The sequence below is a fragment of the Chelon labrosus genome (assembly GCF_963514085.1).
Source record: "Chelon labrosus genome assembly, chromosome: 3".
NCBI lineage: Eukaryota > Metazoa > Chordata > Actinopteri > Mugiliformes > Mugilidae > Chelon > Chelon labrosus.
This window is the reverse complement of record NC_140339.1, coordinates 27,643,272-27,715,360: the sequence shown is the minus strand read 5'-3', so window position 1 is coordinate 27,715,360 and position 72,089 is coordinate 27,643,272. Positions and strand designations below refer to the sequence as shown.

Sequence of the window (72,089 nt, the reverse complement as noted above, 5' to 3'; positions counted from 1 at the left end):
ACTCATTTCTTCTCCAGATCACCTCCCATGAATATACACTATATTACCAAAAGTATTCGCTCACCTGCCTTTACTCATTCTATGAACTGAAGTGCCATCCCATTCCTAACTCATAGAATTCAATATGATGTCGGTCCACCTTTTGCAGCTATTACAGCTTCAACTCTTCTGGGAAGACTGTCCACAAGGTTGAGGAGAGTGTTTATAGGAATTTTTGACCATTCTTCCAAAAGCGCATTGGTGAGGTCACACACTGATGTTGGTCGAGAAGGCCTGGCTCTCAGTCTCCGCTCTAATTCATCCCAAAGGTGTTCTATCGGGTTCAGGTCAGGACTCTGTGCAGGCCAGTCAAGTTCATCCACACCAGACTCTGTCATCCACGTCTTTATGGACCTTGCTTTGTGCACTGGTGCACAGTCATGTTGGAAGAGGAAGGGGCCCGCTCCAAACTGTTCCCACAAGGTTGGGAGCATGGAATTGTCCAAAATGTTTTGGTATCCTGAAGCATTCAATGTTCCTTTCACTGGAACTAAGGGGCCAAGCCCAGCTCCTGAAAAACAACCCCATACCATAATTCCTCCTCCACCAAATTTCACAGTTGGCACAATGCAATCTGAAATGTACCGTTCTCCTGGCAACCTCCAAACCCAGACTCGTCCATCAGATTGCCAGATGGAAAAGCGTGATTCATCACTCCAGAGAACGCGTCTCCACTGCTCTAGAGGCCAGTGGCGGCGTGCTTTACACCATTGCATCCGACGCCTTGCATTGCACTTGGTGATGTGTGGCTTGGCTGCAGCTGCTCGGCCATGGAAACCCATTCCATGAAGCTCTCTGCGTACTGTACTTGGGCTAATCTGAAGGTCACATGAAGTTTGTAGCTCTGTAGCAATTGACTGTGCAGAAAGTCGGCGACCTCTTTGCACTATGCGCTTCAGCATCCGCTGACCCCTCTCCGTCACTTTACGTGGCCTACCACTTCGTGGCTGAGTTGCTGTTTTTCCCAAACACTTCCATTTTGTTATAATAGAGCTGACAGTTGACTGTGGAATATTTAGGAGCGAGGAAATTTCACGACTGGATTTGTTGCACAAGTGGCATCCTATGACAGTTCCACGCTGGAATTCACTGAGCTCCTGAGAGCGGCCCATTCTTTCACAAATGTCTTGTTTCACAGTCTGCATGCCTGAGTGCTTGAATTTATACACCTGGGGCCAGGCCAAGTGATTAGAACACCTGATTCTGATCATTTGAATGGGTGAGCGAATACTTTTGGTAATATAGTGTAGCTTCAGGACCATTTTTTGTAGTTGTGCTTGACCATCTAATATTGTGTAGGTATCCCTTGTGTCCCCTCATCACAGAATGGACATGGGCCTTCTGAGGGTGCCCTGTGGTGTCTGGCAACAGAATGTTGTTAGTGGGGGCCTTAGGATCCTATGGGTTGAGGGGAGGGGCCTCTGTGGATCATCCCACAGATACTTGATCAGTTTGGGATCTAGTGAATTTGGAGGCCAGGTCAACACCTTATGCTGTTCTTCATGTTTTCTGAGTTGTTCCTAAACCATTTTTGTGTGTGTGTCTGTGTCAGGCTGCATCCTGCTGGTAATGGCTGCTGCCATCCAGGAGTGTCATTGCTATGGTGTGGGGGTGCCTGGTCCGAGGATCTGTGAACAGGATGTGCTGACCAGCTGGCTCCCATCTTAACCCAGATCGTCAACAGCTCCCTGGAGCTGTGCAAGGTCCGCTCTTGTCTCAAACGCTCCACCATCATGCTGGTCCCCAAGACGTTCCCTGCCACAGGATTAAATGACTACAGACCAGTCGCCCTGACATCTGTGGTCATGAAATCCTCAAATCCTTTGAGCGACTGGTGCTGGCTCACCTGAAGAACATCACTGATCCCTTGCTAGACCCCCTGCAGCTTGTCTATTGGGCAAACAGGTCAGTGAATGATGTAGTCAGCGTGGCTCTTCACCACATCCTGCACTACCTCGACTTAGCAGGGATCTATGCACGGGTCTTATTTGTGATAAGACTTACCTGTCAGTGGATCACCAGTTTCCTGACTGACAGGAGGCAGCAGGTGAAACTGGGAAGCATCACAACCAGCACCCAGACTCTCAGCACTGGCGCCCCCCAGGGGTGTGTTCTCTCCCCACTGCTTATCTCCCTTTACACTAATGACTGCACCTCAGGGGACCCTTCTGTGAAACTCCTGAAGTTTGCAGACGACATCACCGTCACTGGACTCAGCCAGGATGGTGATGAGTCCGCAAACAGAGGGGAAGTCAAACAGCTGGTCCTCTGGTGCAGTTAGAACCGCCTGGAGCTAAACTGTGGAGATGACAGTGGACTTCAGAAAGAGCCCCTCATCAACCCCTCCTCTCACAATCCTCAACAGAACAGTCCCTACAATAGACTCATTCAGGTTCCCAGGGTCCACAATCTCATGGGACCTGAAGTGGACCTCTCACATAGACACTGTGTGAAAGAAGGCCCAGCAGGGGTTGTACTTCCTGCGTCAGCTCAGGAAGTTCAACCTGCCTCAGGAGCCGCTGATCATTTCCTACACTGCAACAATCCAGTCTGTCCTGACCACGTCCGTCACAGTCTGGTTTGGATCCGCCACCAGGCATGACAGGGACAGACTGCAGAGAACAGTCAGGTCTGCAGAGAGGATTATTGTTACTGACCTTCTGATTCTGATTCTAGGTGGGTAGTACATGTCTAAGTAACATCCACCTGAATGCCAGCTCCAAAGGTTTCCCAGCAGAACATTATATTGTCACAATGTTCTGCTGTGGTCAGTGGTCATAATATTATGTCTTATTAGTGTAGGTCACATAGGAGCAGTGCAACAAGCTGTAGAGACAGCATTAACATATGAACACCTTATTCTTGTAAATGTATTTACACAGCAGCAGTTTATATTCCTCATTCTCTCCATTCTCTCCTAACTCAGCAAATCTTAAATAATTCGTTGGGTTTTATGGGGCAGCTGTAGCTCTGGTGGTGGAGCGAGTTGTCCACTGATCAGTGCCCCCTCCATATGCCAAAGTGATCTTGGGCAAGACACTTAACCCTTTGTTTTTAATGGAAGGCCTGGGTCTTGCATGTTGCATTGCGTGTGTGAAAAGGAGGATGAGAAACATTTCTAAAGCACGTTGTACCCATACAAAGAATAAGTGATCTGCACCAAATAAGAAAACGGAAAACGATTAAATGGACAAATGGACAAAGTTGAAATATTAACAAACTAACAATCACAGTTTTTCAATGGGATTTACAAAGCACATTGTGACCTTATGGGTACAGGGTACAGAGTCATGGTCGGGTCATAGCATTGGCACATCCCCACCAAGTGGAGGGGGGTATTAATCCCCTTCAGTCCCAGGAATGCCACCACTGGCCCAACCACGATTAGGTCCTGCAGGAGAGCATCAGATGCTAATTGGAGGCTCTGAAGCGTTGGGAGGCATGCAAATATCTCCGGCTTTACTCTGATACCCTTCTGTTCCACTTCCAGTCCTCTGCAATCCCCTCATTCCACCTGACTGGAGGAGAAGAGGGAGAAGAGGTGAACACAGCTGCTGGTTTGTTGCCTCCTTCCCCGTGGGCCCTGGCTGTGTCGAGGGAGGGAGCGAGTGCAGCCGCTGTTCTCCTGATTAGGGGCTGGGCTTCCAGGCCTATGTCATGTACTGTACATCAGAGGAGATCAGCAAGCCAGCCTGAAAGTCAGATGACACCGAGCACATGCACAGTGCTGCTGATCCCCCACCCCAACCCCACCAGCCCCACCCCCAACTCTTACTGCCATTTCTCTCTCTACTCTCACTCCCATCTGTTTTCTCTTCCCCTCTCCCCCTAGTTTCATCTCACCTGTCTAGCCTACAACCCCCACCCCGCGGTTACCAAGGGAGGATAAGAGAAAATCATAAAAAAAAAAAAAAAAAAAAAACAATGAGTGGCATTTTGGTGGGGGCTGCCTGGGTAAAGGACGAGTCCAGACCAGGCACGAGGAAGATGTTTAGACTTGGACGGAGAGCTTGTCAAAACCATAAGGCTTTAGCCTTTGATGAGGACCTTTTAGTTCAAGACTTGAGAGTCACTTGACATTCAGTTGGTGTTAGTGGAATAATTGTCAAGAATCCATCTTCATTATTTATCTGCAGCAATATATTTGGTTTTATGCAGGGCTGTTCAGTCTGGAGAACCGTCTGGAGACAACGGCCGGAGTTATGGAATGTGCTCAGTGCCTCATAATGAAACAATCTGTAATACGATACCTTTCTGTGCCATAAGGAGATGCATGTATTACAGTTGCTGCAGGTTGTTTTTGAAACCCTGTGTGAATGAGTTTCTTAGAACCGGCTAGTACAATGCAATAACTTAAGCCAAACAGCTGGGGCAACCACTCAGCTGCATCACGAGCATTGACAGTGACCACAGTGAAAAACGCAACTATAGAGTCATCTAACCGCTGTAAATTACATGCAGTCCAGTGAAAGTTACAGTTGATCCACATTTATCATCCTCAACCCCAACATGAGCCGTTCCTTTCCACTCGCCATTGTGTGAAGTATGGTGAAACTCAACACACCTGGCCAGTCGCCGCCTAGTGTCTCAGTGGTGTTGTTACAGAATAACACAGACACATCAGCGCACAGGTAGAAATGCTTTTGACGGCATAAACACCTACGGCGTGAGCTCCGTGTAGACCGGTTGCAAGAGTATAAATCACACTGAAGCACACAGACTCAACATAAAAAAACTGCAGGGTATTTTCATGATGTGAATAAAATGCAACAAAAACGATCAGTTATAGACACATTTGAGTAATTCCTCTTTGAATATTTTTCCTTTGAGAATATAATGTTGAGGGTCATGAGGGATTGAAGGCCATTCCAACTGGTACTGGCTGAGAAGCGGGGTACACCCTGGGTAAAGGTCGCCCGTCTATCACGGGGCTAACACAGAAAGTCAAACAACCACTTGCACTCACATGTACACCTAAGACCAATTAACCTCACATATTGTACATGTCTCTGGACTGTGGGAGGAAGCTGGAGCACCAAGGGACAGGATGAATGTGCAAACTCCACACAGAAAGACCCTTGGCAGGTTCAAGCCCAGACAACCCAGGGCTGTTGTGAGATACATTTACTTACAATGATTCTTTCATAATAGGATAATATATTCTTTTTATCATTTATGGTCATTTGCAATCATTATTCAGAGTTACGATTTCAACTTCAGTGCCAGGGCTGAGTACTGGATTGCAGACTGAATGCCGAAGTCCCTCAAAGTCCAGCCTCACCCACCTCTTGTTTTCTCCTCCAGCCTCTCACCAGCCGTGTCCTCTTCCTAATTCTCAGCGAAACACATGACAACCATAGGAAGAGTGTGATGAGGCCTTTGCAGAACCTTTTTGGCATATTATGGCATAAATAATCCTTCCCTCCTGTGTGTCTCCGTCCTCCCCTGGGTTTGTCTCTCTTCTCCCCCAAGTCCTCTTGGTGAGACAGTCCATCCCTACAGCACTGCCACACACTATGCTTCCTGTCTCACTATGACCTCACCACTACCCCTCTGCTCTTCTTTACTCTCACAGGATGTCCCCCTTTCCTGAACCCATCACTCCTAGCACCCTCAGGTCAGGACTAAAATGTGACTTATGGGCCCAGACAGGGACAAGTTCTGCAGCTTGTGTTTGTGCAGCAGCTAAGTACAACACATATGGCTGAGCAGCGTGAGGTACTGGTCTGTGGAGCTGTAGGGGGAAAGCCACCGTGTTTTCTCTGCCTCCCTTTTGAATGAAAGCAGTTTACATTTGATTGATTTTATGTGTTTTTTTCACCCCCAACGGCCATGTGCATCTTGGAATTACAGTTATGGTCTACTGGAACTGCTGCTCACCGTCAGCTGCATAAAATATTATGATATTCAGATTCCGTGGATCAGGCTTTTTCCAGTGCATCCCACAGATACTTGGTCAGTTCTGGATCTAGTGAATTTGGAGGCCATGTCAACACCTTGTGCTGTTTTTTTTTTAGTTGTTGCTAAACCGTTTTTTGGTACACGTCTAAGTAACAGCCACATGAATGCCAGGCCCAAAAGTTTCCCAGCAGAACATTGGATTGTCAGTGTTATTTACTTCTCCTGATAGTGGGCTGTGGATTATGAACAAGCAGTAGGAAACACAAATTGTTTTCTCTTTACTGGCTGCATGGTCAGATTATTTTCACTGGATGATCCAGCAAAATAAGGAACCCCTCTGATTGCCCCACCCCACCCACAGCTGCACACCAAACCAGAAGCCCCAGGGGAAAAAAACCAAAAAGCATCAGTGTTACTATTCATTGATCATGAACTCATTATAATTTCAATCTTCATTTTACACAGCTTATTTCATATTCTAATTGGCTTTGAGTTGTTTTTAATATGTTAATATGTTCATGACTGCGTAAGATAAGCACAAACCTTTAAAAAAGACTTATTTTATTTTAGAAATAAAGTATGACCTCTTGCTAGATTCACTGAAGGCCCATGTCAGTGGCTTATCATTGGACAAGGAATAGGGACTATTGCTGCTGTTAGAAAAGTCAAAATAGATTTTTTTATTATTATCATATTAATCACCAGTGAATTCCAGAAATTTACACCTGAGCACTTTTCCACTTGGTATCTTGTAAGTGATGGCTATATAATTTTGCTGAATACTATCAGTTATTTATTATCAGTCTTAGTTGCTTGTACCAGTGGCTGTCTTTAACGTCAGCAGTAAATCACATATCGACAATGTGCTTCCTCTGCACTGCTCATTTCTGAATACTCTTATGTTCAGTCTTACCTCTTGTATCATTACTACAGTTTTGAAGAGTACATTCTTCCTCTCAGTTAAGGTGTCAGAAAATAATATTAATTAAATATTAAAAATAATAATAATGATTTTAAATAATAATCTTAAAACTATCCTGTCTTGCAAATGTCCCTTGTTAATGATCAGTTGAAATTGCTTTTTTTCCCCCCGTATTCACTATAATTTAATAAAAAATAAATGAAATACAACAGAGTCTCACTGTGCTGCTCCAGCTTTTTGCACTGTTGGCCACTCTCTGCTTCTACAGCTTTCTTTTTAAATGTATTACCTCTGCATTGCAAATGTGTTCCTTCCCTCACACGTCATACTTTATTTCTGCACCAATTTAATATCCTTCAAAAACACTGATTTGAAACTGGTTCAAATTGTAAACAAATAAAAGAAAAGAATATTAGCAAATGCAGTTGTAAATAATTTTTTGCCACTATTGTCAAAAAAGGTATTTTTAAATTACTTTTTCTTCATATATTGAACAGCTACCAAATGTAGCTTAAATTATTTTACTTTTTTGCAATCTAGATTTCTTTGTGTTGTTGTTTTTCTTAATTGGTATGGATGCACTGTTTGTCTATTGCAGTACGACTTTAACTGTGTGGGCATTTATTATTGTTCTCTTTTTAAATCTGTCCATCAACTATAAAGAAACTTTTAAAAGCACACTGCAGATTATTAGTTAATAGTTCTTTTATTTAAATATTGTGAGTATCAAGAATTTCTGATTTTTTTATTTTTTTTAATCAGACTGTATATAAATAGTTTTATTTTATTTTCCATATTTTCCATGATGCCAGTGTTATGTGTGGCTTGTGTTGATTTATTGACACATGCACAGTCCTGCCATGCTCATCCAACCACAAATATCAATAGATGCAAATCCCGACACAATCATGTACAAAACAATTTAATAACTTTGGACAGATAGTCTTGTTGCTCACCTCCCCATGTAAAGTCAGTCAAGGATTCATGTCAATCCACCACCTGTAGACAGCCCAGTCAATAAATAAACTTCACACAACAAACTACCTATCCCTCCATCTGCCAGCTGGCACTCACTAAGGCATGGTGTTAAAGGGCCTGTAGAGATCTTTGAAGGTCACAGAGGCAGAGCACAGCAAAAACATATTACAAGACCAGTAAACAGTGCTAAGCCAAACAACATTTTGTGAAAAGAAGGATCATATTTAACTGAATTCAGGGTGAATTGTTCAAATTAATTATGCACTGTATACAGAGTGAATTAGTTATTACTACAAAAAATCTGAAAAATCTATCAGCAGTGAACCATGACAAATATTTTACTGCAAAATGCAATGCTACAGTATATGTATTAGATATTTAGAGATAGTCTTAGATGAAACGACACATAAGCACCAGTCTCCCACTGACTTGTAGGTCTATATAACCTAATGTCCAGCAATACAGACTTCATTACAGCTATCACATGGCTTTACCCAAACATAACCAATTGTTGTTTTTAGGGCATTTTGCAGAATAAACATTAAGGGAAATGTGCTCCGAATCTAGAGATGCAATGTTTATGAAAACACATACAAATTCATTGCATCGTTGGTTTATGTAAAGTTATTAGTGCTGATTAATTGATCTATTGGCTAGGAAGTACTGGAGAAATGTTCTAGAAGACACTCACCTGCAGATATGCTTTCTTCCATGGATGTTACATGGTTGATAGCTCTGATCAGCCACCTGAGGTTTCATATTGTAATACAGCAAATTGTAAAAAGCAAAAAAAAAAAAAAGATTAGGGACATGGACATATATCAGTTTGCATACATGTCTGTATGTCTTCTTGTGAAACATCATCACTCACTTCCCAAGCACTGTTACAAATTAAAGTACGAATCTCACCAAACACAGTCCAAGTACCCCACCTGTTCAATCGAGGATGCATTGGACTTGGGACCACCTGGTGTCAAAGAATCCATTTCAGGCATCAGCAAGTACAAAATCAGATTTCTTTTGGACTTTGTTTTAGACCTCTGTGTGCTTTCTTAAAGTGAGAAATGGGGGGTGTCCATAGCTTAGTTTGCAGTTGGTGCTGATTTATACATACCTAAATTTTTATCCTAAGTTCAGCTGATGTGGCCACATGAAGTAGGTTTTGCATTTTTAGAGCTTATCTGGTTTTAAAAGCCTCTGGATACTCATGTGACCGTCTCTTAGGGAGAAAGGAGACCAGGTAAATTGTTGAGTAGGTAAATTAGAAATTCACTGGCATTCATGTGGGGTGACCTTACATGAAGTACTATGTGTGAACATGCTCACTGTGTGATCATCAGCAGTTACAGGTGCTTAAATTCAACTCAGGAGTTGAGTTTACTCTGTGTGTGAACTTTTAGTGTTGTGGAGAGGTCAGACCACTCTTTGTGGATCACTTTTTGATGTTGCTAGGTGAATGAACGCAGCATCTCTGTGTGGTGTGGAGCTCCTCTAGCTGTGTTTGATTGTGGAAGGTCACCTGGAAATTTTGTAACTTGTTTACGTGACCATTTGGCTTCATGTTGATTGAGATTTCATGTTGGTTGGGATAACTGTCGTTACCTTTTGGTTAAGACTGTAACTTTGTGCAAGTAATCCACTTTGTTTGTGGTTGTTGTGGTCCACTTTGTGGCAGTTACATTTTTGCTTAAAGTGTAGCAACATTTTGTGTAATCGTGTAGGGCTTTTTTACATTAGAGTTACTGGAGGAACCAGTTTGAAGGAGACGTTCTTGCGTCGCTCTGCACTTCCACTGTCCTTCCAGTAGCAGTATGTGCGCCTTTGGTTGGTGCATGGGCTTCATTAGTCCAACCAGCCACATCTGAAGAGGGGTGAACAAAGGTCATGGTTGGACAGGCCTGAGAAGACACCACTCTCTTCTGCACAAGATAACCACAGCTCTCCCATTGCTTTTTAAACTGAAGATGATTTTTGTAATTGTCTTGTCTCCACTTAATGTTACGTCCCTCAAGCCGGGTTATAACACTTAGGAGAAGTATCTTTCAAATTGCTGAAACGCATGAACATCCACAAAGAATTTGTCAGTGGCCTGGTGCAAGACCTAAATCTTAATCTGGAATTTGGGATGAGAAGTGAGTAGTAAGCCTTCGCTAATATCCATTACATGAAATAAACTAAAGCCACAACATTAAAACCACTGACAGCTGAAGTGAATAACATTGACCATCTTGTGACAATACAATGTTCTGCTGGGAAACGTCTTTGGACATGGATGTTACTTACCACCCACCTAGACCAGACCAGGCTCCCCCACCCCATAGCAATGACACTCCTTGATGGCAGCAGCCATCCCCAGCAGGATGCAGCCTGACACAGATACACACACAAAAATGATTTAGGAACAAGTCAAAAAACATGAAGAACAGCACAAGGTGTTGACCAGATCCCAAACTGATCAAGTATCTGTGGGATGATCCACAGAGGCCCCTCCCCTCAACCCATAGCACCCACCCTCAGAAGGCCCATGTCCATTCTCTGATGAGACAAAAATGTTTTGGAGGCATAAGGGAGACCTACTGTCAGGATATCCTGTATGTTCCTTGTTGGGTTTGTCTGTTTGTCTGTTTTTTCTCACTGGAGGTTGGTCTGGAGCTGGGCGGAGCTGGAACCACTTACCTGCACACCTGAAAGCAATAGAGCCTCATCAGCCACATGTCTGTATGTCTTCTTGAGAAACATCATCAATCACTTCCCAAGCACTGTTACAAATACGAATCTCACCAAACACAGTCCAAGTACCCCACCTGTTCAATCAAGGATGCATTGGACTTCTCTCCTTGTCCATAAAATCCTGGTTCAGTCCTCCACTCACACAAAGATGTAATATTGTATCATCACATGCCAACTTCCATGATGTGACTGTGATGTTGACCAATAGGAACCCAAAGAAAAACACATTTAAGTCAAAGACGGGCTAAAGGACAGGCAATCCATTCCTACATTGCAAGAAGATATGCAAGAGATACAGTGTAACCTGTAATAGTCAGTAATGTATGAGCTCTAGCAAAAAGGAGACTCTGTGGGGCTTCTGTGTCTCAAAACTGTTAGTACCAGTTTGGTCCAGATAGTTCAACCCATACAGAGCTCGACAGCAAGCACTGAACATGAGTAGGTTTGCAAGTATGAGAAGTGTAAATCTGAAAAGGTGTAGTGAATCAAAAATACTTTTTATAACTTTACAATAATTTCCAATCTGAATTACACAATGTGTTTTCTACCTTAACGGACAACTTGACAGGCATAACATTTCCAATATAACTTTGATGAATTCAGAGGGAGTGAGTGAAAGCCTTGAGCTGTTCTAAGTGTTGTGATTAGATAGAGGGACCCAGGAAGCAGAGGTCCATTGTGCTATATTTCTTCTGCCAAAGAAGACTAGCTGTCCAAGGCCAGTTTCTCCAGGCACAGGAAGGAAGGAAAGACAGAATCAAAGAAGTGAATTGGGCAGAGAAGGGATGGGATGATAAGAACAAGAGCTGGAGGAAGGAAGATGAGACGGAGGAGTAAAATATAAACAGTATGGTGGTGCTTGTCTGCTGTGGCAACAGGCAGTAATGTTGCATCTTTCATGTTGCATTGTCCGGAGAGGAGGGTTGGAGATTTATTTGGATGTCAGTATCAGGGGAGCAGAACCTGCAGGACATGGCCTAACAGGATAACCCCTGACCTCTCCTCTTGCCAGAGCTGCTCGGGGTCCCATGAAGTACCCCAGGGGCCCCAAGACTAGCCAGTGTGTGTCAGGGCCCCCAGTGGTGTCACATAGCTCAGGGCCTTTTTCCAATGTATTTTTCAAAAGGGGGGAAATCAATAAGTTAAGTCAGAGAACGGCAGCTGCAGAAACATGAGCCTGTGATATTTACTTTGCTGTAAGGCACAACGTGTTCAGAGCACTTGTCAAAGATATGCCTAAAAGAACATGTTTTGGTAGTGAGACAAAAAAATAAGTCGATACATGGACCTGATTCACTATTTTTGCAGTCATGAACAAAACTCTGTTTTTACACCCAGTTGCCTATATTTAACACTTTGCCTGTTGTATTCTCAGTATTTGTTTTTAAATGTAACATATATATACTGTATCTACCTGGTGATTGGGTGTTGCTAAACTATATGCATACGGTGTAGAAAATGCTTCTAGCACTCTGTCTTTTGCAATGCCTCTGCAACACTAGGCAAATGTGTTGAATAATGAAAGATAATGCTGACTTGTTGTTATTGTCAACTAATCAAACTGAATGACCAAAACAATACATTTGTTAGTTTTTCCCTCAGTACTCTCTGACTACCCCGTCCTCTCTGTGGCCGTTAGCCCATCGCTTCCTGTCCTGTTCCCAATGACTCTTGGGTGCTGTAAACTAGAAAACATTGCTGAAACAACAGGAAACAGTGTGATTGTTCTAGGAATATTTCAGGTGTGTCACATGCATTTGGTTCTCTGTTGAGCTCTGAAGATGCTGCACATAGTCAAACTGAACTAGTGTGTGGATGTTCGTGGTAATGAAGGAACTTGACACCCTGAGTGTGGCTCATTGTTGTGCATATTCCTGGCAAGGATATTACTAAATATGTGGGTTCTTGTAGAGTGACCCGAACATTGTACAGTAAAGAAACTGCTCTGCTGAGTTTCTGAAATACTTCTGACTTTTCTCTAATATTTCAATACTGAAACTTCTTGTTTGATATACCACTCAATATAACCTCTCTGGGTATCATTATGTGTATCGATTTTTATGTTGTGCAAATCTACACGCACTCAAGTGGTGATGGAAATTAACAAAATCATTTAATCATATCTCATCTCCGTGCTCTGTATATGCACTTAAACCAGAATTCCGTTTAGGACCGGTTGTGCATTTGCAATGACAGCTATGTTATTCCTCCTCATCCAAAGACAAAGCGGGTAATTAGATTCACATTGTGTCTGCGAGGGGAAGCAGAGAAAAAAACCACACCTCTACCCGGGCTGGCCCATGGCGGCCAGTGTGATGGTGATATTGTCCTGACCCTGCCTATCAGGGGTTACAATGGGGAATTATCGTGTCGGCCGTCAAGCTGAGACCCATATTCTGCCTGGAGGTAAGGTACATTCACAGCTCTGGAGGACTAAACCAAGCACTCATATACAGACACACAGCACAGACAGAAACACATACACACTTTATCTCTCTCTTATTTGAGCGCTCATTCTCTCTCACTACACAGCACCACTCTCATTGAGTTTATGGGCCTGTTGTTGCCCTCCAGGGGTGGGAGAGGGGAGGGAAATAACCAGCTATAGCAGAGCTTAGCCACTGAGTCAGAGTGACAGACGCTGAGGGCCTATGGCCGCTTCAGTTCATAGCCTATGAAACAAAAACAACACCAATAAAATAGGCAGAATGGCCCTCAAAATGACAGTGGTAAATACTTGCCTTTTTTTATTTTTTTTATTTTTTTTTTTTTTATCCAAGCCACAACAACTCTGGTGATAATTGAGAATTTCACATTATGAAAAAAAAAAACTGTGTCACGTGCTAGATATCAGATTTTATTTAAATGAACTTCCTTAACTGAGTGCAGTTTGTATTTTGTGTCAAGAGATGCATTCCACAACAAAATTTTGCAATATTATATATCAATATTCTGATTTAGCTGCTATTTCACAAAACGTACATTTCAAATGAACCCTGTTGTTAATCTCTTACAGTGCAGTTTTCCTTTGTAAAAAGTTCTCTTAACTTTTTTAACAACTCAGTTAAGGTCACTCACTCACTTTGAGAAGGTCCTGCTCACTCATAGTGTGTCTAAGGAAAACTGTAAACTGGAGGACAAAGGATGAACTTTGTTAATCTGATTGTTAAATATTTCACACTGAAATAGATCTTCCGACCTGTTAGACCTTAAACCTTACCCAGTCCCCACCCAGTACATACACAAACATGCGTGCTCACATATACACACTGCTGTGGGGTAGTTGACCTCTCCTAGCAGCCAGGCATGTGCTTAAGAAGAACCTGTCTCCTGTCCAGTTTCTTCTCTCCCATCACATGCTGACACCACAGCAGCACATCAAAGAGGCCTGCTTTTGATGCTAACCATCAATATGCATTTCATCCTGCACCACTTTCTCCGCCGCCTTCCTCCTCTGCGTCTTCTCTAGTCCCCACAGTAATTGCCTTCAAAGCCAATTAGCGCAAATTATTAGCGACCGCGCTGGTGGTAAAAATGCAGCACTTGTCAGTGGAGGTGTTGTGGAGGTCAGATGTATCAGTTCAGTGGCTCTCATTTTCTGTAAGCTCTTTCCGGTCTCTACTTGTACAAATAGCCTATCAGCGTTACCCTTGTCAACCTCCTACATTAATCTCCAAATGTGGTGCATGGAGTTCCTATAAATGCATTATTAGAAGAGCTCACCAGCTCGCACTTTTTAATGGCTCACGGGGCATGTTGCCCTAAACATGTGAGACCAGTAAGTATGCTTAGTTAATTTGTCGGGGTTGTGTTGGCGCTTTGCATCGGCAGCCTAAGTTGCTGTTTGGCTAATGCTGCCAGGGCCATTTCACTGTGGTGCCTGCCTGTATTCCCTCTCGGAAAATACATGTTTTACTCTGTGAGTCAGATCAAAGCGGAGATGCCGGGATCAAAGACCGCTTTGGTCACATCTGTGTTGTTTACATGAATGCTAAAGGCACTTATATCAAATATTACCAACTTTGAAAGCTATATGTGTTGAATCAAAGTATTTTGATGTCACTTTTGAAGTACACCAGTGCATTTGGGGATAATTTTCAAAATCTCCCTACAATTTCACAACAATTTTGTAAGGCTTAAACAAGATGGGAGGACTAAGCCCTGGTACAGTATGCATCGTTTGCATCTCCCTCCAATTTCAAAATTCCACCACATCCTCAATCTCAACAGCGCAGTCCCCTGTAGGTATGTCTCTGAAGTATGCAGGGGTCCAAAAACTGAGCTTACTAGTGGGTATAAATAATACCTTTATATACGGTATAAGCACGTTAAGACATTTGGAGGGGAAAACTGGATAATAATAGATTTCAAAACATGTCACTGGGAAGCACCTGTACTTTCTTCTCTTATCACCACATTCTCTCTTTTTTTCTCTGTCTCCTCATCTTTTTTTGTATGTTTTCCCTTCCTAAAGCAAAGCTTTGTCTGATTGCAGTCTGCAGAAAGTAACATAGGTCAAGTGAAAATTTTATCTAAATGTTACAAGCCTCTTCTTTGATAATCTGATAATGAAAATAAAAATGGGTAGGGGTTTTAACATGCAGTTCACACTTCTCACAAACTGAGAACTAGTCATGAACTAGTCGGCATCATCACCGCCACTATTTAACGTAGCTTGACTGCACAAGAGCTATTTGTCAGCTGATGTCTGGGGATGAAAGACATAAAAATAATGGGGGTAGGGGGTAAGGGGAGGCGGGATACCGTACCTCTCTTGAGCTGTTGTTTATCTGTTATCTCAGATATTCTCCAGTGGGTAATCTTCCCCGAAGGGGGGCTGAGGAGGAGGAGGCATCTGAGGGGGGAGTGGTGGGTGAAGGGAGCGGGGGAGGTGGAGAATAAAGGAGTTCAATGACCTGTGAGCTGGCCTGCTGTTGGGCTGGGGGCTAAACACCCCGAGGAACTTTGACCCCCCCCTTACCTCTAACTGGATTATAGACCTTACCATTCCCCTTGCAGAGCAGCCAGATCTCACCCATACGCACACACTTGTAATTAGGGGTTCATCTCTATAAACAGCACTCACTCCTCCTTCTGTGGTCTCTTCACTCTTTTGCTGTCCCCCATCCTCTCCAGGTGGAGCGACAGGACACAGGGTGGATTTCCCTCCCTTCCCAACCTCACCCCAACCCTCCTTCTCTGTTTTTCTCTCTGTCTCTCAGCCAGCAGCTGACCCCTGACAGAGTGGTATGTGTTGGAGATAAGTATGTCAGGACTCAGGAGGAATGTAAGGTTCAGTGGTCTGTGGTGATCTGCGTCTGGTGAGCCAACTTCCAAGACAGCTTCTTATCTAGATATATACATGATGGCACACACACTATTCCTGTGTGTGTGTGTGTGTGTGTGTGTCTGTGTGTGTTTGTGTATGTGTACATGCACAGGGGTTTGCATGTGTGGCATGTGGCGTGCATAGGATGAGCGCACAAGATCTACACAAGCAAGCCTGCCAAACCCTCCACCCACACACACACCTCATCAACTGCGCACACACTAAGACACCAAAGCTGTTGCCTTGTTTAGTCTGTCAAAGTTGTTCCCTCTGAATGACTAAAGAGTGCATGTCATCAGAGTTATGTTAGAGAAAGTAATGGACATCCATGTCACAGACAGTGTGGAAAAAACATTAATAGAAATTTCGATTGGAAAGTTATGCACATATATAGTGTTATGTACACTGATCAGGCATAACAATATGACCACCTATTGTGCTCGCCAGTTGTGACTTATCAGAGAATGGACATGGGCCTTCTGAGGGTGTCCTGTGGTGTCTGGTAACAGAATGTTGTTAGTGGGGGCCTTTGGGTCCTATGGGTTGAGGGGAGGGGCCTCTGTGGATCATCCCACAGATCCTTGATCAGTTTGGGATTTAGTGAATTTGGAGGCCAGGTCAACACCTTGTGCTGTTCTTCATGTTTTTTGAGTTGTTCCTAAACCATTTGTGTGTGTGTGTGTGTCTGTGTAGGCTGCATCCTGCTGGGGATGGCTGCTGCCATCAAGGAGTATCATTGCTATGGGGTGGGGGTGCCTGGTCTGGTCTAGGTGGGTGGTACATGTCTAAGTAACATCCATGTTAATGCCAGGTCCAAAAGTTCCCCAGCAGAACACTGAATTGTCACAAGATAGTCAATGTTATTCACTTCTCCTGTCAGTGGTTTTGATGTTGTAGCTGTGTCAGCTTAAAAACATCCCATTACATTAAACTTTGTTTAAAATTATATTATGGCATACATTATCAAGTTGTTATGTTTTTTAAATAAGTGTGTTCATGGACTGAAGTAAAAGCTTGAAGTAAAAATATCTTTCTTAAAGCAAAATCAGTCACAGGGCGGGATGATGGTGCCTTTTCCAAAATGTGAAATAACTTCTTTCACCAAAGGTGGTGAAGTGGTAAATGGTTGATTGTGAAAAATGAAGCAAAAAGCACCAATGAAAAGGACTGAAGTGGATACTTTCCCTGAAATATTAATTATATAAATTAATATTAAAAATTAAATGTCAATTTTATTATAAATAATAAAACAGCCAGCGAGTAACTGAGCCACTTCCAGAAACCTGTGAAGGACCAAAATTGCCTTAATCAAATTTAATAAAGAAACTAATTTAACTCAGTAAATACATTTATTTGACTTGATATACAAATAAACGTAGGCATTAATTATTTTATAAAATGTAATTATTTTTTTCTTTATCTCTTTATATGCATACATATTTGTCAGGGTGTTTATTTTATGTTTTATTCTCCATTTGTATTTGATTTATTTCTAATTATGAACGTTTTTGTCCTCAATAGAACCCTTCAAGAATCTTTCTTAGCAAAAAGAGACGAAAGAAAACTTAAATCAGTTCCCCTAAATTATACTTAAAATCCACATTTCCCCCATTACCTATCATTGGATTTTGGTTTCAGGTAGAAATGTTACACAGATATCTCAAAATCTGGACAAATAAAAACCAAATGACCAAGAAATGACCAGCTTTGTAACTCAGAGCTCAAAATGAAGTCAAACAACCGCAGTATGAACTTTTGCTGTGTTGCCTCCTTCTTTATCATTTCCCTGAGATTGTTTGAGGAGACATAATATTGCACTCCCAAATGCAGAGAAAGAAATGCTAAAAGACACATAGATGGTATATCATACTCTCACTGTGCAGCTCTGCTCAGTTCACTAAACAAGCGCTTCAAGGTCTTGTGCTGGTTGACTGACAGTTTGCTCTCACAGGGCTCTGTGGCCTCAGTATATTCTCTGTAAACCAGTGCTGGTCTAGCTAGTTTCAGATGCCACGAAAAGGAGCTGGCAGGAGGAGAGTAACCACAGCAGATGCAGTCTGACACTCCCAGGCCCCGGAGCAAATGCACCAACACAAATGCCTGCTCAGGCAACCGGAAGAGGTGACAAAACACATCAGGTAACGTTGCCTTTTTGGATGGTTCTCAGCCTCTCCTGTCACAGATGCAAGACACTGTCACGTCAGACAGGGATGGTTATTGAAAGTGACGGGCTGCATTGTGAGGTAGGATGTTTACAGCGGAGGCATTTGACTGGTTGTTAACTGGTGTCTCTGACGCCATCTGGTAGCTATAAACTAAAAGGAAACTGAAACGATGTCAGAGGGAAAGCAGAGCATAACTGAGAAAACAAAGCTAATGACAGAGCAAAAGTACCACAGTGCTGAAAGTGAGGACCAAATCTCTGTATCGCCATCAGCTTTCCCAGTTAATGTTTAGTTAAATAATCATTTTAATACACCCGTGCTCAAAAATCTTGACCATCACAGTGCAGCAAGACTATGAACTATGATAACACTGTCCTCATTCTATTCAATGTTGAGACTCAGAACATGGTTACAAAAAATATTTCGATATTAAAAATAATATTCACATTACAATACAAGAAACAGACTCACTGAAACTGAATACTGATGTAAGTCCCGTAAATACTTTGTATTTTTTGTATCAGTATGATGAATCCTTCTGTGTCATTAGAAATATCCACAATTAATAAACAACCATTATGAATCAGTGATTAAGTAAAAACTTTCAAAATTCAACTGCTACTGCACTACCTCTGCAAGGTACACCACATAGGAAATTAAAGGGGTGATGTACTGTACATGAAAAACTTTTTTCCATAATAACTCTAATAGAAAATCCCTGAGTAATCAATTCTGCGTCTGATGTAAGATGCATAAAGTTGCATAAAGCCATGTCCTCAAGGCAGAATCAGTTAGGACCAAAGATTACAAGATTGAAAGTGAAAAAAAATCAAAAAGATCTAGTCAAATCAAAATGACGAAGGACACACACTGAAGGCTCTCCTGGTCTTACATCTTCATCTAATCTGAACATTCGAATACACGATTTGAAGCTTCCTAGCCTCTCCGCTACTAGTATCTCTTCTATTTTTCCTTCTTGAATGACAAATACAGTTTTTTTTTGTTTGTTTTTTCATGCCAGCTGGCTATTGGACGTAGTCTTGCAGTGAGTCCAAGTGCACATTTTCGTTCATGACAACGTCAGCCTTCGTTGCCGGTAGTTCTTTGATGTTTTTTAAATAGAAATTAGCTTATTAGACCTCTACAGCTGCAGGCTAGTAGCTCCAGGCTACATTATCCGCTACTAACCAGACAGTTGAGTTGTAATGTGAGTAATGTCCCTAGCTCGTCATAGCCAGATTCTTGTAACACACCATCCAGATTTCCTTACGGGTGTGTTTCAACAGATACAGAGTAAAAAAAAAAAAAAAAAAAAAAAAACACAACCTACAACCAATCTCTGTTAATAAATTTAAGTCAAAAATTGCTGTTACTCTTCTTTCTAAGCCTGCTCAAATGGCTTGCTTGACCTGGTAAATATTTGCCAGAGCATAATCAGTTCCCAACAGATAGACCCCAGACCAACTTTCCACAGGAAATAAAGTCTGAAGAGGGATATTCATGTGGCTTCCAGGCTCTAATGTACTTCATGAGTCTTTAAATAAGTCTCAAATCCAGATAGCAAAAATGTCTTCATTAAGTGTATTAATAAAGAACTAATTAAGAATTAACCAGGCAATCAGACATATCCTGCCTGAACCTGAAGATAGATAGATAGATAGATAGATAGATAGATAGATAGATAGATAGATAGATAGACAGATAGATAGATAGATAGATAGATAGATAGATAGAATCATTTCATTTGTAATTTACCAACATGTCTATCTGTAAGATATTCATTAGACAACACTTGACTCCACAATTTGACCAATGACATAATCACAAGGTTTATAAATTGTACATGAGATTACTCAAGAGATTTACAATTTGGTGATTTTTTGACTTTCCAAGCATCTCAATTTAATAACTGAACTGACCAGAATAAAGTCAACACAGAACTGCAGCAGAATCCAAGAGAAGGCTTCACTTTCTAAATATATTCAGTCACTTCAGATCACAAAATCCAACCTCCAAAGAGCAGCCAGCATCTACAACAGAAAATAAAGAAATTGAGGATAGTTGATGATAATTAGCTACAGTTTTGTTCTTGCAGCAGATGTCCTTGAGTTTCCTACAGGGGGATTACATGCTGGAGTAGGGTTGAGGGTGGGGGGTGGGGCGGCCGGGTGGCAAACCACGTCCAGTCATTAATCCTGTAGGGTTCTCAAAATTCCACATCACAGCCAGGACCTCGGCTGTCAGTGAATTCCCTCTGCTGCTGCAATTGGTGACATTACACTGAAATATTAAACACTTGTGCGCATCATTCTTTTTATGTATTGAAGCATATTTTGTGTAGTGCTTAGGAATATTAAAGCATAATTTATATTTCAGGAGTTTGACACCTTGACATTTTGGCACCTCTGTTTTGAATTTCAGCATGCGGTTTGACATGTTTGTATTAATAACATTGTGATCTCGGAGGGCCATGGCCTCGGGCTACTTGAACAAGACTACTAAAGAAAGGGATTTCAAAAGGAATTGTAGAGCAGCCTAGGGACTCGTCAAAATCAGCCCTGATACTGGTGCCCTGATAAAAATCCATTACCCACAAACGTGAGAGGGGGATGTGGTTGGGTGCGTGTGTGTGCGTGTGTATGTGTGTGTGAATGAATGAATGACATTTCTTGATTTGTTTTTATAAATATATATGTATATATTGGCACTGTCATATTTAATATACATGTATACTGTATATCTCTATATATAGAGAAAGAGAGAGGGAGAGAGAAAGGATATAGATATATAAAGTATGCAGTATATCGTGATTGTGTGAGCGTGTCTAAATCAGGATCCTGCCTGATCTCTTAAAAATATCCAGATTTTTCAGACCATTCTGGCATGGTCTCGATCGATTTATCTCTTGTGTGTCAGCTTAGCGTCTGCAAACTAGGCAGCATAACTAGTTAACCAATTACCCTTCAGCAAACGTAAACCTGTAAGTTAATTTAATCAATAATCAATTTATTAATGAATTTGCATCTCTTTCATGGCACTTTCATATAATACAGGGTACTGTAACTAATACCACTATCTATGCTGTGTATTATTGGCAGTACATGTTAGCACCACTACACAGTTTAGAATTTTGAAAGTTCACAAGCTAATAACAAAAGTTGATTGTATGACTCCAAAATGCCTTACACAGCGTAAAGAAAAGGGGACCCCATCTGGGATGTCATTCGTGAAACTTAAACCATCACATCAGCCAACAATTTAACATAGTAGGTGGATGCCAAAGAGGAAACACAATAAGCTAACTGTGTAGTCTGGATGTCAGTTTTTGCCATCTTTGAAGTGACCACTACACCTGCTGTATAACTCCAGTGGCTGAGAGATGTTTCTCATAAGACACAACGAGAAGTACGTAACTTGTCATGTCATCTTGTGATATCACGAACCTCATGAGAGGGTTACAGCTTTATTCTATACCTCAAAATGTCAATAAAGCTGTAGAGCCATGGCTTGCCTCTGAAAAATAGCGATATAGCATATCGAATATTACATATCCTGTATATGAGCTTTGTGTTTAAATATGAGAATCCTGAGATACCTTTGTGTTTGTCACATGTACTCCAGACCTTACTGTAAAAGATTTACATATTTTACTTTTTACCAGTACATAAAATATTTAGAGTTTAAAGAGTCGAAACATTGTGCACAGTGGCCACAGTGGGACAAAAAAAACTGATTTGGTACCTAGGATGTAGGTTGTTTTGCTGTGCAGAAATGAAAATGCCTGTCTTTCAAATTGCAAGTGCAACCTTGTAGGTACAGAGTTGGTATTCTAAGATGGATCACTGGCAGTATGCCAGTGAGGACAATTTGCTTACATTTTCTTGCCAGTGGAGAATATTTAGTAGGTATTAGAAGTGGCTCTAATTTCATTTAAGAGATATATGCTACTGGAAACCCCACAGCATACATCTGTTTAAAAATGCATTTGGCAACGCTAGCCTTACTCAGGTTGTTTTTTGGCACAGTTACGTGAGCTAAATGGTAACATGTTCACAGTGACATTTCAGATTCAGACAACTTTATTGATCCCAGGGAGGACAGTTCATTTGCAGCATACCCCATCCACAATCACACTAAACCCAGTGACATTGTTAACGTGGTGATGTTTTTGTTAATATGTTTACCAAGTGGACTAGGTTAGGATGACACTTACCTACCATGAAGACAACCCCACGTGATGTTTGAGCAAGCAGCTGATGACCAACCACTGTTTTATGACAAAGAGTGTCCATAATCATTATGACAGGTGAAACGGAGGAAGTAAAGTGATGTTAGGGAGGAGATTGGCCAAATGTTAAGAACCAAAGCTTGAAATGCTTTGATTGTTCATTATTGTAGCCAAAACAATAAAGGTCCCCTGACCTCAGTGACCCTGATTTTTTACCTAAGCCAAACAGAAGACATAATATAAGGGTCAGTTACTTTCTATTTTTGAACTGTTTGAGTTGTATAAGAGTCAAATGATCCTCTTTTGGAATATAACCAGCCACAACATTAAAACCAATGACAGGTACCACTCACCTAGACCAGACCAGACACCCCCACCCCATAGCAATGACACTCCCTGATGGCAGCAGCCATCCCCAGCAGGATGCAGCCTGACACAGACACACACACAAAAATGGTTTAGGAACAACTCAAAAACATGAAGAACAGCACAAGGCGTTGACCTGGCCTCCAAATTCACTAGATCCCAAACTGATCAAGTATCTGTGGGATGATCCACAGAGGCCCCTCCCTTCAACCCATAGGACCCAAAGGCCCCCACTAACAACATTCTGTTGCCAGACACCACAGGACACCCTCAGAAGGCCCATGTCCATTCTCACAGTTGTTTTGAAGGCACAAGGGAAACCTACACAATATTAGGAAGCTGGTCATAATGTTATGCCTGATTGGATAGATAGATAGATAGATAGATAGATAGATAGATAGATAATCTCTCCTTTAAACAGCTGTAAAAATTCAGTTTTTATTCATTTATTAATCCAGATATTCTTCATTTATTGTTGTTTAGTATATATTTACTGGTGGTGGGCGTGTAGGCAGAACAGTTTCTGTAAAACTATTTATCTGAAAGATGAAACATAAGAATTAATATGCAGTTAGTACTAGACAGGGTGTAACATAACTCAGGGGAGCAGAAGGGAGTGCCAGTCAAATGTTATTGGGTTATCACCCTGCATTTGTGGAGTCATGCACTCTATACTTCAGTTAAATAATATCAAATATACCTCTGCCAGACAGGTGACATCTATCTCCAGATATATGATACTCCTTCCAGGATTGTACATGCAGTGTGTTTGTATGTGTGTGTGTGTGTGTATGTATATGTTAAAACCTGTTAAGGTGGTTTATTGTTATTAACCTTCTAGTTATGTATTGACATAGTGGGAGGGAAACAGGATTGAAATTCATTACAATTGTCTTATTTACAATTTAGTGTTTCTATCTCCAATGCATTATAGCATTCCTTCAAGCATTTTGATCGGAATTGGTACTGTGTACAGCTGCTGTGTTATAAAGGATATCACATGTTTTACAATAAGGTGCGTGTGCTGTTATGAGGAACTTCTTTACAATTCATCAGAATAAATTTTGGGAGCGTATAACCAGAATTTTACAACTACGTAAATCTAGTTAACTATGGGGGAGATGAAGGGGAGGCATGGAGGGTGAAAGGGACAGGTACATGCTGGTGTTCTTCAGAGAGGCCGGAAAACAAGCTTCAATGATCTGGACTCTCATCAACACAGACAGCAGTAGCAGTCGTGGCTGTGACACACAGCTTTAAGTACTTTAAAATCCATTTTACATTGACTGTAACTTACACTTCTCAACATTACACATCATTATCTCTATGGTTTCAGTGGAAGGAAACGTCCATGAGTCAACTCAGCTTTGTTTTAACATAACACTTCTGCCAATCACAGTTGACTAAAGTGCTTTTTAGCACAGAGCATGTAAGAGAAGTAAAGATAACAACAGCAAAGACATGACAAAATACTCACTGTATAATAGATCATTTGTCAGGTTAATTTTACTCCTCGTCAAACAGTCCCTTAAAGAGCCATAAATGAGGGCTTCTATGTCATCACCAACATTTGAGAGGATTTAATTTTTTATTTTTTTTTTTCACGTATTTACAGGATTCCTTTCATTTTAAAAACCAAAGAGGGCTCAGACTGGGTCAAGATCAAACTTGATTCTAAACACACTAATAATGCATGCAACTTTCAAAACACTCATGGAAAGGTTTCAAGGCAACGCTCAAAAGCAGCTGCAATGTTTCAAGATGTCATAAGACCAAACAAAGACGTGACACAGAATATTTAGTTAATACAATAAATATGTTAAAATCATCATCAGCGTGAAACATAAAGGGTGCGAAAGCAGCTCGAGAGGGTCAATATTGCAGAGGTCTTGTGGGAGAGAGTTCCAGAGGCAGAGGGCAGAGCAGCTGAACGCTCTAGACCCCACCGTAGTCGGTGTGTGTGAGTTGAATGTCAGATTTAAAAGAGCTGCGGGGTGTGTAAATATGGAGGCTTCTTCAGAGATACAAAGGTACTACATTAAGGAGCTATACTTTGTTTGACAAGGAGCCACAGAGTTGATGGAGGACAGGGTTGATATATTGTGTGGAAGGAGTTCAGGTGAAGATAGGCAGCTGAATGTAACTAGGGTGTACAGGATAGATAGATAGATAGATAGATAGATAGATAGATAGATAGATAGATAGATAGATAGATAGATAGATAGACAGATAGATAGATAGAAGTTCAAACATGCATTGTCCCCATTGGCTTCTACATAAAGGGTGTGATGGCTCGAAGTATACCAACATTTCTTGTCTGTTACAACTACTCCAAGATCAGCATGTGGATGGATGTTGTTATGGTCTGAATTTAATTCAAGGATATGGTCAGCATGTGATTTTGGGGCCTTTTCTGGAACTTAATCAACTGCATTTTGTATAATGCTTGATGCTGAACTAGTTGCAGATAAGGAAATTAGAGTCTTAGCAAAGTATGCAGAGTGTAAAGAGTTTATTTATTTATTTGTTTGTTTGAGGGCTTGAAGGGTTTGATTGGAAGAAAAATGAAGCCCTGCAAGTATCTTTTTAAGACGTAGTTCTGGCCCTATTTTATTTTTTTTTTACAGTGTACTAATATGAATTTTAACATTATGACTATTATTTGTTTAGGTTAGATGTTCCAACAAGAGGCTTATTTATGTTATAATGTACCATATATATCTTTATGAGAGGCAATATATGATGCATACAGTATATGTTACTTTAAGATGAACACATGATCCTCATTTTCCTGTTCCTCACTATTTTAAGTAGTATCACTAGTACAGTAGCACCCTAAAAGAAACCCAGCTTAATCTCCAGTGCAGCATTCTAAGAAGTTCCAAATGAATTAATGACACCAGTGTGATTTGTGGTCCTGTCTCCTTTCCCCTCCTGACTACTCTCTGAATGTGAAGTCGGGATTTTCAGACAGTCATCTGCACTGCTTTCCATCGCTGCACAAAGCAACCACCTACACCTGTCTCGTGGTTAACTCGACCTCTGTGCTGCACCGCTGTTCAGTCATTATAAATCTCCCACATGAGACAATAAAGGGTTTGACATTGGAAAAGACATATCAACTAACCAGTAATATCTTCTACTCCGTGAGTGAGTCACAGTGTTGACCCTTGGGTCTCTAATGTTTGAACAGGATGACAATATGTTCTAATGATAAAACAACTCATCAACCCCCCCCCCCCCCCCCCCCCCCAAAAAAAAAAGATGCTTCTTCTAGAAAACATTCAATTAGTACCTTGACCACCTCAATGAGACAGACAAGTCTACATCCAGACATACCATCAACTCACAGGCTCTGGATATTGAGAACACAGATTGGTTTAATTGAATTTCCAGTGTCCTCCAGTCCGAGTCACCAGAGTAGAGATAATTCCCTTATCCACATCAATGCAGACCCTCTACTGGGTGCAGTGAAAGGGGCTGTGGACCTGCTGTTTGCTGGCAGGATCTGCCACAATCAATTACCCAAGCTTTGTTAAATACCCCTGCGATTTCCTGACTCCGCTCACCCCACACTGACGGTGAACTAAGCTAAAGGAACCAAACAACAGCCGCTGAAACAAATAACCCCAGATTGTTGTCTGGCTACAGTGCAATTTGGTGTCTTAAGATGGCTTAAGCTGGCTGAAATAATGCCACAAGATGCTGGAACTCTGCCCCTTGATGTGGGCTATCCTGCAGCTAGCCAGGGGACTGATGAGGTGGGCTGAGCATTCCACACTAACCACCACATAGCTGTGTTGCCCCTCAGCTGGGGGGCTCCTTTTATCCTGCTCAGTCACCCAAGTATCCATTGTGGGCCCAGACTGATGCCAACACATGCTCACTCTGACAGTACATGGGTGAGAAATTGTTCAGCTGACAATCCCAAATACAGTATGTTCAGCTTTTATATCGTGAAACACACTGTTGAATTTTCACATTCATTATTATTATTATTATTATTATTATTTATGAGCCAGCTGATGCAGTTTTAACAAAGGTAATTCAAATAATAAAGGTGTAAATACTGTCATGGTTATCATTATATATTATATTTTCACTTATTCACCAATGTGGCATTTTATGTCTTATATGGGAATGCAGTGAAAATAACTGAACCACAACACCAAAGAGGTTTGTTTACACTTGTTACAACACTGAAACCATGAAATACAAGTACAGTAACAGATGCAACTAATTAATAAATAATTCACAGTGTTGAAGCTACATGAGTGCTCATCTCACTGTATATGTATGTAGTACAGTATGCTCAAACTATGTTGTTATCTTTATGCTTCTCTTATCAGTATAGCACAGTTTAGCGCAAGAAATCAACATACTGTCAATGTAAGTAAGAATCATAAAATGTTAAAATGATGTTAAGACTGTCCATTGTGCCAATAGATGGTATGTACACACATGAGATTTTCATGGGAGGCATGGGAGGAGTGTCCCGGACAGGGGAGGATGGCAGCTCCGGGGCACATCATCAGTAGTGTACACTTTGAATCAGGGGGTGTTTTGGCCTTTCAACACTCATTAAAGGCGACCAGCTATGACGTGATCAAACTTGAGCTTGTGTCCCGTGCTGTAAGATATAATATACCATTTGCACCATCGGATGTCAAGTCAAAGACTTGCATACGCCAGTGAAGTTCCAATGCAATGACACAGTTTGTTCATTTTTTTCTTGCTCTGTTCATTTCCGTGTTAAATTGTAGACTATTTTTTTATCTCATCATCTAAAAAATATATATTTTGGAGTTATCTGATGATGAGTTATCCAATGACCTCCATAAATGTGTCCCATATCTCATGGCCGATACACAATAGCTGGCACCCACAGAAGATTGTATGAAGGACTGTTTAATGCAACACAATGTCTCAGAGTAATAAAAACAATAAATATCAGTTACAATCAATTCATTAAATCATAATCAGTTCTTCCGCCATATGCTTTCAATTGTATTAGCAAATAAGGCTTAAAACATATTCATTATTTCAGAGTCACCATGCCCATGTGCATGTGATGTTTTTTCAGGATCTCTATAACTAATCTCTGACTATTAAAAACCTTTAATTGCTAAAAGCATTTGCTGCACAATATGCACAATTAAAATTGAATGGGGTTTAGTTTTTAAGAGTTTTCAAGTCTTTATTTCAAGCTCTTTGCTCTAACCTTTAAGACTAATAACCCAAACGAAGGCAGTAATGAAATTCTTCAGCAATGGCTGTGTGAAAATATAAAGGAAAGTTTTTGAAGTTCTTTTTTGAAAGCTAACTGTTATGTGGTTATTTTACTTCTTTTCATGCTGACAAATGGAGGCTTTTTGTGCGTCCAGCGTTTTAAAGTTTCTATGAAACAGCGCCTTTCATTGGATATTCTATCGTCTCCGATGTGTAAGATGATTTTTATCTTTTGTTGGCTGCAGTATGGAGACAGGTTTAAGTGCCTTAGTGGAACTCCTATTCACCCTCATGTTCAGCACTCTCCCGTGGCCTCTTCTCCATTTCCAGTGCTAGAAAAAAAAACATGTCATTGTGAACCATGACCCCACCCTGATCCACATCCACTCTCCATCAGGAAGCCAAACACATGCCTGAACAATTAACTCCTGCACTGCCATCAATTTAGCCCAGAGGCAAGAAAAGATTGAGTCACCTAGGTTCAAGCAAAAAAAAGAAATGGGAAAAAACATAAGGATAAAAGGGTTTTCTTAAGAAAGAGAGAAAAACATGTTTTTCAGTCCCTGCAAAGTAACTGTCACTGGAGTGACAAGGAGACACTATTGAGAGCCTCCGTTCATTCAGCCAGTTTGTCTGAACTGTTCAACAAACAATTACAAGGAGTCATGAGGGTTATGTTTATCTTGAGACCAGGCCTGTAGTGAGCCGCCTTAAAAGCCATGGAGAAAGAAGTACATCTTCTTCATAAACTTGTGATGTTGGGTCTCAGTATTGATTCCTGTTCAACGCAGCAGTCGCTGGTCAGCAGGAGGCTGATGGTAGCATGACCCACTGTCTGTTCAAGTTACAACGAGAGTGCTCCTGATCTCTCCTGGGGTTGGTCTGATACATTCAACTTTTATGTTAAAAATAAGATAACAACATGTCATAATGAGACATCTGATGCAGATTAACTATATGGTATAATTCACCTCAAGGGACAGATTAATACTTGACACCCAGGAATGCATGGGAGGTTTCACTAGATGAGGTTAGTGAAAAAGTATTATGGAGCTGACACAGACTCAGAAACGTTGCCCTACATGGCCAGTAAAACCTACATGCATACAAATGTAGGTACTGCTGGATAAATTAAAGGATTGTCTGTTTAAGTAATCACCTAAATGAACTCCTGAAACACCTTCTTTATTTTCTTCGTGTTTCTGTCTCCACTGTTAAATCCTCTTCATTTCCTGTGTCTTCTCTCCCCTCATTCCTTCATACACACTTTGCAAATGAAAAAAAACTCCATTTAAAAAAGTGCATCAAGCCACATTCAAATTGGCATGGTGTTAATTACAGTGGCTGTGGATGAACATATTACACTGATGACATTGTAGCTGTGAAGGTTCTCAGTCATCCAGGTCATGGTACGTATATCCAAACATAAGCTGAAACGAGGGCAACTGGACTTGTAGGCAGTATATGTTTACAGACTACTGCATCTCTGATTCATCCTCTGCCCCATGAAATCAGCTCATGCCGTGTTTACAGTATGCCTGCTAGCTGAAGCACGAGGGGAGGATTTGTCTCTCTGGAAGGGGGCTTGCTCGTCGCTCTACATCAACAGGATAAAGAAGCGCTGACATGGGGCTTCATAAACCCCATTTCAGAATTCGATTTGGGTAAACAGTTTCCCTCCGTGCGTCGGCCCCTACTATAGCTGCATTGTACAGCCCGCAGCTTCTCCAGCTCCCCCAACACCCAAGCACCTCCACCTCCTGCCAATTAATGCCAATCAGCACAGCGGTTGGCTGATGTGGTGGGGGGGTTTGAGACTGGGACCACCTGGCTATCGCTCACAGCTGGCCTCTCCTTCCTACCTGTCAGGACCAAGCCCCTCAGCACCACAGAGGAGGTGGAAGTCTGCACTTGTGGTAGCCCTGTCTGATGAATCCAAACTTGTGTCCACTATGGTTTATTAATGCAGTGTGTGTGAGTGCATGTGTGTGGATGATTTTTCCTGTTTTTTTTTCCTGTTTTTTACAAATACACATATTTATGAAACGTGGACAGATAGATAGATAGATAGATAGATAGATAGATAGATAGATAGATAGAATTTGTTTTTAAGATAGAGACACTAATACATTAAATCACTTTTTCCACTTCAGCCACGTATTTACTTTGTACATTTATGGAATTTTTACCTTCAGAAATGTGTTTTAGGCACAACTGTATAGGTTTTTCAACTGTTACAAGTCTGCAACCAAAAAAGTAATCACTATAATAATGAAGTTTAGCCTTGGAGTGCCACTGCAGTTCCAGAAATCATCCTATAAACTGGAAATGCCATGTGATATATGGGAGGAACATAATATTGATTTATGAGACATATAATTTGTTCACCTCCCTTAAAATTAAGATAAATAAGAAATGTATTAACGGTGGAGAAACTGCTCAATTTTTATTCAGTCATTCTGGTGTGCAGTTCTTTTTTTTTCAAAGACATGTATGGAACAGTATTTCATGGCTACTAGTACAAAATACAAATGCACTCCCTTTTCCTACAGAAGACATTTGTGCAACTCTATTCTCAGTTTTTTCTTTCTGCTCACGAGCCACACACAATTTTCACTCAACCATAAAATAAAGGTTTGTCGATATAATAACAGTTTGATGTGCAATTCTTAAATTAGCTAAAACTATCAATGTTATGTCTAACAAAACACTCAAAGATTTTCTCAAGGGTGACGGTGTGTGCATGTGTGTGTGTGAAGCATCCCTGTCACAGTGCTTCACAGCCGCCTCAACGTCACCCAGGACTCTTGGCAGCAACCGTCCATTTTAGAGCTCAAGATCCTTCCAGAAATTACACCTGATCCCTGTGTTAAATAATGCATCAACTGCTTTTTTGTAATGTAAAAAAGCTGGCTTTTAGCGGTGTTAGTGGGACAGTAATGCCACCTGACAATCGTTCCCTGCAGTCTTGACTGTGGCCTGCAGGAAGAGAGTCAGACTCCTTGTGATTGACAAGGACAGAAAGTGGAGTAGTCCCACTTCTGTTTTTGAATTGTCAACCGCAGCCATGGGATTTCGGAGTGAAGGATAAAACCATGACTTTGACTACAAGAAGTAAAGGACTTAAGCATGACAAGTGTGATTACAATATCTAGGAAAGTCATTTAGGGCGCCAAGGTAAGAGTCAGTCTCAACAGGACATTCAATTATTTATAACACTGGGGAGAATGGGTACTTTCAAGGCCAAACAGCTTACAGGCGTTTCAAGAAAGGTGTATTCACAGTTCCTTCAGCAATACTAACTCCACTATTTTCAATCTTAAAGACAAGTTTAAATCGCACCCCTTTCTCCTGAGGCGCTTCTAGAATTCACTGTGAACACACCCATTCATTCAATTGTAAGGTGTCACCAGGAGATAAAACATCTTTCACAAAAACACTTAGTAGTGCACTGAACAGTATTTTCCAAAGATTTATAGTAGTTTGCGATTTCAGTACTGTTTGCCACTGACCATGTGATAAAGTATTGGCCACATATCATTGAAAAGTTTTATTTTTAATGATGAATCTGTAATTATCAAGTTGCAAAATGTCATCACCGAAGTGTACCACACTGCCCAAGTAAACATAGGAGAACATTTTACAGTAAAACTAAGCTGATTGGGCAAAGAGTAAGGTTAGCTGACACTTTATTGGCCTTCACATCGGTCTGCTGACCCACCAACCATAGCTACCATGGTTATCCTTACTAATGTACATCTGGTTAAACAAACAATTCAAACCTTAAACTCTTTTGTGCAATTGAGAGTGAAAACAGAAGGAAGTGAGAATGGGAAATTGTTAAAAGGTGTGCATGTGGTACTTGTAGACTCACCATATTGAGAATGCAATCCTGGAGTGGTTTTCATTTGCTTCTTGCCACTGGATTCAGCATTGTGGCAGTTCAGCCCTGCCCTGAGAGATTCTCTAACCACCACACAAGACAATGTTGGACCTGGCCATTGTCTATTCATCAGTGGGTCATTTTGGTCATTTTCTTCATTAAATTATTTTTTTTGTTATTGCTTGGCTTAACAAGCACAAAACTGTGTGTGCAGCAACATTCCACTGACAATATTATTTTACCTGTGCAAGGGTTTTGTTAAACATGTATTTTAGTTAGTTTGCACCCAATACGATTCCCTTTATTATTGGTTCAGGCAGACAGTTACATAGCACACCTGTGCTGAGTGACTGCCAGGACAGGGACAGACCAACTGCTAATGAGGATTTTGTGCAAAGTTTTTCTGAAAGTAGAGTTGAAATGACATCTCATAGTCAGCTTTATAGCAGATATACATCCTGCAAAGTGCACGTGCACGCACCTATCAATACCGTTGACAACGTGGGGCTGGCTGACTGAATGGATAATACTGTACAGCCATTTGCTGATGGCATCATGTTGCATCTCAGCTGTTGTGCATGCAAGTCATTAAGACATATCCAAGAAGACTGACATCTCCAGGTACACACCGGACCTCTCCCAAATCCATCTGGTTCATCAAGGACAGGCAAAAGACGCACCTGTAATCAGAAGGGAAAGTTTGGGCATCATGACTGTTGACAAAAAGGAGTGGTGGACAGTTGGATAATCAAGCAGAGTAAATTCTCATTGACCTGAGATGCAGAGCAAGGCATGTTGTGCACTTTGGTATCAGAAATAGTGAACTTCATGTCCAGTATAACCATCTGTGTACTCCGACACTGACAGGTCAGCTTTATTTACTACTCCTTCATGCCACTTGCCAAACTTTATTCTACTCTGCAAAAAGAATAAGATCCATATGAGAACAGGCTCAGACTAAGGCTCAGATGTTGCTGACAGTTGACGGAAAAAGCAAGATAAATCTTTTGACAAACCCAGTTTGGAAGCCACAGACAAGTTCATCAGATATTGTCCCTGCAGAGATCCAGCTCTTACTTTTAGATCCAAGACAATAGATAGGCGATAGCTCGGCTTGCGAGGTTCAGGAAGTGTTGGATGAATACCATCTGGTGAAAGGACTCAAGTCTTCTGCTCAGAGCAGTAGTAGAGTAATGTGAACGAAGTTGAGGTTCTCCCACATGCTAGTCTTGTTTCACAAGACCGCAAGCAGAGATAGGCTGTGAGCCAAGATATTTCTACTCTGGGAATGCCGATAGATATGCTAGAGAAAGTGTTGCTTCAGGGCTTACATTATGTTCAAGATTATAAAAAGCAAAATGCCAACATCAGGTTACCAAGAATTAACAGCTGGATGACATATAAAGGTTCTATATGAGAGAACAGCTCTCACTCTGCCCTCTATCACTGCTAAGAGTACAAGCTCTGTTTCCTGTGTCACCCACCTGGCCATGCCAGACTCAAATGTTTGTAGAAGAGACTTCCTACTCCCTGTGGTCAGCAGGGAAACTCGAGTGAGTCAGCTTTCCACCCTGGATTTGATAGACATTGATGATTGTGAGCTGTTGTATTAGACCTACAGCGGTACAGTTCCCCCCAAGGCCCAGTTAGGGTCTCTGCTGTCTAACACAAAAGAATGAGAAATATAACAGTTAAACTCAAAAGATGTGTCAGTTTTGAGGATGTGCACAGATTATTATAATGAACATTAGAATGAATCCCACTAGAGAACCACTCACTCACATTGCTAGCTAAAGAACATGGGCTGGAGTACAGCTTTGACTTGCACTTCGTCCCTGGTACCATGAATGCAGTTTCACATGCGTTAAGGTGAGAGTCCTTTGTTCACTTAGTTCAGCATGGATCACCATTTGGTAACGGAGCCCTAGATCTCAAAGCTAAATCGGGTTTGTGGTATAAGGGGAGTATAGGATGCATTTAGATTTAACTGCCAGGTAGTTGTTCATCAGTCTTAGCTACGACCAGATTTTTAATCAGTTTTATAGTGGAGACCATAGCGTATTAATCTAATCAGCATGTGGGCCCAGGGAGAAGGGGTATTGGTTATTTCAGCTGCTGTGTGATGTATCATGAAGCTACTCATTGTTTGCAGAGACTGTAATGCTAATGATTGCCAGCTGAACTTCCAGAAACATGTTGTCATATCGCTACTTTTGAACAAAACTTAATGCTCATTAATGTGCTCTTACAGGTCTGTAAACTGTGTTTTTTGCACTCTGTGATGTCTATGGATCAGTTTAGGAGCTAATATATTTATTTGCATAAAAATCAATCACTGAAACACATAACCTGCTGTAAGTCTACGTGAATTACAACACATTCTTTTTCTAAATCTCAGCATAGCCTCTGAAACATATTTTGATCAGGGGGGACATGGGGAGTTGTTGTTTAGTTTTGCCAGGATTGAATAATGCTCAACCCTGGCAAAATCTTGGTAAATAACTACAATACAAGGTTAGTTGCTCCCGCTGTACTCTCTGTTTTCTCTTTGCAATGACTGCAGAAGCCAGGTGTACGTGAGCCCTATGTTGGGCTTATCTACGTACAGCCTAATTAGACCTGATGCGTCTAAAGCTATGACTAGGCACCCAGCTGACACATTCTAACACATTGAGAGTGGTATCACATTGCTATGGTTGCTTGCCTTATTTTAATTTACTGTACACTTGCGTCAAGAAATAGATGAAAAATGACAGTCAAGCCGTTGCTCCTTAAACTACCTCAAGATGCCCGCATCATGGGCAGATTTGTACCACATCAGTTAGTTTCATGTCTGCATCGCACAAAACCTGAACCTTTGCTGAAAACAAATCTCCCAATAAGTTCTATCGCTCTGATGAAATTAGTGTTGTCAGCATACTGCATATTACTGTATGTTTTTATTAAGATATTGTGGATGTCACAATAAACGCAACTTGAATCTCAAATCTCCATATACGGTATATCCAGAGGACTGGTGTGGCCTCTCATTTCATGGATTAATGCCATCTGATTGTGAAGCCTGTATATTAAATGTGTCATTGCCACGTTTTTATTTTCACCATGAAAACCCCTGACAAGTAGATTCAGTCTCAGACATAACATTACGCCTCGATGGTGCAACAGGTAGGTTACTAATTCTATGTAGGCCTTAAAGCACACTGCAACCAGTCCCAGCTCGTTACGTCTTAGTACTGGCTACAGACATCTTACAGGGTTACTGCTGACCACATAATAACATTAAAGGATATCATTACACTTGTTCGGAGAATCAAGAAGGGTGTGCTAAGACCAAGTGTAACTACACAATACAGGATAAAAAAGAAACACGCGTAATATGTATGCCAAAACACAACTGCAGCCTACATAGCAACAGCAGCACATAGAAATCAATCCATTTTCTATTGGGCTCCATGTGCTGCAGCACCCCAAACACCTTTACTTTACGTTGTACTGAATGTTAATTAAACTTTGTTTGAATTTGGTTATTTTGAAAGGAATTGTGTACGGAAATAATAAGCTCACAGCCGAGCTAGCAAAAACTGAAATGAAAAAAAAAAAAGGTTTGTTGTAGGTTTACTGCCAGGTAAACAGTACATTATTACATATAGTAATGGTTTCCTGCAATATTCCTTGTTAACAATGGATGAACTGCACCATTGAGAACACATCTGACATCTGATTGCTCAGACCACATTTAGGAGTTGTCCTGACCACTCCTTCAGTAGGGTGAACACACAGTGTGTCCTGACCACATTATCTGATGCGTACTCGACTGGTGCCCTCTTGCATAAGCAGGGTTTGCTTCATTCATTCAGAAAAAAACACACACAACTGCATTTAGAAATGATCACAAAAGCACCATAACTGTTGTTTGTTCATTAGTAGAAAAGCATTAAAAATAGCTACTTCAAGACAAATTAAATTATTAAACATGAGTACGCTATGTGTTGATAACTGTCATAACAACACTTGGGATTGTGGTTAGTTCACACTTAAAGTTAACACTGTGTTCATGTAAATTACCATATTCTAAATAATGAGTTATTTTATTGTCCTTTATTACCTGTGATTTTTCTTTCACTGCTGCAAGTAGCACAGCAGTGGCATTACTCTACATGTGGACAGTTCCAGCACTTGTTTTACTATTCCACTGTGCCCCAAATGATGCTGGTGTTTATTTATATATTTATATGAAACTGAAATTAGATCTTGAGTGCTGGCTGGAGGAGCGTGTGAGGATGCATTTTAATGGCAGGTGTAAACACAAGTACTTAAAGTAAATACTCTTGATTGCATCATGCAGGATGCGTGTTAATACCACAGACTGTAAACAAAGATGGACAGCAGAACAGCTCCCCAAAAGTGAAGCCAAAGCAAGTAGAGCTCCCCTGGTGACTGGATGCAGTATATGTCATAAGCTCCACCCCCTCCATGTTAGTAGATGGGACTTGGGCCAAATTAAAACACTAAAATACATATCAAATAAAACATTTTCAAAGATGGTTTCAGTCATTTTAATCATTTAATATAATTCTGATGCATACTCAAGTGCCCATTTTTCTGATAAGTTACGTTTTAGTTGGCTCTACAGAAAAAAGTTGACATTATGAAGACTACCAGTTGTCATGCCAGCCACTCCATGAAGCATGGTCCCATAGGACTGTGGCAATAGGAAAAAAAAAATAATAAATAAATAAATAAGTATAGTATATAATCCAACATTTCTTTGTAACTGGTGGAGGTAGTGCAGAGCACAGTATTAATGCAATGGAGTGAGAACGCATTGTCCATATTTATATACAGTCTATGGTTAATACTAATACCATATATTAAAAGCTAAAGAGCCACACCTCTTTTTGGTAGGATGGGCTTTACTGACGACCTATATGCATTTCAACAAACCACAGAATTTGGAAACCAAATTAGGGATAGTGTCATGAAATGACACGGGTATGTGACAAGTGACATTGCCCTCTAAGGCGCTATTCAGATTTTATTTTATTATGCCAAAAACAGAAGTCTGTTTTATTGGTATTCTATTGTACTGTCTAACTTGTATTATGTGTCTTGACGTGTTGTCTGCTTAGCCCTCATATTGTTGTCTTCCAGATGACCATTCAACTTTTGTCCTCCCGGGCCTAAACTGAAATACTACTTATTATATATTGTACACTTCTCTTCAGAATTCATGGGTAGTGGACCACATTTTTAACAAATTATATGACATAGAAACATTTGAGACAGGTCAAATTTGACCTGGACAACAATAGGAAGGTTAGGAGTACTCTCTCTCACTTTGAATTTCAAATTCGGACTCGCCAAATAATCTGTAAGCCAATACTGGTACAATACTTCAAATTTATGTTCACATAATATTGTAGATTGTTCTTTGCACTTAAAATAAACATGGATGCTACATAAATTTTTAGATATGTGCACTGCCCACAAAACATCAGACCTTAACCTGGGAAACTACTGTTCATGTCCTATTTTCTACTGAATAAATGTTTTTTAACCATCACCAAAAATGTCCCTTAACATTTAAACTGTAATTTTGTAACAGTCGTGAAAGACACTGCTAAATACTTAGCTAAATTAAAACAATTTGACACGACTCTTCTGTCCCCCCCATGCATATACACACACATTCAAGCACAGTGAAGCCATGTTCAGTGGGCTGAAAATGCAATGTGAGCGGAAATGAAAAGTATCACTGGTGTACTCACACTCTTTTACAGCAAGCAGCTTCGTGGACAGACACCCATACCAGATGCCGTGTGTGCCCTGGGCTCAGAGGCATCACTGCAAGGGGAAAAAGCCAGTGCGGGGAAATAAGCACCTGTCATGTGCCAACTGAAGTGTTAAGTGCACAAATTGTGGAGGCGAGCGTGATGTTTCCGCAGGGGTGACAGCTCTGGGTCTGGGTGCCATGTCAGGCCCTGGCATATCATGCAGAGCCCCCCTCCCCTCCAGCCCACCCCCAGCCCCGCCATTTGCTGAGGGGCACAATGGCAACTATTATTTACTGGATGTCTGCCTCATTTCCTCATATTCATCCTGGCTGGCCTTCACAGGGCCAAAGGGGGTGCGATGCTCCCCACCACCACCCTTGTGTCATTGCTGAGGGGCGTCAGTGGCAAAACAATCTCTGGCAAGCATTTAGATCATTTATTTAGAGTGCCGGGCATTAGCTGCAAACCAAATAGCCCACATTTGTGTGGCGGGGTCCTCTCCTTGTGCCTCTCCCTTCAGGTTGGGCATGAATGCGAGCCGTGGAAGGTACATCAGGCTGGGTGTCAGAGGGCCTCTTCACAAACTAACACTAATGCCATATGATGGTCTTTCTGTGAACAGTGTGAAAGTGCGAAATGTATGATAAATTGAGCGTGCCAGGGGGGCTTTATGCCTGTGAAGTGGTGTGGCTGGTCACGGGCATTGTTATGACTATGGCTATTTAGGATCATGGGAGTTGACAGTGCTCTACTGGCAGCCATAGAAGCCAGATTTATCTGGGTTTTGTGCACCAATAAACAACAGTTACAACGTGAGAGAAATGCACAAAGTTTTAGAACGTTTGTGAATTAAATAGGTTCAAGGACATGATAAACCACAACATCCCAGGCTCATTAGTTAAAATCCCTGTAAAAAGAAAGAACCTTGGAAGTTCCACTTGTTGTCCTGGGTTTGTGAATAAAAAGGAACAAGTCAGTGTATTCAGAGAAATATATACAGAGATTGAAGAAAGGCAGGTAGCTGTTTTGGACTAATGGTTTCCTGATGTTGGAATAGCAGTACATGACACTGGCTCAACAAACTCCAAATATCTGCAGGACACTGATGAGAAACATGTGAGCCAGTGCAGGACAAGCTGACTTGGACTTGCAGTCTGTTTGACTCTGCTGCCACCCACAGTATGTTGCAGAAGCCACTGCACACCAGAACCGTGTGAAACACTACTTTCCCATTAACACATGTTCAGCAGTGACTCTTGTTGATTAAATGCAACAACACAAGCCATGGACATTTCTAACATTTTTTTCACAAGACATATTACACACTACTTAAACAGAGGACAGATAGTACCTTATATTCTTTCTAGCTGCTTCAAATGTTGACTAGATGGTTTCTTGCTGCCATCTGCTGGAATACTCAGATTCTTCTCCGTGTCTCAAAAACAGATGCAGACCGGATTTTAATAGTTTAGACACAATATCCACAATAAAACATCAACCCAAACCTTCATGTGGGTTTAAGACTCTGTAAGATGTAAGAGTTCTGTAAATGTGTTGATATCTTGATCGTTTGGGGGCTATGTAAAGACAATTGAATTGAACAGAATAGTAAAATACTCCAATGAGGCATAACATTATGACCACCTTCCTAATATTGTGTAGGTCTCCCTTGTGCCTCCAAAACAGTTGTGACTCATCAGAGAATGAACATGGGCATTCTGAGGGTGTCCTGTGGTGTCTGGCAACAGAATGTAGTTAGTGGGGGGCCTTTAGGTCCTATGGGTTGAGGGGAGGGGCCTCTGTGGATCATCCCACAGATACTTGATCAGTTTGGGGATTTGTGAATTTGGAGGCCAGGTCAACACCTTGTGCTGTTTTTCATGTTTTTTGAGTTGTTCCTGAACCGTTTTTGTGTGTGTGCATAGTCTGAAAGCTCAACACAGGAAAATGCTACAAGAGCCACTTCCAAGGTCCTCAGCTCATTACCTGACACGAGAAACCTTTCTCAGATGGTGACTTCACAAAAAAGTGTCCCACTAAGGTCACTGGATGAATGTGCCTGAAAAAAGGCATCATTCAACAACGTTAGCATGTCACAGTTATGCGGCGAACTGAAGACTTTACGACAGCATGTGATGAGAAGGCGGGTTCCACAGACACCCCACAGGTGTTCATTTTTTAAGTCAGTAAAATAACTTACTTTGCATTACAGAAAAGCAGACTGAGAACCAGAATGACCGGCAGCTATCTCTGTGATGTGTCCTTCACATTTCAACCACCAAACTTCCTCCTGCTCTGCCAACCATTCTTCAGTCCAGAGCATAGCATCACTGTTCCAACTGAGTACAACAAAGAGTTTTAAATATATGCCACAGTATTCAGGTGTTAATAAGTCCTATTACCTATTTGCATATTAAGCTTGAAATATACACCTTTCCTGTGTAACCCCAACCGCACCATGTCCCCAACCCAAAGGTTATTAATAATAATAATTATTATTATTATTAATATTATTATTATTAGCAGTAGTAGTAGTAGTAGAAGTAGTTAATAATAATAATATTTAATGCATGTAATTAATGTATGCATAAATATGCAAAAATACATTTCTTGAGTCAAATATTCTTAAACTGATACATTTTATTCTCTAATTAATCACATCACACAGCGTGGGCTGCTTTCACTTTCACTGTTGGTGGATTCCGCATTCTTGAATTAAACAAAGTGGGGGAAAAAAAGGAAACTTAGAAACTAAAGTTTGTATTTGTTACTTTTATTTCGAAACCCGGAAGCTGGAGTTTTCTTATTCTTCAGTCGTAGACCGATTCTGACCAACGACTCTGACACACTTCGCGTTTCTCACAGGTACCCTACTCCAACTTAGGCCATTCTCGAACACGTTTACACCTGACTTTGTGCGTAAGAGGATAGCCCTCTGCCAGGCCCCGTTTTCCGCGTTTTTTTTATTATTTATTTCCGTGTAAACGGCTGTCTTGATATAAAAACACTGATGGTCGATAATTTTGCCCTGCGTTGAGGGACCAGGGAGAACTGCAAAGGATTTATAAAGTTATCTGAGAGCTCACCATCTATCCAGCGACATGGCTCGACCGCGGCCGCGGGAATACAGGGCAGGAGACCTGGTTTTCGCTAAGATGAAGGGGTACCCGCACTGGCCGGCGAGGGTGAGTCTGGGATGCGGCCGGGCTGGGAGCGCGAGGAGGCGGGGTTGATTTATACAATACAACCGCTGCTTCGCTGTGGAGGGAACAGGAGGGATGCTATGGAGACTCCGCTTCACAGCCGCGCATTTATGTTACTGTGACCTAAACACTGATTGAGTAAATAGCCATGTGAGAACGGGAAAATACGTAACATTCACCGGGCTCCATTTTCTCACTACCTGTCATGCTCCATTCTCTCTTGAGTTGTGACGCAATTTTTCGCGTTATTATTTTGAATGAGCTAGTTCAGCGTGGGTTTTTTCGTTTGAGCTTATGTGTGCTAATATTTGCTGTCCCACACAGAATAAATGTTCCAGCAGTTGACCCCAGGTAACCCACAGCTATCGTGTTTTAAGTAAATGCTGCTTTACGCTGCAGACAGGGTATGGCCTAAAATATATGGTCCACATGGGCTATCGTGTTATGAGTGGCTTTGGATTTCCACCGTGAAGTCCGTCAAACTCCCCCAACAACTTCATCTGAGAATCTTTCTGCTGCTTTACAAAGCCACCCTGACTCATTCACGTCTGTTTCACCATGTTTTATTGTCAATGAATAAGGCATGAATTCATAGTAGTCCCATACAAGCCTATAGTATTTAAGGCAACATGACAAACTTGGATTCTCAGCCTATGAGGAGTGTGGTGTAAATATTCAGTAACATTTTTGTCTCCTGTCCTTCAGATTGATGAGCTTCCTGAAGGAGCTGTCAAACCTCCCGCCAACAAATACCCCATCTTCTTCTTTGGGACACATGAAACGTACGCACCTTTCTCCCCTTTTTTAGAATAAAAGCTGATGCCATACCGATACAGCTGGGACAGCAGTTTTTCCTCTATAAGTAGGGCTGGTTATTGTTTGGATAGTGTTGATATCTCTGCCTGTGTGACACATATTTCTAGGTCAATATTCTTTGAGATTGAGATTGAAAGATCATTCTTGGCAGTATGTTTAAGTTTAATGTTTAGAGCGTATAACCACATCTTACAGCCTTCATCCTCATAATTCAAAAGTATGGCACTTTGAACATGGGATTACAGTCACATACCTTTTATCATACATCTAAATAACAGTCTTGACCTTTTTTTTACCATCAGCGGCATATGATAAACCTGTAAAAGTGTTTCATGATGAGCAAATATTAAGAGAATAATATAAATATGATCATATAATCAGTTAACAAGCCTATGAATGTGTACAAGCATACAATAGCAAATTTTAATACTTGACCATTTTTGGTGCTCAGTACATAGGTTTAAAATCCAGTTAATTTTCTGCAAAAATCTTCAACTTTAGGTATAAACTTCCACTTATTTAGTGAAACACCATGTGCTATTTGTAACTGCTTTAATAACAGTTGTAGTAAATGTGTCTGTCTTCCCTTTCTTTAGTGCGTTCTTGGGTCCAAAGGATCTTCTGCCCTACAAGGAGTATAAAGACAAATTTGGCAAGTCCAATAAGAGGAAAGGTTTCAACGAGGGCCTCTGGGAGATCGAGAACAACCCTGGAGTGAAGTTCACAGGCTATCAGGTCAGTTGGCAATCTGTTATGTCTGGGGGGAGAGAGATGGCAGACAGGCTTGTATCTCAACAAAGCAGCATTGTTTCCTTGCCAGTATTATAAGACTCAAGGGAAAGTGCTGTTCAAAGCAGACAGCATCTGAGGACGAAAGATGAATTTGTCTTAACTTAAAAGTGTCACATCCATAAATCAGGGGCGTTGGCGACTATGGAACAAATCATTTCTGCTTTTAGTTTTGTAAAATAAATGATGAGCGTTTTTTTTTTTTCTTTTCACACAGGCCATTCAGCCACAGAGCTCATCGGAAACAGAAGAAGGGGGAAACACTGCAGATGGCAGCAGCGAGGGTGAGGAGGGTGACTCTGGTGAGGAGGAAGATGACAAGGAAAAGCTGAAGGAAGACAAGACTGGATCCAAACGGAAAAAGACTGCCACCTCCAAGGTACTAGACTTCAGATGTGATCACTGAATGTGTGACAGTAATAACCAGTACCGATTTTATGAATTCACAGGCAATTTTTCAATCACTGCATGTGACATGAAGCCCGTCTGAGATATGGCATGAACAGTAGACGTCAGAGGCTGTGTATTATTTGTGGGAATGATGAAAAATCAGTCCACAGAGTATTAGACACATCAAGGCACATTTATAGTGTTTTTGGAATATTGAGAGCTGTGATATTTCTTGAAAGAGTTATTTTGGAATCTACAGTATGCTGGAGTGTAATGTGGGATGTACAAACAGGTTACACTGGTCCTGCAGCTCACTCAGCATGCTTCATCTCACTGTCTCCCGCTCCACTGTTGTGAATCTTTGTTGTATAGGTGTGATTTAACATCCAAATAAAGAAGACAGTCTAACAAACATCTTTTAAATTTTTAATTTGACAAAAAATACTGTGAATATTCTATAGTTTTCATATTGTCATTGTGCATGTTCCATCACTACCATGAACAGATACTAGTTTATTTTGACTCTATGTTCTTGTGTGTTTGACCTTTTCCTTTATTTTGAAAAAAAGAAAAAAAGATACAGTTAAAAGGATGAGCCTAAAAGGCAGAGAAGTGCCTCAGCGTGTTATTGGTGTATATGCCACTGCCTCTGTAAATGGAAGCAGGCTGTAAAAGTCACACACATTCTGCTCCTTACTTAGCAACTACGGTTGCCTAGCGACTGGTCTCCCTTACACGCGGCACATGTGGTGCATCCAGAGGAATGTGATGCTGCTGGGGAGCAGTGTGTATGTACACTGATGTGTGTATGTCCTGTCACATCATTTTATGGGGTGGTGTGGAGGGGGGCATTGCCCTTTAGCCCACACCCTCCTCTCATAGTTACCACAAGATACCATGTATGTGTGGGATATATAAACGATTATCTTATCTTATGATGTTTATAATAAAGATACTTTATCCTGTATTGTTGTTCCAGAATGATTAAACTAGAGACCTCAAAAAACATTTTCATCCGAATTAAGTTCAGTTCAGTTTTCTTTAAGAAAAAAAAATGTATCAAGGCACTTTACAGAACCCAGAGCCTGAAACTCCTATGGGGGGGGACACATCTGTTTGAAGGTGGCCTGCTTTTTAAGCCTGATTGGCCCAGGGGTCTCTGGAGGCAGCAGAACTGTCTGTCTGTCTGTCTCGGCACCTGTATTGAGAGGACAGAAGTGCTGCGACTTTGGTGTGGGGAAGACTTCAGGACCTCAACAAGGTTCTTGCAAACCATACAGCATACAGGACCTAGCTCAGGTTGTGTTTAGTAGCCTTCCTGGTTCCACTGCATTCAGTTTCATGCTTTTTTAAACTGTCTACCATACAGTAAGTTTGTCAGAGTTTTGACAGTGAAATACTAAATATGTAGAGAACTTTTTCAAGTAACTGATAATCAATTTAGAAGGAAAAGCTGGTTCACAATGTGAACTGTGCTGAGGAGACATTTGCGTCACGAATTTGTCAGATAACATCCTTCATACTTATCACGTGTGTAACAGTGTCTTTACAGGATGAGATTCCACTGGCATGTATCTGTATATTTGTGGTGTAGAGCAATGTGTCAGTGGCACCTCTCTAGCAGATATATTCCACTGGCAGTACTTCCATGTTGCCCATTTCAGGTGAGAGACGCACCTGAGATGGGATGCAGAGCACAGCACTGTATACAAATACTGTGAATTAGTGTCCATAGGTCCACTGAACATATGTTTCTGTGATTTATGGAACTGTTAATGAGGAGCACTATGCAAGTGTTTGTTTTAAAGCTGAAATGTTTAACTAATTGTGCTTAAGCAACCTGCTATTCTCTGTAATGCGCTGTATTTGAACTGCCTGTGCCGCGCCAATCTGTGATTTACCATTTTGTATTCTTTCATGCCCTAGTTTTAAGTAGGAACATTTCAAGTTGTTTTTCAAATCCCAGCTTTATAGGAATATCAAATGACACAAAATTGCTTAACTTAAATAAATATTTTAACACTGTATTTGTCTACATGAACTACACTGATAGAACAGCACTCTGTATGCAGCGGTCTTATTTTTAATAAAACTAAATTTAGAACATAACCCCCTTGAAACAATTAAACAATAATGTTTTATTTCCCTGATTCCCTCTTCGTTGTAACTTGTCCCCTCCCTTTATGAACGACCATTGCTGTTCTCGCTTGCTTTCTCTTGTCTGAGCGCCATGGAGTTGATTTTTTTACAGAAATCTAAATGCTGTGTCACCACTACTACTAGTCTGGAGTTCATATGAGAAATGGCTTAAGACTGCTTTGAATTTAAATTTGAATTTGAATTTGAATGGTCGTTGTCCACTGCTGGTTTATTCCTTGCAAACTATGAAGTCCTGCTACTGATCTTTGTATTAACCTGTAATATGTGTGAGTTGCAGAAATGTTCAAAGCTGTCGAGGATCTCATCTGGAGAGGATGACCTGAAGAAAGATGGAAAAGATGATGATCAGAAGAGCGGTTCAGAGGGTGGAGAGCAAGACAACAACATTATTCAAAATACCACAGACAGTAAGGTGAGATTTTTGTTGAGATGTTATTAGTGTTCTAATCTCTCTTAAAGTTTAGAGTACTGCAGGACATAGAAGCCATAACAAATGCACGTAGCCTATTCCGGTGCGAGTCATTTATATTAGTGTGCTCTGTAACAACGCCACCCAAATGCTAGTTGGCGATGCATCTTTTTTGCTAGTTGGGTTTTTGTTTCCACTTCCTGCTTCACTTTCAACAATGGTACTGAAACTCTTGCCGAAATGCCGCTGAAGACAAGTCATACAGATGTTTGTATCTCCAAACATCCTCAGTTAACCTTTCCCAATGTGTTTCATTTGTATTGATCCAAAACAATCAGTTTGAAAATTGCGGAGATGGAAAAGCAGCCGGAAATACTAAAACCAATCACAGCTCTTGCGGTCTGCACCACTGTGGCGCGTAGGGTGTGTGCTGTCGCCGTAGCTACACCGTAGTCAAAATGACCTAGAAGACTAACTGCCTATTATTCCTGCAGATTCACAGGATGGTAGAGGGAGATGTTCCATAACTCTCGATTTAATATTCATTCATTCATTCATCTCCTGTAACCGCTTATTCCTGTTAAGGCTCGCAGGGTCTGCTGTAGCCTATCCCAGCTGTCATCGGGCGAGAGGTGGGGTACACCCTGGACAGGTCTCCAGTCTATCACAGGGCTAACACAGAAAGACAGACAACCATTCACACTCACACCTACGGCCAATTTAGAATCACCAATTAACCTAACGAGCATGTCTGTGGATGGTGGGAGGAAGCTGGAGTACCCGGAGAGAACCCATGCAGACACAGGGAGAACATGCAAACTCCACACAGAAAGGCCCAGTCGGCCCATGGATTCGAACCCGGGACCTTCTCGCTGTGAGGCATCAGTGCTAACCACCTCACCACTGTGCCGCCCTCAATTTAATATTTATAGCCTAAAATATTCTAATATCCTAGGCCACCTGTAAATATTGTGAAGCAGTTTTGTGAGGCTTAATTTGATGTAAAGCTGAAGGACTGCTGAAAAGTGAAATAAGACATCTGTGAAAAGTGTTTGATAGGAAACTACTTTTGATTTAGTATTTTTAAGCTCTGTGGTATTCTGACTAGACTTAGAGTGACTTATACTGCTATTACTAACATTACTCATCATAACTGTGTGTTTTTCTCACTGTGCTCCCCAGAACCAGCTGCTCTTAGAAGAACGTTAAATGAAAAAAGCATGAACGGGAGATCCTTCTTTGCTTCTGTGATGTTGGAAAGGTGAACCTACCACATGATTTCTCATCCTCTCCGTCTACTCACTGCCATTGTCACTTCCACTTCTCGGTTGGATGTCCAGTATTTGTATGTATGAAAGATGCACCCTTACTGATACTGGTATCAGTCATGTCACCATGTGGATACCAGGGTAAGACTGGGCATTATGTCGCACAGTTTTTTCAGAACTTAAACTTAAGCCAGTGTCATCTTGAACTTTCTAAAACAGACAGAATGCTTGTAACTTTATACTGTTGAATAATTATAAGATATAGGATATTTAAAGGGGCATTAAGTACTTGTGAACATCCATTGGGATCCATTTGATAACATTAGCTGTGTTTATATGGAGAGTTTTGTCTACTCAAAGTAATAGCCCAGGCAGAATGAAATATTTTGAAATTGTAAGGTGTACCCCTTTGATAATTTGTTGATTTGATGATGTGAAGTAGTTGGCAGTCTGTGTGGGTGGCTCTGTTTTATTTTCCCGCAATATTATAACAGCAAAATGCCCGGTCTTGTTGACTCAGTTGTCACAGAGGTAAATGTGGAAGCATATTAATTGGACAGATTAAGTGGATAATAATATTCAAAAGAATAAAATGTATCAATATTCAGTATTATTTGAGAATAGAGTTGAGGTAGGCAGAGACAAATACCCTCAATGCTTTCTAAATGCTACCAGAAATGATCGTGTTGGCATGAGAATGTCTGTTTGGTAGAAACACTGGTATTATTGACAGGCCAGAGATTATCTGTTCTTTAGACAGTCCAGTATATTTTAATTGTAACGGAACTTTTTTTAAATGATGAATGTAACGGCATGTTAGCAGAAACGTCATGCTAGGGTAACGTGTTTGACAAATAAACAAACCTAAACAAAGAAGAGGAGGAATGTATCTTCTGTCAGTACGACAGCGTCCTCACGTTTAGGCTAATTCAGTGTCGTTCATTCATCTGTAGTTACTTATGAACCTGGCATTTATACAACTAACTGTGCATCTAATGGGAAATAACCAGGTTACAAGCGTGAAACATTCACATTTCATTAATTCATGAAGTCACGTTTTAGCTCAGATGCGAAGTACCTAGTTTTGCCTCTCTTAATGGCATTCAACCTAAATATCCTCAGAATTCCAATCACTTATCCAAGTAAAAGGTCTCTCCACAACCCTGGTATTTATGTATATCAATAATCCTGTCACTCCCAGCCGTGCTTATATTTCATGCGTATATGTCATGAAACAATAAAAAAGATGACTTACTCCCGCCTTAACTATTGAAAAGTGATTAATTGTATACATTGATTTGTTACAACATTGAAACCACCTGACTACTATTGTATAGGTCCACCTCTTGCTTCCAAAACAGCTCTGACATGATGAGGCAGGATGTTCCTTTGTTTTCTATTGATGTAGAAGTAGCTGGTGATCTGTGTAATTTTCTTGCCCCCTGTTCTGTAAGGTACAAGGTTGGGCTTCCATGGATCAGACTGTTTTTTCCAGCACATTTGTACAAATTCTGGGGACTTTGGAGACCAAGTCAGTACCTTGAACTCTTTGTCATGTTCTCCAAACAATTCTTGAACAATGTTTCCTGCTGTGGAGATGCCACTGCATCAGGGAACGCTATTGGTAGGAAGGGGTGAATGCAGTCTGAGTATGTGGGCTTCAAAGTACACATGTATGGCAGGAGGAAGGTTTCTCAGAGGAACGTTGTTTTGGTGATGCTCTGACTCAGTTGTCCCACTCTTTTCTCGATTTTGACCCTCATGGCCCCATTTTTCCTTTTAACACATCAACTTCAAGAATTTATGCTGCCTAATGTATCCCAAACATTGACCTGCGCCATTATAAAAAGATAACCAGTGTTATTGAAGTCTCTTGCCAGTTGTTTGAACGGTGTGGCTGAACGGTGTAGAGCATGTTCTTTTTACAGTATTTTTGGGAAATCTGTGTTACAATAAAAATACAGTATTGGTGCATCTCTGCTGGCTATGTAACACGACTCTATACCATTGTGTTGATGCATTTCACATTTAGGCCGGATCAACAGGCTTGTCTTCTCCCTGGTTCGTCATAACAACACACAGTGTAGATAGCCATCAAACAGCAGTTATACTAGTCATGCATACCGACTGTACCTATACTGTATTACTCATGATCACCTGTCAGTGTGTACAAATGCATTTAATAAGACCTTCATAAATATACTCTCTTGCTGTCCATGATAAACGTACGTTGGGTATTGCAGTGTACTGATCGCTCTAGTTGTAGCTTGAAACAGTTTTTTTACAAAGATAAATATGGGAGTGATGGAATATACAGTAACTGTCACACATTATCCATCACACTATATGTTACTCTTGTATGTAAACAGAAAAAAAAGATGAACGGAAATGCATAGGTAATTGTATGGAGTGTTGTGCACAACTGGGTTACACATTGTAACTCCTTATTAAATATATCTGTATATTTTACTTTTGTTGTAGAATATAGGACCAATATTCTACTTGTACTGCTCTAGACGACAGCTCATCTTTTATGGAACAGTGATACATATGTTCTTTTGTGTACAGTATCTGTGAAACTGATTTTTTTTTTTATATTGCTTTTTAGTGGCATGCTCTACTGTTGTATTCCAGATCTTTATTTTATGAAAGTGTCCATTAACTCTTAAGGTTAAAACCACACATTTGTTGGTATACAGTGGACTTGGAAAAAGATGAATACACAATCCACTTTCTTCTGTTGCTCTGATTTAATGTCCAAACCTGACAGCAATCTGAACAGCATTCATTTTTCTAAGGAAACAAAGCTATTGGTTGGTTTTAATCTGAAATATTTTGAGTAGCATATTTTACAGTTTTATCATTCATTCATTGAAATTGCCTAACCCACCATGGCCCAGTGACTACTCCGATTAATAAAATATCCCCCCTGAATACTATTATTTTAACTCTGTACCAGTTGCCTTTGCTTTGCTTCCACTCATAAGATATAAATATATTTATTTTTTAATTCTAGTGGATCCAGACACCTTCTGGATCTAAACTCATGTTTTTGATTGTTTATTTGTTTTTTAAAATGTCCTTCAAATCTTTGTCATGCTCATATTTGGAACACATTTTTGGATTTCAGAGTTTGTAATTTACTGTAAACCGTTTTTGCTGTTTATGGACAAGACTTTTACTAAATAAACTCATTGGAATGCAAAAGGAGGCTGTAATCCTCGTTACATATATACCACAAAACATAACTGCTGTGTAAGAGAAAAACTCCCAAGCTCCTTACCCTTAGTCCAACAAAAATACCAAGCTTGTTCCAAGTGATCAAATCAAAAACCTGTTGAATCAGATTCTTCCAGTCAGCTTGCTAATGCTGACGTCATGTACGGTTTACTACATTCTTATTCTCTTCTCATACAAAAAAAGTAATATTTTCTCTGTACATGGGCTAGACATCTCTTTTATAGGCTACTCCTGCAGTCGACGGTAGTTCATGTTGACCATCAAGTCAGAAATGAAACAATTTTTTTTGAGCATTATCCAACAAGGAATAGTTAAATTAAATTAACTAAAATAATATATTAGAAGGAATAGATAAAGCTGGGAGACTTCTGGAGTGGGTTAAGATAACTAAATTTACTACTACTACTGCTACTCAAAAATCTGTAATATGTGTTTATTGTGTTTGCTTTTTTTTGTTTGTGACAAGTCTGGGAGAAGGCGCTGACTTCATATATTTGGTTATATGAATGTGGAATTTTCCTAATGAAGACACATACAGTATTTTTGGCATTACACTTAAGCAGGTAAATACATTTTCCTTTATTTTATAACTATTACCTGTGATGTTTTACTTACTGTAAAATGTCCAAGGACCTTCCAGAGGGTTACACATAATGAGCATTCATAAAACAAATGAATTAAACTTTTTTGTTTTACAAAAAATATACATTCCCTATCAATAAGCATTCATTTTGATACAAATTAAACTACGAGTTGTTAGAATAAATATACTGAAATGACAAATGAGAGTTCCAAAAAAAGGTTGTTTTCCTTTCTGTTTAGAAAACATTTCCTGTGTTGATTTGTATATTTTCTGTAATTTCTATACCACTTACATAAAGGAGCATGTAGACTTCATTAGTTCTATCCTACCATTAGGTACAGCTTAGAAAATCAAATTATGTTCTTTAAACGTTACTGGAAACGCCTTCTCACTTCTCCAATCTGTCTCCATGGTCTGCACAGTCCTGCGCAGTTTTGGTCTTCCTGGGTGAACGCGCACTGGCGCATGCTCAGTGTGTCTCGGGTAATTCGGCGCTGAAAAGGAAGGAACGTAGTTTTGGGCACAACCACAGCAGAATTTCCAACTGAAAACGCTGTCCACATAGTTGGATTCTTTTCGAGCGTCGTGTCATAGCACAGATTTTGAAACATGGCCGACAAAGAGGGTAGGTTTAGTTGAACTATACAGCATATAAAGCGGTGGCTCGTTTACCTCGTGTGGTGCTTTGTTTGCGCAGTACGAACGTTTTCTGTCATGGGTGCACTCACTGTTAGCATGACATGCTAGCTCAGTAAAGTCCTTTCAGCAAGCCTGCTGCTCTTGCCCGACAGTGTGCTCTCCTTGGTAGTAGGTTTTTAAGTGGAACATGTGTTAAACATCAGCTCTGCGTGCTCCATTCATGCAGCCAGTACACCGCACCACAGCACTTCAGTTTAACCCAGTCTTTGCTTCGTAACGTTCGCCAAAATACGTGGTAGTGGGTGTTAGCGAGCAATAAACACCTTCTGAACTCAGAGATAACACAGGATACATACAAACTACTTTTCTTTAATGTGTTTGCCACTGCTCTATCAGGAAGTGTCTATAATTACGTCGATTGAAAACGTTGAAGCACACTTGAGGAGAAATACAAAGTAGTTGCTGTCATTTGCAGTTATACCTGTAACTTACACCATATTGTTCTGCTGAAGTGTATGATGATGCAGTGGAGGAAAGGGTCATCAATGAAGAGTACAAGATCTGGAAGAAAAACACCCCTTTTCTGTACGACCTGGTGATGACTCATGCACTGGAGTGGCCCAGCCTCACTGTTCAGTGGCTTCCGGATGTCAACAGGTATTTTAACATTGTTCCTGTTCTCTTACTGACAAAACAGTTTGCGTTCTGCCACTGTTAGCAGGTGTCTGTCACGGTACATGTCCACTGGATGTGGCTGCGCTGCACTTTATTGTAGCTCCTGCAAACCGTTGCCACACTAGCATTCTGAATTGACCTGAACCTTTGAACAGCATCTCTCTCCCTCATTATCTTGACACTTGACACTTTTCTGAGCATCAGCCGGATAGTTGTCTAACTCCTTCCTGTTCTTTGAGTGGATGTGATAAGTAAGTCAACTCATAAGTAAAATTGCTTTTTTGTTACATTTCATATTCTTAATATGAAGTCATTCCCAAACAGGTGTGCTAATCACGTCACTATTTTGTGAATATGACATATTCTGACAAAATACATAGATCAGGCATAACATTATGACCAATATTGTGTAGGTCTCCCTCGTGCCTCCAAAACAGCTGTGACTCATCAGAGAATGGACATGGGCCTTCTGAGGGTGTCCTGTGGTGTCTGGCAACAGAATGTTGTTAGTGGGGGCCTTTGGGTCCTGTGGGTTGAGGGGAGGGGCCTCTGGGGATCATCCCACAGATACTTGGATCAGTTTGGGATCTAGTGAATTTGGAGGCCAGGTCAACACCTTGTGCTGTTTTTCATGTTTTTTGAGTTGTTAATAACCCGTTTCGGTGTGTGTCTAGGTGGGTGCTACATGTCTAAGTAGCATCCACATGAATGCCAGGTCCAAAAGATTCCCAGCAGAACGTTGTATTGTCACAAGATGGTCACTGTTATTCACTTCTCCTGTCAGTGGTCATATTGTTGTGGCTGATTAGTGTTTATGTCAATACAGGATGATGACCACAACTCTGCGGAGGGATTGACTATGTCACCTTTAAAAATTAGAGATCAGGAAGAAGCCCTCTCTTATGAAAGGAGAAGCTCCTTTTTGAGTTTTGAAAGGAATCTGTGATTGGATGTTCATGTTTGTGGGTTCATGTGTGTTTCTGCAGATGCATAAAATGCAAGAACTGGCGTGCCCCACCGCCTGCATGCCCTGACAAACTAGGTGCTCTGCCCATGCACTTTTTACATGTCAATAGAGTTTCTCTAAAGGCTAAGCAGACACAGTTCTGGATCTGTGAAACTGTTCAAAAATGGCAAAGTGCAGCCACATTTTACAGTTACTCCTAAACATCATCATTTTGCACTGCTAAACAAAAGAAGGAAACAAGAGCAGTAGTAGTAAAGCCAGTGACCAAAAGAGATTGGATCAAACAATAGTCTTCTTACCATGTTGGTGACGTCTGCTGAGGTCGGAGGACCTGAAAAGTGTTGCCATGTTTCTCATTCTTTTGAACAATTAATAGACTGATGGATAAGTTAGATAGATTGGTGACGCTGGGAAAGCCCTCCTACTCCCTTTCATTTGTGCTTGGCTGTGGAGTGTACTCGTAATCATTGCCAGCAAGACTCTCAGCAAATCAAATCAAAACTTAATCTTTCAGGTTTCTATTCGCATGCACACGTAATGTCTTAAGGAGATACGTGTGTTATAGTGACATTTAGCAGAGAGCTTGTAGATTGCAAACAGCTGAATACAAATAAAAGATCGGCCAGTGAGAGCGCTCCTTCATGATGACTTTCAGCTCCCCCCTCATCCTGTCGCTGCCTCCGCACTTTCCAGTTTCCACCCAGCCATAACTGTCTTCAGCTTTCCAAGTGTGCACCACAAATCCCAATGCCACCTTGCCAGAACACCACAACAGCCCACTGGCTTCCAGCGACTGGTAGAACATTTGTAGCAGACTAGTGCAGATGTTACAGGATTCTAGACTCATCTGAAAGTAGTGTGTTCATTCACTGTGGTGTTCATTAATGGTATTATTTCGTCATCTTAATTGTAAGCAGTCTTTTATTTATATTGTGTGTTTTTTACCTATTTGAAAGCAGTCACAATGACACATCTACTCATTTGTTCACACAAGCACATTCACACGCCAAGTACTGAGAGCAACTAGGGGTTCACTTCATATCACACAGTCATTGTATTGTATTCAACCCAGAAATATATTTACACATACGCATGTGGACACAGAGAAACAATATATTATTCTGGCCAGCAAGAAAAAAAGATATTTGGATGAACCTGCGGTTCCATTGGCCTGCAGGTCAAAAAGTAAAATTTGGACAGTGGTCACAGGTACACAAGTGAAAGCATATTTACAAATTCTGCATCCCATTTCTGATAATAGACCCCCCTAAATCCTACATTCTAGTCCTTATCCAAAATGAGCAAGAAGGAGAATGGTCATGATGCTAACAATCTGATGTCCAGACTGAACTGACCAGAAACCAAATCCCTGACCAAAAATGTGTGTGTCACACACCAAGAGATCCATTTAAGCCAAAAGCATTTTTTGTCCTGGAATAATTTCTTGTGTGAAAGCTTAATGGAATAGCTTCAGTCTGTGTGTTGATCTCCTGTGTTTTTTATTTACCCTGTCTTATTACCATGCCAAAAGTGCTGCTACAATGTTAAGTTAAAAATAACCATCTTTACTACTGAGTGAGTATAGATTAAACTCATGCATGCCCATGTTGTTTGCAGGCCAGAGGGAAAGGACTACACTGTTCACAGGCTTGTTTTGGGAACCCATACATCAGATGAGCAGAACCACCTTGTGATTGCTAGTGTCCAGGTCCCAAATGATGATGCCCAGTTTGATGCCTCACACTATGACAGCGAGAAAGGAGGTAAATATGCAAGGAGTTCTACTGCAGTCCATTGTTTTTGTAGACAAATGTAGATGTTTTATATGCTGAGAGAAGTAATTAATTGGGCTGGAAGGCAGTATACATCACTTGATTTGATTACATTTCAGTGATTCCGTTTCATCAGATAATTACCAATATTGCATAAAAGACTTTATCCTGGCAACTTAAATGTAACAAGCGGGTAGCAGTGTTGTTCTCTCAAATATAAGATTGTGTACAGTCTTTGTGTTGACATCAGCTGGGTAGCAGACAGCTACTACCCACTAGGTACAAACTAAAGAAAATAAAATCAATATGTTGACTAGTTCACAGCTTGTAGTGAAAAAAACAAAAATCACATCAACTATCCAGCTCAGATCCCTCTTGCAGATATGATTTATCTGATATATGTTATTCAGCCTATCCACATACATCCCATAATCCCTCTTTTTTAAAATCTAGGTTTATTAATGAGTTGTTCACTTGAGTTGTGTTCCATTCATCCTGTATTCTGAGACTGTGCTATTCTGTCTTCCAGCAGGTATGTTTATGGGTGCCCTGCTGTGTGTGGGTGAGCTGGAGGCTCACTACTTCCCTGGTGTGTTGCCAGAGGTAGTATTAGTATGTTAGCATGGCCACTGAACAATTTTAAGGTACAATACAAGTCTACAACACAACACACACAAAACCAGTTTAGCACACATGTTCAAATGAAGTGTTAAATAAAACGGTTTGACACTTGATGTCCGTGTTTTTAGTCGGCTTCAAAATCTGCAAGAATTCAACTAATTCTCAGATACATGGCTCAGAGGTTCAAACGTTACATAAAAGATTAGTTCATGACATTTCATCATAGTCTCTCACTGAGACCCCCCTCCATCATTTTCCAGTTGTTGTCAGCTCAAGGATTCTGTGCTGACTTCGGGGTTCTTGTTTCATATGCAAGACTTGTACCTGGGGCAGGCAGATGAAACAGGTGTTTGATAAATTGTTCACAATGTCTCCCTTAGCACTTTCAGTTTTGTTTTAATTATTGATGACAGGCTCTGTTGTTGAGTAAAGTATAACCTGAAGTCTGCTTCATTCCTTGTACTGTGGCTGTCTTGGGGAGCTTACCCTCTTGTGCAAACAGGCAACATCTGAATTAATAACTGAGGTGGAGTTTTTTTTCTGTCTGCTACCAATGCTGCATTATCAGGTGTAATTATCTGCTAAAATGCTTTATAAAAAAGATATCCACAAGTATATCTCCACTAGTATATATGCTCAGGTAGAACACCTTGATCAAACTGTGTCGATTTCCAGCCTTGGACTTTCCTGTCTTGTCAGAGTTTGGTGGATTTGGTTCTGTAAGTGGAAAGATAGAGATCGAGATCAAGATCAACCATGAAGGAGAGGTGAACCGAGCACGCTACATGCCCCAGAATCCCTGTATCATTGCCACCAAGACTCCAACCTCTGATGTGTTGGTCTTCGACTATACTAAGCATCCATCTAAGCCAGGTTGGTTCACTGCTGTGTTAAATACTTAGAACTACATGTACCCAAATACTCACTATAATGAGTCCAGGTTGTGAATATGAATGCAGTGTGTCTTTGTGCGTTTCAGATCCAAGTGGGGAGTGTAATCCTGACTTGAGGCTGAAAGGCCACCAGAAAGAAGGGTACGGCCTCTCCTGGAATCCAAACCTCAGCGGCAACCTACTCAGTGCCTCTGATGACCATGTAAGAGACTATAACTAAACAGGCCTTAGCATACTGGCTGTCAATAGATAACAATAGGAACCAGAAAGAAGGGCCCTAAGGATTATTCAGACTGAAGGCAGAATAAATTTTAGAGCCAGTGTGATCACATGAACAGCAGGTGTTAGCCTGGAGGTTTTGTTGGTCTGGAGTCTCCGTTGGAACTGGTCATGCTCCAGTAAAGATTTGCTGGGCCAATCCAATCATTTGGGTGGGTTTTATGCAGTGATGAACAGAAGCGTTACAGTGCTGGTGCATTGCTGAACGACTCCTTCCTTAATGTGGATGTGAAAACCCTCAGGAGCTGACAGTCTGCACCTTAGTAAAGAGCTCAAATAACAAACTTAACTGCATGTTAAATCCCTGCAGAATTATACTGAAGTAGAAGTATACATGTTTTTGCAGCAGAGTTTTAATTATACAGCAGAATAACTCCTTGTTACTATATATTGTTAGTTGTATATTGATTAAATGTACTTGTTTTTACTAGCTGATGTTTATTGTCTTTAATTGAGTGGTCCAAGCTTTTATCATGCCACTGAGCATAAGGATAGAAACTAATTCCCCTTTGGTTACTATCCAGACCATCTGCCTGTGGGACATTGGGGCCGGCCCAAAGGAAGGGAAGATTGTGGATGCCAAGACCATCTTCACTGGTCACACAGCAGTGGTGGAAGATGTTTCGTGGCATTTGCTTCATGAATCCCTGTTCGGCTCCGTTGCTGACGACCAGAAATTAATGGTGTAAGTGATTTTTGAGTAAACTACATAAGTCTGTCGTCTGGTTTTGTGTGGAAATGGTGTTCATGTTAAAAGTGCTCAGTTTCATTTTTATTTCTAACCAAAATAAATGCGCTTCCTTACTTTGACCCTCCTTAATCCTCTACCAGATGGGACACTCGGTCTAACAACACATCCAAAGCCAGCCACTCGGTAGACGCTCACACTGCTGAGGTCAACTGTCTGAGCTTCAACCCCTACAGCGAGTTCATTCTTGCCACTGGCTCCGCCGATAAGGTACAGAAATAACATTTTGATGGTGATGATAGTGATGTTCGTTACAGTATATACCAGAGAACAATGCTTGTTTCATTTCTTTTAGACTGTTGCATTGTGGGATCTAAGAAACCTCAAATTGAAGCTCCACTCCTTTGAGTCCCACAAAGATGAAATTTTCCAGGTGAGAACATTTTCTGCTTCCATGTATTTTGCAAACACAGTATGCGTCTGTGAATGAATTCCAACATGTAATCTACAAACGGCCATCTTATCCCTAAAAACTGCTGTAACTGGTCTAAAATTGGACTAATATGAGCACTACATTGACCTGTCATTGATTACCTGTCCTATTCATTAGGTACAATGGTCTCCTCACAATGAGACCATCCTGGCCTCCAGTGGCACTGACCGCCGTCTCAACGTCTGGGATCTTAGGTAAAAACTCTCCGTCATGCCAAATTATCCCCATCTTTATATGAAATGTTTGCTCAAAATATGTGAAAAGGATAACTGTACCTCAAACAGAATCTGAATAATATCATGGCAGAAACAAAAAATGAAATATTAATGTTGGTATTTGTTCTTCCATTGTGTGAATTTCCTTTTCTAGTAAAATCGGGGAGGAACAGTCTGCAGAAGATGCTGAGGATGGCCCTCCAGAGCTCCTGGTGAGATTAGTTTATTGTGTGGAGCATTGCCTTAGTGGGAAGCTGCGATTCAGTAGGTAGAGCAGGCTGTCCACAAACCAGGGGGTTAGTGGCACAGTGACCACATGCCAAAATCTCCTTGAGCAAGACACTGGACCTCAAGTTGTGTGTGAATAGATGTTTCAAAGTGTCACTACGCCTGTAGAAAAGTGGTGTATAAATACAAGACCATGTACTTACTCTGCTTTACACACTGTGGATTCTGTAAAGCATCTCAAGTTTCATTTGTTACTGATTATACATCACATCAATGTGACACTCTGCATAAGCATAGAACACAGCAAGAGAGTTTCTCACATCCGTTCCCTTTCACACTATTAGGCAGGATGGTTTGTCTGTTTATTTCCTGTCTTGATGTCATAAATGTCCCTGTCTCTACCTTTTTGCATCAGTTCATCCACGGTGGGCACACAGCAAAGATCTCTGACTTCACCTGGAACCCCAATGAGCCTTGGATCATCTGCTCTGTGTCTGAGGATAACATCATGCAAGTCTGGCAGATGGTGACTATAGCCGCTTTTTATCATCATCTTCATCGTCACATGTTTTTGGCTTTGTCTCAATGTGACATTAACATAGAAGATGTAGAATAATGTACATTGTGTTAAGGTAATTTAAACATATTATTTTAACGGCATTTTGCTTGTTGTCAACAGCGTTTCTAAGTTAGAGTCCAGTTAGAGCTGGTCAACATGAGCTGTTGAGATGTTATGGTAGACACAGTCTACAAATCTTTGTTATAGAAGCACTGCCTTTTTAGCTTTTAAAGCTATTTACCAATCAGCCACAACATTAAAACCAAATGCTAATATTGTGTAGACAGAACAGTTGTGACTTATCAAGGCATGGGCTTCCCAAGACCTCTGAACTCCAACATGTCAGCAGTAGGTCCTTCAGGTCCTGTAAGTTACAGCGCAGGACGTCCATGGACTTCCCAAGACCTCTGAACTCCAACATGTCAGCAGTAGGTCCTTCAGGTCCTGTAAGTTACAGCGCAGGACGTCCATGGACTTGTATTTTCACATCCCACAGATGCTCTAGAGTAGGAGTGTCAAACTCTATTTAGTTCAGGGGTCACATACAGCCCTCTTCTTCCTCCTTCCCCATCTACTTCTCTGCTTCTCCTCCTGCTTCTAGTCCTTCCTCCTCTTCCATTGCCTGCTCCTCCTTCCCCATTTTCTTCTCGGCCTCCTCCTCTTCCTCATTCTCCCCCTTCTCCTACTCCTCTCTTCTTCCTCCACCTTATTCTTTTTCATTCCTTCTCATTTTCCTCCTCCTTTTTTGCCTTGCTTCTTGTCCTCTCCTTTTCATTCCTTCTCCTCATCCCTTCCTCCTCCTCCTCCTCCTCCTTCTCCTCTTCCTTTGAAAATTCATCCCCCAGGTCAAGATTTGACCCTATGGTGGGACAGCTTTGGCCCACAGGCCACATATTTGACACTCCTGCTCTATAGTCTGTAGACCCTCTCCATGCGCATCCCTATCCTTCCTTTGAGTACTTTTGGAGGATGCTAAACTCTACATACTTATAACACCCACCAAGATACTCTGACCCAGTTGTTTGGCCATCACAATTGTTTTCTGGTCAAAGTTGATCAGATCTTTATGCTGGCTTTCAAGACATCATCTTCGATGTTTCAGTAATCTTTTTTTGTTTTTGTCCCCCACTTTTCTTCCAGGCGGAGAATATCTACAATGACGAGGAGCCCGACAACACCCCTGCATCAGAGCTGGAGGCTCAGGGATCCTAACCCAGCTCTGCACAAGTCCCTGTCCAGGCATGACCCCTCCTCTTCCCTGAGCTCCAGACCCGGCCCAGTCTGTCCTGTCCCTCTCTAGTTTATCTCAAAATGCAAAATGAACAATGTCAGGAGTTGGAGGCAGCTCAGACTCCAGTCTCGCCAATCGAGTTGCTTACACTTCACTGTGGCCCTGCCTGGTACCCAAAAGCACTTAAGCACTTGCAGTAGATAAAGATTAGAAATGCTTTCCCTGCTCAGGTGGTTGTATCTCCGGTGTTGGTGGCATGTTGAAGTGAAGGGCCTTTGAAGAATGAAGAGCTCAAAAGTTTTATGACCAATTCATTACAAAGGGCTTATGCAAGGAAAACATTAAAGTGTCACACTGCATATTGACAGTGGTTAGGCAGAAAACCTCTAGATGGTAGGGTTCCCTGAAACCTGGATAATAGAAGAATGTTGGAGGGTTGAAATGCCTTGGAGAGACCTGATCTTGGTTAAAAGGTAGCCATGCTCAGGGAAGCTCTTTTATAACCTTTTTTTCACCAGAGGAGCACTTGTGGCTGTTGTTTGTTAGATAATATTGTATTTAGCCGTCATGTCATTGTCCTTTGAAGCATTCCCTGCTGTTTACCAGATACGGTACTTCAACACTTCAGTATTTGGCTCGTGTGGACTGAAAAATTTGAGCACTTGTGGAATACAGTTTATATTTTCCTCATCTTTCTGTTGTTCCATAAAGTCAGATTTCTTGCACTGCAAACCGCAATAAAGCTTTTGTAACTTTTCAAAAACAAACGTGTCCTTTATGTAAAAAAAAAAACCAAAACAGAATGAGGAAATAAATCCATAGTTTTCCATGTCCATAGAAAATTCTACAAAATGTTTATTGAAAAGCAAGACAGGACTTTAAGAACAATGTACAATCAAGAGGGTGTGTGGGCTCATCTTTCTTTTTTTTTTTTTTTAGTAAAAATAAAAGCTCTCCAAAGCTATGGTGACTCATGTCTCTTTTTTTCACAGTTAGTCTCACCTGCGAGGTAGATTCTGGCATTACCTGAGAGTTGGTCTGGGGCAATACCAAAAAGGAAGCAGAAGCTGCAAAGTCTTGCCTCAGCTTGAGCAAGACTTGAACTATCCACCACCTGACCCTGTTCACGTCTGTTTAGTTTTAAATCAACACAAACTGCAAGAGAAGAATGTTGGCAAAGGCCGGAGAAGTCAAATAAAATGACAGCATGAACATGTCTCGCCCAGTTTCACAACAGCGCATACATTTGTTTGGGAAAGTGACAGCCATGACTCATTGCCTTTACAATATACTGATTTCTATTGATTTCATATACTAGATTTTGTGTATGGTATCTCAAAGGTGAAAGTAGTTGCCAAAGATGCCAATATGTATCAGTTATTTAACTATACCCACAGAGAGCAAGTGGAGGAGTCTGCTGATGAAGCAGTTAAAGGGGTTACAGATCCTGCTTCATGAATTAAGAGCCACTCAAGGTCAAGGTTTAGGTGTGTTGGTTAACAGTACCCAAATTATCATCTATGTGAGGGTGCCCCAAAAGAAAACCTGAATTACAGTAAAAAAGTGCAGAGGATGCCCAAAAACAGAACGAAGAAATGTATCACTAGTACAACCATCCCACAATATTTAACAAGATCTAAAACTTGGTTTGACCCCTGCTGATACCTCCTATGTTCACATTCCTTCTGGAATAGCTCCTGATAATATGAATCACTGATTGAAATCAACATCTTTTTATTCAAACCCATTAGAAAAGCAGTCACATTCAATTATTTCCAGTATAAAGTTCAAAGACAAAGCCCATTATTCCAATGTCATGTTTTAAACATAATTTACATGAAAAATCATTTGTCAGTGAAGCAAAGTAGTTGAGAACTCTCGTCCTGGTTCTTCTCTGGACGCTCAAGAACTCAAAAGAAGACGTGGACATGACTAAGTGTTCATCTTTTGACATCATTTTTGTTGCCTTGAGACGAGTGAGTAAAAGATGTCTTAACCTGTGTCATTCACTGGTAATGTTGGGATTATTTCAAAATCACTAACTATTTTTGAGCTATTTTAAGCATAAATGAGTAAAAGTGGAAGGTAAGATGATCCAATTTAAGTTCTAATTCTACGTTTTCACTCATGGTTGATTTGGCCACACCCATGGTAACTGAAATGAGTTTTTATATTACATAACCCTGAGTACCATTTATAATGACACATGTATTGACCTCTATGGGCAGCCAACAGCCCCACATCATCACGTGGTTTAATGAGGAAGACTGACGAAGACTGCCAATGACACCCTCACCGAGTTAGACGTTATGTGAAAAGCAGCCTTGCACTAGGGTTTGTTTTCCACACTGCACCAAGTTCACTGAATTATTTCTTGTGAGGCAGGTACACAGTTTTACATGTTACAGGATAACTTAGTAGAAAATACAAACCAAGTATGTTTTAAAAAAGCAATTCTTTGAAGGAAAAAAATGCATGATATTACAAATTACTGAAATAACTAATTGTTTTCAAAGTATGACTTTCTTTTTTTTACTACTTAAACCTTTATTCTCAAGATATCACAGCCATTTTTACAATTAATTCAATATTACTCGGTCCTTCACAGGGGTCCTAATTCTCTGCTGTGCAATTTTGAATTCGGTGCAGGAAAATAACAAGGAAGACGACTATGCAAGGAAGGCAATCCACTGAATGCTTTTTGTTGGAATAATTTCAGCTATAAATGGCAACAAAAATGGAGTTTGATGCATAAGGATAATGAGGATAATAAGGATTATAACATAAAAACAACCGAGCTTCAGAGAAAAATATGATTACAGAGTAATCCCCTCAGTCACGCTCCCAGGACTCAGTGCGTCTCTGTCTTACATTTAGTTCTCTGACACTCAAATCGATCACCAACCTGAACCAATAAAGCAAAAAGGGAAAACACAAGACTTGTGGAAAACATCCAGCAGTCAGTGGCTCAATTCAGATTACCTTCCCAACAGTTGAAAGCAAGCTACAGATTAGTGGTGTCAGCCAGTGGAAGTTTAAAGGCAGCCATTCCTGGACATTAGGACAACTGGAAGCGTGAGGCCTAAAGACTGTAAGCTGTACTGAGCTGGTGGAGCTCAGTTACCTGATGCACAGTGTTGCTGAGGAAAGGAAGTAACAGCCTGGAAAGTGCTTGTTATTTTAGAACCTAGCTTTGGTCACACATACAGGTCAGTCAGATAAACATTTCTAAGCTAAACTTTTTTTCTAGAGCTCAGCTTTGGCATGCAAACCACTGACTATTGACCTTTGTGAAACGGAACCAGTGGAAGCCAACATTCTAGGTATTTTATACAACGCTGCTTGACCTTCTAGAATGCCTTTCAGCTCCAATGCTTCAGCTTGAGACTATGGAAGATGACTAACAATGGAACGCTCCTGTTAGGGATGTCTTAGATGTATCTGTGTCTATGTTTGGTGTCTGATCTAAATGCTGCCACAGAATACTTGGAAGCATCTGATGTTTGCAACGATCCCTTTCTAGTTGGAACGCAAAGTGAACAAGAGTAGCTTAGTTTACTGACATCCACTTACTGCATTTAGGGAAGCCCTCACTAGAGTATGAGGTTTGGCCTGATGGGCTCATACACTTCAGACTTTTGAATTCAAAAGATATCCCTACGAGCTAGATTGCAGTTAGCAAGCTTGTTTAACTTGTTAGGCTGTTGTGATTGGCTAACCACAAGCTAGCACGCTGAGGGTTAATGCGACACACACGTAGTTCACAAGAGAGTTCCTGAAGTAGTCACTATGTTCCCAAGCTTCAGACTGAAACAAACGACATGCTCTGACAGAAAAACCTCAACAGACTCAATTCAGATGAACCCTGACGTTGCACTGGATCCACACTGTCCTGTTTCCTCCTCCAGCTTTAGATATCCCACTGACTGTAAGGCTGCACTAATGCAACATGAACTGAATTTAATCAAACTAGAATTCCCAAACAAACACGTGACACTAAGATAAACACTTATTAAATCGGGAAATGAAAGGCCAGTTAGACTTTGAACAGCTTCAGTTTGACTGCGTGGACGTTTCCTATGAAAATGCAGTTATGGTAGAAAACAGGGACAGTGTCTTCGCCACAAAGCCAATTAAGCAGGAGTAACGTTTGGGGTAGAATCCTTGATACAATAATTTTACTGTTTGCAATTCATCGCAAAAAGAGTTAGGTGTTCAGCTTCCATGTAGAAATTTGGAGAGGGACATTTCGAATTGGGGAAAAAAAAGAAATTAAATCTCGATTTCCACTGAACATGGCCGTTTACTGTCTTCAACTACAGGATCTGGCCAGTTGTGGAACTAGGCTTGAAGTGTGACGAGTCCTCCTATCACACCATTCTCACCTCCAGACACAGGACGTGTAGGCTCATTCAGTCCTGATGTGTGGTTGGGCTTTCTACAGGCTGGCTGGCTGTCAGCGTAGCAGTAGTGGCTGTGTCAGGAGCAGCCAGGGTGGGTTCCACTTCAGGTGGTCTGGGAGCTTGGTGGATGCTCCCCGTCTCCAGCCCATCACCCTGAGCCAAATCTTCAGAATCTTCCTCCTCTTCCTCCTCCTCCTCCTCCTCCTCCTCCTCGTCATTATCGACCTCCTCCTGCTCGGCTGAAGGATCTTGAGGCTGGGCCTCAGGAGGTGCCTCTTTCCCTTTGTCTCCCTGTTCCTGGAGGAGACTGAGCCGGTTGTTGAGGTCATTCCTCTCCTTCTGCAGAGCTCTGCACAACCTCTCCAGCAGCTCCAGCTTCCCCTGCAGGGCCTTGAAGTGGCCGTCACGCAGAGTTTTCTACACCACACATAAGACAGTAATTATTGAGTGTCCAAGTTCATCTTTCATGTTGGAAATATCTCAAATTTCTGATTATCTTGGAATCTCTCTTATTATCATTTAATATGTGAGTAACAGGTGGTCACTAAAACCATGCTGCTTGTTTGGTAATAAAATCACAAGTGCAAGAATTGTATAGTAGAGGCACAAAGTAGCATTAAATGGAATTACTAAAAAAAAAAAAAAAGTAGTAAGAGAGACTGTGGTCAGAGAGCTGCACACGTTACTGGAGTTCTATCCACCAGTAACTAGTTTATACTGCCTCTTAGGGTGATTGCACTCCCAGCTGGGCCCCATTCATGACCCACAGAGCCATAACACGATGATGCTGATGCACTGAGAGAGTAAGAAGGAAGGATAAAAAAGCAAGCCTCGTTGAACTGCTAGTTTACAGGCAGGGGTCCCAAGGCTCGTCCACACTAGGCATCAATGCTGCATTCATGGCACCAATCTCCCTCACACAGAAACAAATGAGACCCCAAACCCCATGTCATGTCTCTCAAGTATTAGTGCACCGTGGCAATCAAACACAGAGTATGTATATTATGGCATTTACCTCCTCTGCCATCTGTAACAGGGCCTGGTTGTTGCTCTCCCATTTGGTCCTCCACTGTGTCGTTTCCTTCTCCAGCTTCTTGATCTTTTTGGTCATCTGGGGGCAAATTCAAACAGTTTACAGTTGGCAGGGAAATCACTGAAACACAATCATATGATGAGCCAGCCAGTCACTAACAGGTGGGTGACTGTTTATTGACCTTACCTTCTCCATCTCTTGCCTGAAGGTGGTGAAGACTTCGTTGCTTTTAGCAAGGGTGCTCTGAAACTCTTCGAACTTGTCCATATACAGAGAGAGCTGAAAGATTAGAGCAATAAAAAGGTCATTTTTTTGTTTGATGAGCACAAACCTCAGCACCAGGCTTCTATACTCCCAAAGGGCTGCATGTGTAATACATGAAGATTCTGATTCACCAAGACACTACATGCCTACCTGTTGTTTAAGTTGTGTTTCTTGATCCTTCATCAGTTCGCACTTGCGCCTGGACTCTGTGGCATCCTTCAGCAGCTAAAACATCACAGCAACAGTCAGTTCTACAGCTCTCACAAGGCCAGACATTTACAGTACCAACAAAACACTGTTCAACTATTTATTTCTGCTCTGTGACTAGCTACATCTGATATGGTCCAGTGAAAATGGGAACACTCAAATGAAAACAGACAAAAAAGCTGTACTCACAAAGTCTCTCTCTCGCTGCTGCTTCTCCTCGAGTTCTTTCATCATTTCTGTGATTCTCTGCAACTTGGCATCCATCAGCTGCTGCTGCAGCTCCCTGTGTTTGAACACCTTATCTATGTGCTGCAAGAAGGACACACATCACATTTCTCTTAGGATGAACATCGTGAGGTGTGTGACTGTGATCAACTGTGATCACAGACAATATACTTCTCATTTACAGCTTCATTGTCCTGGATTTCCTTGCAATGATTTAGACTGATTTAATAAACGTCAAATAAACAGAACTTCCAGCAGTTTAACATTTTAATAAAAGCTTCACGCTTCTTTTAACCAGGTTCAAACAGAGAATTTAAAATCTGTTTTTCCTGTATTGCATTTTGTCCTTGTTCAGTTCTACTTCATTTTGCCGTGACACAAGTTCCATAAAAATACAAACTTAGTTAACAGAAGGCAGATGTAATTCTGTTTCCTGGACCAACAGTGTTTCCAGTTTTTTCAGCTCAAACACAAACACACTGCATTCAGTTGCTGTGTGCTTTTTTTGAAAGTATCTTCTTAACTGGGCACAGTCCACATTTTTTCTGCGGTTTGGTACATGTGGTTGGTAACTTACTTCAGTATAAACATGCTTAGGTTTATAAATTCCAAATTGTGCTTGGTGCCACCACTAACAATAACTGGAACAGGTTACCTTTAACTTAACAGGGAGTTGGTTTCGGGCTCTCTTACCTCCTCTCTGAGCTCATACTGCTCTATGAGCTTTTTGAGCTTGTCAGCCAACTCCATGTTCTCCTGCCTCAGCTTGGTGTTGTGCGAGCTGTGCTGTTCCATCTGTACCTCGATATCACCCAAGGTCATCTGGAAGTGCAGCATGGCCTCCTTCCGCTGCTCCTCGTACTCTCTGGACCGCTGGGCATTTTCCTCCTGTCGGGCGACAGATGAGGAATGAGAAGAGTTGAGCAGGAGAAGAAAATCTGCTTAACGCACTGGTAATAAGTGACATTATGTAAGGATCATCAGACATTGGCAGAAACAGGATCCAAGTAAAAGCAAATGAAAGCTGACACAAAGTCGCACCCATGTAATCTAAAAATCATATTATATCAGTGGTTCATCAAGTATGAGTTGTGAATTAATGTTGTGAAAACCCTGGATATTTCCCTTATGACATTGGAAAAGTTTCCACTGCAGTAGGTTGAGGTACCTTCAGTGTCTTGTTGTGTCTCTGCAGCTCCCTACAGAGACTCTCCAGCTTGCTGCGGGCCAGGATGGCCTTGCTGTGCTCCCCTTGCAGATGAACCTTCTCCTTTACAATCTGAGACTGCTTCTTCTGCAGGGCTTTTAGCTGCTTCTGCATGCTGCGGCTCTCCTCCAGCTGAACACACCAGTCACCAAAAATAAATAAATTACATTACAATTACAATACAGATGGATGATCCTGGCCATTTTTCCTTTTTCTAGTAAAAGGTAATTTGTATGTGAACAGAGAAACCAATAAAGTCTGACATTGTTATTAAAACTGTCATGTTAAAAGACAAATCTTAATGAAACTGATTTACTGTGTATTATTGGTCTGAAAAATTGGCAGTCATTTCTATATTTATTGACAGACGTAATGTTGTAATTTAGTTATTTATATTGTTTAAGCTGTAATGCCTGTGGAATACTGTATCGTGTGGCTCTCATCCATGCTTGTGACCATTTTTATCGCCATTTCTCACACTCTAGCATGTGTCAATGATGTTCTGTTTCTTGATCTTGCCGACAAAGCTCTGATTGGTTTGGTAATTTCTCTAAAGCGGGAAATGACAATCAGTGGGCACAACACCAGAGAGAAATTAACAGAGTAAACATGTCTGAAAAGTCTAGAATCAGACTAGAGAAAGTGTTGAGCTGCTGAATAAGCTGGTCAGTGTATGTGGCATCAGAATCCAAGTCTGACTGATCAAATCCAGGTTTTCAGATATTCATCTTACCAGATCTGCATATTTCTTGCACAGAGCTGCCAGCTTCTCCTCGGGAGTGGTTAGAGAGTTAAGGGCTTGCATCAGAAGTACAACCTCCTTCCCTGGAACATAACCAAGAGAGAGATACCCATTAGTGATTTGATGTGATTATAAGCAGCGTAGGAATCTTATTCTGTACAATATGTAAAAGACTTCCAGAGAAAATGTCAGTGTATGAGTTAAGACCGCTTCATACATCAGGTTTTATTTTACGCTGTCAAAAAAAATATACATTAAATGACAAAACAAATACATAACTTATGCCTTTTGCTCAGGTACCCATGTGTTACACTAGGGAGAAAGTGTTATTTACACACAAATGATATGCTGCATTCAAGGTACATTTTTCAGAAAACATTTTTTTCATTTTAATTATTATTCTGATATTATTATTATTATCGTAACAACTAACATTAATTAGAAATAAATGGAAGTATCTTCATTAGTAATCTAAGACATTGGACCTCAATATATGAAATGCCATCTGTTTGAGTAATGGCTGCAAGATGATAAATTACTTATTACTGTTAACATTGAAGATTAATTTTGTATATTTTACAGAAATGGCATGCGTGTTTAATTAAAAATCAGACAAAGATGTAAAATTACCATCTCGTGTATGTAGCTAGGAGTATGTCTAAGGTACTCATAAGATGAACTGCGGTGGCACCTACCAAATGTCTTGTCATCTCCACCCTTTGCGTCTCCTCCAGGATCAAGCTCTGCTTCCCCCAGGTCGCTGGGACTGTCCTCTCTGCCTGGAGTTTCCCCCCTCTCCTCCTGTGTGCAGCACCGCCCTAAACCAAACTCTGGAACCTCCTCCTGATGACACACAGATATTCAAATGATCTGACTGCAAAGACGCAACAACATCTCATCAAAGCGGCTCTTTTATACAACCAGTCTTTTTGAGTGTTTCCGCTTAAAGAAGCTACAGGTTCAGTTCTAGTTAATGTCTGCCACTCTTTGGACAACATTTAAGACATTTTTGGATACATACTTAGTTACGTATTTAAATACATAGCCCCAAAGCGCGTATTTAAATATGTAACTAAGAATCATTTTCATACTTGGGTAGTAAAAATCAAGTATTGCATCACCAGCTAAAAATGAATATTTCCTAGTAGATAAAAAGCTGCAGTTAATCTACTAACACTTGCATGTTACTGAACAGGACACCAATTTTAATTAATGCCATGACAAATGAGGGAAAATAACATGAAGCCATCATTTACCTGGCATGGGCTGTCCAAGTCGGGTGGCGAATCACTGCCTCCCACTATTCTTCTGGTCGCCACATCAATCTCACATACTTCGGTTGTCTCCATTTGTGTAGAGCACAAGCTAGAAATTGATAGTAGGAAAGGATTGTTAAAAAATATACCTTTGAGAATAGCATTATCAAATCTTTGCAGGGGTTAAGTGATATGGTCAGGCTGCTTCAGGTACAAATGACTTGACGACACACGTCTCACGAGTTTCTACAAGACATCAGCAAAGCTCCATAATACTATTACAATTCTGTAAAATCATCACTGCAATCACATGGAAACCTAACAGCCAGCAATGAAGCAAAAATGTAGCTTCACACGTCAGGTTATGACTGCGCCTTAAATTTTGTTACACCAGTTTGAGTCAGTATGGGACAGAAATGTAACAACATGTCCTAAATAAATCAAAGTGAAGGTCAAATTACACCTGGATTAAGGTACATGCGCTAGCTAGACTATCCAATGCTGCAAAAATCCTACCAATACATTAAGGTGAATCATCACAAGTTCAAATCCTTTCTGTGGGACTGAATATCAAATTGTGAGAGGAAGAGAACGTATGAGAAAAATCAGGGTTGGCCAAACTATTCAACAAATGGAAATAAAATGTTGATGTGCTATTTGCTAACAACACAAGCGCCTGAGAGACAGAAGAATCGCATTCAGGTCAGCCATGTCTCCAGTGCCACAAATACAACCTTTTGGATATTTTCTCAACCTTTACATTAAGTATGCCAACCCTGAGAGGGACAAAAAAAGATCATTATTCAACACCTGACAGAAACAGTAAACCACGTGTGTGCAGCAGCAGCAGCAGCAGCAGTCTGTTAACTGGAAAATGTCGGCACTGATCACAGCATGCCTCATTGTGGGTACACTAGAGGACCTGTACATGAATAGGAGACACACTCTGACCTTTGGATAGCCCTGAACCTTATTTTTCCAACTAAATACAATGAGTCGGGACTATCAAGAGGATTCATGCTACGTTGTACGCATTAAGGACACTTGAAGTTGAAAAGACACCTCGGGCGGCCGTGTTAAGATCGGCGCTAACTTCGCAGCACGAACACAGCCAACATGTCTATAGTACTAAACGTACTGTAAACAGTACTTGACGTACAGGTAGTCTGTTGATCTCTGGCTAGTGTTAACAAAGTGCAGTGAAAATAATGAAGACATGCGCACTACTTCAAACATAATACGCCTGATTAAAGGACACACAGATTAAAATTTAAAAAGTCTCCTCACAAAGGAAGTATAGGCAGTGGTTTAACGAATCAATAAGGTAACTGCAAGCCTTTGAGAGTGTAAGGAGAGTCTAATTTGACGTCCCGTCGACTCAGGACAGAACGGCGCGTACGTTTCTGGTCATGTTAGCTACTTAGCTAAACGCACAGCAAGCTATTCACCATGTCGCTTTTAATTAGCTTCCGCGAACATTGGAGGTCCGAGTATATCCTCTCAGACTTGTCAGGTGTGAGACCAGCACTAGACAGTGAAGATACGACTTACAGTTTAGCCATAGTGCGCAGTAGGAGTGTAAACTGAATTTCTAATGCAAGCTAACATTAGTTTGCTATTGTTACTACTAGCACCCACTAGCGCTAGCGGCTAGCCATGTTAGCTAACACTACAAGTGAAGTTTACTTCGACAAATACCAAAGTGCCACGGTGAATGCAAAAATTATAAACTCGGGCTAATAGTGTCAGGTCACATACTGTGTTGAGGTAATTTAAAATCAGCTCGACACATCACCAATAAAGAAATATGTTGCTGAAATACCTAGAGAATTTACCTGTGTGTTGGGATGAAAGCGGGACACAGATGTCAAGTTAGCTAGTACGGTCGGTTAACGAGTATAACATCCGGTTCAAGCTTTCCAAAACACAACCGCTGTCGCGTGTGACCAAAGTAACATTTTTATTCCAAAACTTAAAGGCCGTGTGTGGAATTAGTCGCCTTAAATATATATTACAATTATAATATATCTATAGAAATGTATTATATTATAATATTTCTACAACTACATTATATAGACTTCTACTGTGATTTAAATCACAGATGAACTCTTTGACATTGATTACCCACCGGTTTTATTAAAACCACTATTTTCTGCTGAAAGCAAGCATAAAGTATGACATTAACATTTACAGCAAATTCACATAGACCCATCATTCTGCTCACGCTATTTGACGGTATTGTTTAACGGTTTTAATATGATGGTATTGCTATCACCATTGCATTTCCGGTTGAAATCTGCGTAGCTTGATCCATCTGAATTCGAAATCAAAAGCAAACACCTGAGCGCCTCTATTTTCCGGACGTCATAGTGGGATGAAAACATCCACCCCCTGACACCCGGTGGCAACAACAACTGCAAAACCTGACAAGCATGTCACCCAATAAAAACAATCTTCTTCTTGGTCTACCAACCTTTAATGTTGACATAATCAAGTTTGTCTCCTGATAAGTGAAGTGTTGGAAGGAAGTGGCATTGTGTCTTTTCTTGTAAGTGCAATGAGCCTGATAGAGATGAACATAAACAGTACAATACAGTACATGCAGTGTGCAAAATGAAGGCAAACAAGGAAAACAAACAATAAGGACTCTGGCACAACGATCCAACACACAGATTAGTTTGGGCATGTGTGTAACTCAAGCACATGGAGTAGAGACCAACATGTCCCAACGTTTTGTTGTAAATTTGGGTACGGGATTTAATAGACACTTGATCCTACATTTCTCACAATCTATCCAATTGCAGTCTGAAATACACGGGTTGCCAAACGACTGCACATTTCATACAACACATCTGCAGTTTGTAACACAAGCCGAGTCCAAGATTGTCTAAATTATTCCCCGGAGAGACAGAATGTTTTCAGACAGAGAGTTGTTCACTGTGGACACTGACAGTAAACTACAGGGATAACTGGACAGTTTGGAAGAATGTGTCTGAGGGAGAAACATTTTCAGGCCCTTAACAAGCCTCATATACCAGCATGTTAAATGATTCCTGAATTAATTACATTTCTGAGGTCTGGCACGACTCG

General features: G+C 40.9%; 3 protein-coding genes across 5 annotated transcripts; 2 read left to right on the top strand and 1 right to left on the bottom strand.

The window, feature by feature from the left end:
* Window positions 1–40,518: 40,518 nt before the first annotated feature.
* On the top strand, window positions 40,519–50,559 carry hdgfl3 (HDGF like 3). Its single transcript, XM_084541468.1, has 6 exons — window positions 40,519–40,729; window positions 41,453–41,529; window positions 42,160–42,298; window positions 42,570–42,731; window positions 45,180–45,314; window positions 46,494–50,559. Exons 1-6 carry the CDS (start codon window positions 40,646–40,648, stop codon window positions 46,518–46,520), a joined length of 624 nt encoding a protein of 207 aa, XP_084397594.1. The 5' UTR covers window positions 40,519–40,645; the 3' UTR covers window positions 46,521–50,559.
* A 305-nt stretch (window positions 50,560–50,864) lies between these two features.
* Window positions 50,865–64,052, top strand: rbbp7 (RB binding protein 7, chromatin remodeling factor). Its single transcript, XM_084541467.1, has 13 exons — window positions 50,865–51,027; window positions 51,554–51,698; window positions 54,301–54,446; window positions 55,749–55,949; window positions 56,056–56,171; window positions 56,773–56,933; window positions 57,080–57,206; window positions 57,292–57,369; window positions 57,547–57,623; window positions 57,799–57,856; window positions 58,288–58,398; window positions 59,572–59,670; window positions 60,655–64,052. Exons 1-12 carry the CDS (start codon window positions 51,012–51,014, stop codon window positions 59,641–59,643), a joined length of 1,308 nt encoding a protein of 435 aa, XP_084397593.1. The 5' UTR covers window positions 50,865–51,011; the 3' UTR covers window positions 59,644–59,670; window positions 60,655–64,052.
* A 12-nt stretch (window positions 64,053–64,064) lies between these two features.
* txlng (taxilin gamma) lies at window positions 64,065–70,876 on the bottom strand. 3 transcript variants are annotated; one of them, XM_084541464.1, is made up of 11 exons: window positions 70,835–70,876; window positions 69,000–69,108; window positions 68,439–68,586; window positions 67,735–67,826; window positions 66,963–67,133; window positions 66,488–66,682; window positions 65,759–65,878; window positions 65,513–65,587; window positions 65,285–65,377; window positions 65,081–65,176; window positions 64,065–64,482 (listed from the first exon to the last, which is right to left on the bottom strand). In XM_084541464.1, exons 2-11 carry the CDS (start codon window positions 69,090–69,092, stop codon window positions 64,075–64,077), a joined length of 1,491 nt encoding a protein of 496 aa, XP_084397590.1. In that variant the 5' UTR covers window positions 69,093–69,108; window positions 70,835–70,876; the 3' UTR covers window positions 64,065–64,074. The 3 variants fall into 3 exon arrangements, with proteins under 3 accessions (XP_084397590.1, XP_084397591.1, XP_084397592.1); XM_084541465.1 differs by having other exon boundaries at window positions 70,822–70,845; XM_084541466.1 differs by lacking the exon at window positions 70,835–70,876 and having other exon boundaries at window positions 69,000–69,269.
* Window positions 70,877–72,089: the final 1,213 nt, after the last annotated feature.

Excerpts from the sequence above, each read along its gene's own strand:
- rbbp7 (XM_084541467.1), top strand. Across the intron at positions 54,447-55,748 it reads CTATGACAGCGAGAAAGGAG|CAGCCTTGGACTTTCCTGTC; the intron begins GTAAATATGCAA and ends TGTGTCGATTTC. Across the intron at positions 57,207-57,291 it reads CCACTGGCTCCGCCGATAAG|ACTGTTGCATTGTGGGATCT; the intron begins GTACAGAAATAA and ends CATTTCTTTTAG.
- hdgfl3 (XM_084541468.1), top strand. The coding sequence starts at position 40,646 with ATGGCTCGACCGCGGCCGCGGGAATACAGGGCAGGAGACCTGGTTTTC. Across the intron at positions 41,530-42,159 it reads TTCTTTGGGACACATGAAAC|TGCGTTCTTGGGTCCAAAGG; the intron begins GTACGCACCTTT and ends CCCTTTCTTTAG. Across the intron at positions 42,299-42,569 it reads TGAAGTTCACAGGCTATCAG|GCCATTCAGCCACAGAGCTC; the intron begins GTCAGTTGGCAA and ends CTTTTCACACAG.
- txlng (XM_084541464.1), bottom strand. The coding sequence starts at position 69,092 with ATGGAGACAACCGAAGTATGTGAGATTGATGTGGCGACCAGAAGAATA. Across the intron at positions 67,827-68,438 it reads TGGAGATGACAAGACATTTG|GGAAGGAGGTTGTACTTCTG; the intron begins GTAGGTGCCACC and ends GTTATGTTCCAG. Across the intron at positions 66,683-66,962 it reads GACACAACAAGACACTGAAG|GAGGAAAATGCCCAGCGGTC; the intron begins GTACCTCAACCT and ends GTCGCCCGACAG.